The sequence below is a fragment of the Protopterus annectens genome, chromosome 2.part0, assembly GCF_019279795.1.
Source record: "Protopterus annectens isolate FY-2018-M chromosome 2.part0, PAN1.0, whole genome shotgun sequence".
NCBI lineage: Eukaryota > Metazoa > Chordata > Ceratodontiformes > Protopteridae > Protopterus > Protopterus annectens.
The window spans coordinates 1779005464-1779077552 of NC_056728.1; positions in this window are offsets into that span (position 1 = coordinate 1779005464).

Genomic DNA, 72089 nt, shown 5'->3' on the forward strand with positions numbered 1-72089 from the left:
AATCCCTCTACACCAAATTCTCCAGATACCTTGCCCTCATTACCACAATCAACAGAACATGCTGGAGGGACAGGTTCTTCGTCCATTCTCTGGAATAGACTTTCCATACATGTCAAGCAGAGCACCTCAATGACCCTCTTCAAGAGAAATCTTGATGAGTGGATGGATAATAGAAAGTTCACCCTGGGGATCACTCCAGTAGCACTACTTGATAGAGGCACTGGGAACTAACATTGGGTGGCACAACTCCAGGGCACTTCTATGGGCTTGGCTTGTAAAGGCTCCAGGGCCATTAGCCTCGTACACAGCTATGAACCTATGAACCAAGTTTTCAGATGACTGCAAACTGGATGCTGTCATCAGTTCCCCTAGTGATGTGGACATCCTCCAAGAGGGTCTCACCCAAACAAATGACTGGTGCCAGAAATGTGACCTCAAACTGAACGCCAAAAAATGCATCATCATCCCCTTTGGGTAGAGTGATGGCCCTACAAATTATCACATGAATTATTTTATTTGTTTTACCTTTGTAGACCGGGATAGTCCAACTGGATACCTGTCCATTTTCAGTGAAGGTCATAAACACACAATCAGTCATAAGGAACTTGGGCATCCAGGCTGATTGTAAACTGACTTTTGACCACCATCCGTATTGCCTCAGTGGTACAGAAAGCTTTTTACATGGCCCACCATTAGTAACTGTATCTCATTCAGGGACAAAGAGATCATAACATACCTGTATGCTTCCGTTACAAGACCCATTATTGACTACAGTGCCCCTTTCGGCATGTACCCCACAAAGGACATGCAGCAGCTGGAGAGACCACAGAGGTTCCTCACCAGGAGAATCCAGATCCTCAAACATCTACCCAACACAGATAGGCAAAAAGCCCTGTCCCTCTACTCAGTCTCATACAAACTCCTTAGGGGTCACCTCTGTCTCACATACAAAGCAATCTCAGACCCCGCCTTGATAGACTGCTGCATATCTGCAAGTCAAGCTCCACTTGAGTAATCCACAAGTGCGACTTCAGTCTGGTCTGCGACATCTGTAGGACTTATTGGTGGGACAGATTTGTGCCCCAGAGACTCCCCATTCTGTGAAATAGACTCCCTCTCCACATCACGCAGAGTACCTCATTAACCCTTTTTAAGCACAAACTGGATAACTGGATTGGGAACAGAAAATAAACCAATGGGATTCCGCTTGTGTCCCTGCTGTCCTGTGGCATAGGGTGCTGACTTGCCAGAGCACGGGCTAAATTCTCAGCTAGTCTTGTATGGGCCTCAGAGCCAATAACCTAGTAACATTCTATGATGCTATGATCCTATAATAAGCTCTGATCTCTGTAATATCACCCTCACATAATCTCACGTAACCTTAACTCAAATGTACTGTTTTAAATACCTTATCCCCCAAAAAAAAAAAATTGTTAATGTTTCCAAAAAGTGATGCAATTTGTAAAACACCATTTTAACTGAAACCAAATATTTTTCCATGCGGAGAAGTTGATGTATTCATTTTCTTGGTGTGGGGTGTATGATACAGTAAACATGGACTGATATCAGTATGAAGGCAAACAGAACTTCCTCAAAAATTACACTTTATTAAATCACCTCATACCTGCCATACACAATCCTTAAGGTAAGTAGCCTTTGTATGATCTGTATCTCTGTCAATATTTAAAGCAGATTACTTGAACACAATATAATTTCTTATATCTACCCAACCCACCAGCAAACCAGGGTCTTCTTATGCTTTGCAAATCATCTTTCTTAACAAAACTTCCTGTTTAGTTCCCCAAAGCATCTTCTTTGGCTACATTCAAGAACTCTGTTTCTTCCTGCAGTCTTTTTCACTTCACTATTAAAACAAGAGTCAAAGCCATAAAACAAGCAAAGTTCTGTTGGTTTCAGACTCTGGTTATTTAGTTTTGTCATACTTCAAAATAACAGAAGTCATAAAGGGGCAACTGAAGTAGCCATAGTCCAGTCTAATAACACCAGCTATGTGATGTTTCCTATATAACTACTTATACTCCTCAAAAAATAGGTTATTTTCACAATCAACACCTATATTTATAAATTATTTATATTTGAAGGTACCTATAACCCAGAGATCCTCTAAAGATTCATCAGAAGACATTCTGTCGTGTATCACCTCTAACATGACAAATGTTTACTACAAGATTTTAACATAGCATGATCTCTACAGATAAGATGACAAGGTCATCAGTCCATCAGTTTCTTCAGACTCACCAATGTGTACTTCTGGCAACTATAGTCAATAAAAAAAAAAACAGTAGTTTTCACTGCATTTGGTACCCTTGTCCAGGTAACTTGGAGATTATCTTGGATTGTACTAGAGATGTCTAATACCATAAGGAAAGCAAATGCCACTCTCCACTGGACAAGAAATGCAAAAAAAATGGAGAACCTGGACCTTCATTATACTACTTTTGCAAATCAGTGGACTGTCTTCAATCACCTGAATCTGGTAGGTATCATACAGTTCTTCGACAGAATATGCATTAATTAATATCCTGGTCCCTACATGATGACAAAGGATGAATTCTAAGACAGCATTATGACTCTCTGTAAAATAAAAATCCCTGGTTTGTTGCTTTTAAAAGTATCCTGATATTCAGACTCTGTAGGCCTTATTCAGATACTCCAGGGGGAAAAAAAAGAATGAATTCAGAAATAAAGAAATGACACCCTCCTTCCCAAGCATAAAAACAATAAAACAAGTCAGGAACATTCTGAACAAACATATTAGCCAATTCTTGTGACCTAGAGAGAAAACACAAGTATGTCCACTTTACATGACATATTCATCCATGAAATTACAAAGAAGTATTATCACAGAGGGTTATTGCTTGGCATAAAGTAGGTTTCATTCCACCTACACTATGGTTACAAAAAGGTCTATTTCTCTTGATATGGTCTACCCTTTCTCAATCACTTTGATGTATTATATATCATATCAAACAAAAAATGTCCTTCTATAGTGTCTAATAACCTTATATATATATATATATATATATATATATATATATATATATATATATATATCTATATATCTATATATATATATATATATATATATATATATATATATATATATATATATATATATATATATATATATATATATATATATATATATATATCTATATATATATATATATATATATATATATATATATATATAGATATATATATATATATATTTATTTATTTATTTTTTCTTGAGGAAGGTATTTCAAGTACTGAATATATTTTAAGCAATTGCATAGTGAAAGAACATTGTATCCCCAACAGCTGAAAGACTTCAGTTATTGTCCTCTTTTACAAATGGAGTTCTTCTACTGAAGTGTCTAATTACAGGTCCAGTCCGATCTTTTCAAATTAGTATCCATTTATCAAGGGAAGATCTTGCCAACTAAACCTGGTGGACTTTTTTGAGAAGGTCACCAAGGCAATGGATGAGAGGAAAATGGAACATACCACCTACCTGGACCTTGCTAAGGTGTTTGGTACAATACCCAACTCAGGTATAGTAGACAAACTCACTGAACTGAGCATAAACTCCTACATAACTAGCAGGATTATCAACTGGTTCACAGACAGGATCTAGGAAGTCTGGACTGGTGATACCACTTCCACTGAGACACTGGTCATCAGCAGGGTACCTCAGGGCTCTGTGCTATCACCGCTTCTATTTGCCATCTACTTCTTAGAAGTAAAGGATAATGTCATGGACCTTTGGCTGACCAAGTTCACTGATAACTACAAATTGGGCGATATCATAGATTTCCCCATGATATGAACATCTTACCTGAGAGTCTAACACAGTCAAATGACTGGTTCTGATATCACATACTAAAACTCAGAGCCAAGAAATGCATTATAGTGCTTTTTGGAAAAACTGCCATCCAGGCTAATTGCTCCTTCAGTAAGACACCCAATAACAGCTGACCCAGTAGTCAGTGATCTAGGAACATATGTAGGCAGTAAGCTGGCCTTTGACCAATATGTGGCCAAGTTAATAATAAAATCATTCTATGACATCCAGATTATAAGTAAGGGTGTAATATCCAGGTGCAGGAAAATTATAGTGTCACTTTTTTCAGCCCTTATCAGACCCATCATAGAGTGTAATGTCCCCCCCCCCTTCATCATGTACCTGACAAAACATATTCAACAGTTGGAATGTCCACAAAGTTTCTTTACCAGGGGAATCCAGGGTATATAGACATATTGTCCTATATGGATCACCTTAAGGCCCTTTCTCTATACTCTGTCCTCTACAGGTTACTGAGACATGAACTATACCTGGCATACAAGACATCATTGGATCCAGCTCTGATGGACTTTTTGAACATCAATAAAATGAACAGCATCAGAATAGATCAAAGGATTTAAGTCTTGCTTGTAACATAAATAAGACATGTTGGGGAGACAGATATGCGTCTCAGAGGATCCCATGCTCTGGAACAGGCTCCCTGTCCATGTGGAGCAGAGTCCATTCCTAACCCTATTTAAATGTAACCTTAACCAATGGATGAGAAATCGGAAATTCAGTCTTTGTCTGGCCCCCTTTACTTTGATAGACAAATGCAGACAGTAATGCGCAAACTATCATACCGTCACACACATAACCACTAGAAACTTCCTAACATACCCCCTGCTAATAAAATCCCATGATACATAGGGGCACAAGTGGGTTGGATTGCATGGCTAGACTTATAAAAGCCCAGGTGGTCATTAGCCTAGTATATGCCTATGAACCTATGAACCTAAACAAAATGTTGCTTATTTGGATACTTTTGATCTCCTCTTTAAAAGTTGGCATTTTTGTTAGCTCCATTCAGCGCTCTTAGGATTCACAGAGCACAGTACATCTATAACAAAATTAATCACAGGGAGTTCATAGGATCTTTTCTTTCCTTTTAATAAAATTGTTTATTATCATCATCCAACCAAGTCAACAGAATTAATCAGTTGTACCAAGGAAATAAAATCATTAACAAGGAAATGAAGCATAAAGAGAACAAAACTACAGACTACATGTGAGAGATAAACATCAGATTAAAAAAGGACATCGTTACCATTATCAATGACAAGAAGTTAGAAGAAAAGGAAATTAGATTCTAAAGTCATGTCTAGTAGCTGCAGTAGTACTGACCACCATTCATGCTAGTGTTTCCTGTCTGGGACTTTAGAATACCATGCCTTACCTTAAGTTTAAAAATAATAACTGGAATTTATGAATCCAACTCTCCAGCAGTGACTTCCAGTGCATAAATATCAGTGTTAGGTTCATGACTCCAATGCACCTCAGTCATGCTCTCACTGCAATAGCCAGCCATTCATAGCAGCCAAAATTCACTTCTTGCCTGTCAGGGACCCTAACTTTAAGTACCCACTGGACACCCTTCACTACCTTATCCCACACTTTCACTCATATGGGGCAGGAGTAAATTAGGTGAATATAATAATTCACTGTCCTTTCCTGGCAGTGTCAACAATGATATTGCTTCATCAGACCATAATGATGAAGCCAATCCAGAGTGCAATGCCAGAGATGCAGCATCTTAGCTACTGAAAAGTGTGCTAGCAGGGAGAAAGATTTGTATCTTACCCACTCTGTCACTAACCTTCACTCTTCCTCAGATAGGGACTATCCAGCATATTACTCCATTCTAAGTGCAACGGCCTGTAAACTACCTGTGGAATGTCTAGCACTAAGAGACATAAATCCACCAGTTTATGACTCCTCCTAAACTCTCTCAATGCTAGGTTTGAACTTATTCAAAATAGACAGGGCAGCTCTTGATCTTATGTATTCTAGATTCTCCCAGCAATGCACAAGTGAAGCTGCAGATATTGCCATAAGTTACCTGAAGTAAAGGTGTTACAAAGTTCTACTATACTTTTAAACCTCTTCTACTTAATATCCCAAACATCATGCATGTAATAGAATCCTGTAACTAGCCAGTCTTTGAACCAGATCTGCAGGACCGGGTTATGCCAAAAGAAAGCTATGGAGTTCAATCGGCTTTTTCTGGATGCAGAGGGAATCAGAAATTGTTCAGACCAAAATTCCTACCCTCCACAGTCCCACATCTTAAATGAGGTCATCACTCTCACAACCCAGTTAAAACTCCAGCCTATAACTGGTAAGCTGTACCCATGACATGAGAACAGGCCAAATCCAGTAGCAATAGTTGTAATAAACAGCTTCATCTAGCTTATTCTCATGGATCTACCCACCCATACAAAGTTGGAGATTTTTTTCTGTAACTTAGTAAGGAGAAGGCTGCATGAAGCAGATATCTCAGCATAAGCATAGCATAACAAGATCTTGAAGAGAACCATCATTTTCGTCATCTGTATCCCCAATAGAAATCCCAAATAAAGATATTTCCATTAGTCTAGATTTGAGCAGATCTCCAACACCAAAGGGTGTAGATTTTGTTCTACTCCATGCTTCTTCCCAGCCATCATCCATATCTCCATCTATTTCACTTCACAATGGATCTGGGTGGAATCATCAACTAGAAGACCCCAGTGTCTCATGCCATCTTCTGATAATGGGGACAGGGATCCTCTAGGTTAATTGTAAGCCCAGTGTATTTCTGTAGCTCTTCATTTCTCTGCAGGACTATCTGTGTCTGTGTGCAGGGGCCCTCCAGTCATACCACACAGTTATCAGCGAACCAGGTCTTAAAGAAAGTGTTGTCAACTCCCACAGTGTTCCCAAGCAGAGCACAGTGTTGGAATAAATACCTGTTGGTGACACTGCTAACATGAGCACCAATGACAAGAGAGAATATCCTTTCCTCATGTCACAGGCTAGCTTACTTACTTAGGGGTCCGAATGGAGATGATAAGTCAGCAATCAAACGAGAGAAGTATTGCTGAAATGTAATTCATCCTCAAGTCTTGGTGAGTACCTTCACAAGGTGAACCCTGTTTTTAACAAAATCTCACCAATATAACACTGTTATATAGACTGTATTTATATAGCATATATCGTAGACTGTAGTAGGTTAAAAATTAAAAAAGAAAGCTGGGTGCACAAGACCCAGGATAAAAAAAATGCCCAATCCTGGTAGGGGCACTGCTGCCAGGACTGGAAAAAATGACAATGTAGAATCCTCAAAACATGGAAACATACCTACAATGGGGCCATGCCAGGCCAGGGGGAGGATGGCCCCCTTGTTATAGAAGGAAGTAGCAGTCCACAAAAATCACAAAAACTGATAGGCTAAAGAAGAGCCATAAAGACAATAGAGTGGACTATTGAGGATAAGAAATAAATTATGTATTGTTACTATTATGCAAAAAGCCCAGAATTTCCAGACACAAGATATACAAAAAGATTAAGAGAGAAATTAGAGGAAAGAAAAATACTTCCACAAGAAAAGCTGTCAGAAGCCCCAAATAAAAATGTATGTTCATTAATACAACAGATTTGTGAAAAACAGTATATAGGCCAAGAAACTTTGATCTGTTTAGAAAAAGAAGAATCTGAGGAAGTGCAAAAATATAAACAACAAAACCTAGAGATTTTTGAAAGGTATAAAAAAGAAATATGGACATGGGAAAGAAAGAGAGATCTGATATGGTGCAATATTTATGCAAAGGTGAAAGCCAAATTAATCAATATAAACAAGGCAGCCCCAAAGATACTCAAAGAGAAATACAGGCAAAGGTATCTAGATATGGAAAATTTCACAATAAAAAAAATTAATATCACGAAGTGGGACTGTAGGAAAGAATATTAGTAAAGTAGAAGTTAGAAAAACAGAAGTTGAAGTTATGGAGTGCCTGCAAAGTGAAGAATTTGGTGTAGAAGGTCTAACACAGGTTACATCACAGCATGATGGAACGAGTTCCCAAAGTAATGAGAAACAGGAAGATCAGGAGACATCTGAAGAATAAATATGGACATGGGAAAGAAAAAGAGATTTAATATGGTATAATATCTATGCAAAGGAGAAAGCAAAACTAATCAATGCAAAAAGAGCAGAACCAGAGATATTTGAAGAGAAATACAGGCAAAGGAATCCGGATATGGAAAACCTTACAATACAAAAATAAGAAGACAAAGAGGAAAAGTAGAAAAGGAGATTTGTGATGGAAAAGTTAAAGACACAGAAACTGAGGTTATAGAATAGCTGCAAAGCGAAGGATTCGGTGTAAAAAATCTAATTCAGAAAGCACCACAACAGGCTAGGGAAGCAATTGGTCAGGTGCCATATGGAGATATTTTGGAACCTTCAACAAGAAACCAGTATAAACATTCACTTGAAGCTGGACAGCAAGGGAAGGAATAGGAAACTGTGGAAACCTTGACACAGTCAATGCTGAGGAATGATAGGCTAATGAATTCCCATATGACAGAGCAATGGATGGCACAGGATGAAATTGAAGAGAATGTGCCACAGGAAGACACTATAGAACTTTCTATAGAATGCCTGCAGGAAATGCAAAACAAAAAAACATGTTCTCAGTTTAGAAGAAAGTGAGCTAAGAGAAGAGTTGCTTGATTTAATAGAGATAGGTAGACATATTAAGATCAATGAAAGAAATAGACTACAGAAGGTCAATAAAACCCCAAAAGTCAGAAGTTTGATAAAGCAAATGAACACAGTAATTAGGACTGCCAATAGAGATCCATGCAATATAACATAAGTAAACAGGATATATTACTATGCAGCAAAATTAATAACTGATAAAATTCTACCACAAGAATACAGGGTAGTGAGGGAAAGGAAGGGGGAAAATCGAATGCCATCATGGAAGTATCAAATAGAGAAAACTATAAAGCAATTAAGACAAGAAGTGTCACTGTTAGAAGAGTACAGAAGAGGGAACAGATCAACAAAAATACTTCGAAAGATACATGTGATAAAGGCAATGTGCAGTATTAGAACAGATCAGGATCTATCATGTACTATTGCAAATAAAAAGCTAAAAATCTCGGCACAGGCAGAAAAACGTAGAACATATGCAGATAAATATAAAGGAAAAGTACAAAATAAGCAATTCTTTGGTGTCCCCCAAAAGTTTTATATAAAGATTGGGGAACAAGGTAAAAGGAATTGAAAGACCACCAAAAAAAGAAGAAATCGATATATTTTGGAGAAGTATGTATGCAGATGCTATGGAACATAGCAAAGATGCTAAATAGATAGAAATAAAAGAAAAAAATAAGTTTAAAGGTACAGGATATGAAAAGGAATGAAGTAACAGCCATACAGATTGAAACAAAGTTAAGAAAAGCCTCTAATTGGAAAACCCCATGCCCAGATGCAGTACCTAACTTTTAGTTAAAAGTATTAACATCTTTGCATGAAGATTTAGCCATAAGTAAGAACTATTTATGTGTGCACCCTAAACAGATACCAACCTGGCTAACAACAGGAAAAACAATGCTCCTACTTAAGAGTGAACCTGCAAGCTGCCCTAAAAATTATAGACCAATGTCTCGCCTTCTGACGATGTATAAACTATACACTGGAATTGATGCCAACAGAGTTTATAGGCATTTAGAAGAAAACTCAATTATGGCAATAGAATAAAAGGGCAATAAAAAAGTCATATGGAACAAAGGATGATTTGTTGTTAAATACAGTCATAGTGGAGAACTGTAAAAAGGGGAAACATCAAAGTATGGCATGGAATTATTACAAAAAAGCATTTGCTAGTATCCCACATTCATGGATAAAAGAGTACTTAAAAATGGGGATATTCCCAGGGTGACTCTTTGTCACCGCTGCTATTCTGCCTTGCCCTTAACCCATTAAGCTGTCTACAACAGCTTAGGCCATGACTATAATTTGCCTATTCAAAAACAATAATGTGTAAAGACTTCTCATCTTCTGTTATTCAATGATTTAAAACTGTATAGCTTATCAGATGAGGAACTAAAAGCACAACTGCAAGTTGTCAAAACTTTTTCAGATAATGTAAGAATGTCATTTGGCCTTGATAAATGTGTAAAAGCAATCTTTAAAGTAGGAAAACTGCAGCACCAAGAAAATATCAGTTTGGGAAAAGAATGTGATATAGATGAACTTGAGCAAGATGGAGTGTATAAATATTTGGAAACTGATAAAGGATCAACAATAAAACATGAACAAATGTGAATAAAACTTAGTAAGGAATACTTTAGAAGACCTTAAATTAATCCTGAAAACAGTGTTGACATCTAGGAACAAACTTCAAGCTATAAACCAATTTGTTCTTCCTGTACTAACTTACACTTTTTGAGTGATTGATTGGCCCCAAAACATGTTGGATAGATTAGACAGGAAAACAAGAAGGATGCCTCATGCTTACCAAATGATTTATAAAAATCAGTGCATACCAAGATTATATATTCGGAGTTCCAAAGGAGAGATGGGCCTCCTTGAAATTGATTACATGTATAGATCTGCAATTGTTGAACTGCACACATATATGTTAACCTCACAAGACCCAAATGCAGTGAAAGTTTTGAAACATGAGGAGAAGAAATCTAAGATGAATTCTCTGCTTAATCTAGCAAAACCATATCAGCGTGAAGCAGAAATGGAAATCAAACCAGAAGCAGATAAAAATCAGGCAGCAAGTGAATGTGTCAAAAAACAAAAGAAACACTATAAGGTGAAGGATCAGATGAGAAGGCAAGAAATGTGGAAAATGCATAAATATAGTGTCAAGTATAGAAATCTTCTGGAATAACTTCATGTTGGTTAGGATTGAACGCAGGAATGGTTAAGGAGAGGCAAATTCAAACCTAGAGATGAAAAGTGAATATTGGTGGACCAAGATAGTGGGCTACGTACACACTGGTTTACAAAGTCCATTGAACATGTGGGAAAAACAGACAAATGTAGGTTTTGTAAAATAGAACTGGAAACAGTTGCACACCTCATTGCTGGTTGCGACATACTAATGGCAGAAGGACTGTATATTGAAAGGAATAATAATGTGGCAAGAGTGGTGCACTGGGGATTGTGCAAACATTATGGTACTGAAGTGGCTGAAAAACACTGGAAACATAAGCCACAAAGCATCATAGAAAATGAAGTCTATATCACATGGGATCATCTATTACCAACAGTTCAAAAGATAGATGGTAGAAAACTGGATATGGTGGTCCATGAAAAGAAGACAAAAGTAGCATTTATCATTGAAATTGCCACACCCAGTGACTACAGTGTCTTGTGTACAGAGAGACAGAAAGTCATAAAATATCAGGATATGAATGCAGAAACAAGAGCAATGTGGAAGAAAGATACCCAGACAGTTCCAACAGTAATAGGAGCAATGAGTCTTATAAAATAATCTACAATCGTATTTAGATATGCTACCAATACATGTAATCCCATACAAACTGCAGAAGGAGTCATTATTGCGTACATTATTGGTGGTGTGAAGAACACTTCTGGCTGACATCAAAAATTGAAGCAATACTAATTTCATTAACTTTAATTGCACTTTAACTTAGGAATGCGGTCCATTCCCATCATGGTATTTGAAACTCAAAAGACTTGGAGAAATTAAAAAGGAAAAACCCCATTAGTATAAATTCTGGTGAACAAGTTAGAATGAAGTATACAGTATACAGCCAGTCAGTGAAATCCCCAGGAATCTCATAAAACTGAATCACCTTCCAGATGAATGGTTGATGCAGACTATCAAATGGCAGTTGATCAGCAAGATTTATGCCACCTTTCTTGTCAACTGCGTGTATTTCTGGAGCACCAGCCACACTCACAGGGCATCAGTGGCCCCATCCTACTTTTAATGAAACCCAAGCAATTGGAGGTTGCTGCCTTACGAAGCCCCTTTTCAGCCCGCTGGCCAGTAACTTGACAAAGATTTTGAAATCAGTCCTCAACAAGGAAATAGGCTGGTAACCAGATGTGCAAAGAGGTTTTTAATTTGCTTGATTAACTTACATAACCATTGTTCTATTTATTTTAGAGGAAAAAGACCCAGCTGATTTGACCTGATTAAACAAATCATATAATGTTGGGGCCAGTGTTTCCTTTAATGCCTTATAAAATTCTGCCAAGAAGCTGTTCAGGCTACACACATACCCATTAGGGAGTCCGTCAATAGTACTTTCAATTTTTTTTAATAGACTATGGTGTAATGAAGTTAGTAAGTTTCCCCTGGGTCAATTTTGGAGAATGTGATGTCCTTCCAACTTAAGTCATCCCTCCAAGCTTCCAAGTATGGGTTGTTCAACAAATATTTAACTGTTTTCCTAAGCTAAACATTGGTCAATACCCTGTGGGGCCATAATAACAGTGTCCCTCTCATCACTCAAAGCTGCTATAAACATACATCTATGAACTCATACTTTGCATGAGGTAATGCCTCTAGTCCAATTAAATATTTTATTCTGCCCTACCTGTCCTGTATGTATTGGGCTGTTTTTGTCTGTATTCTTCATTACAGGCCCAAATGTCTGCTAAACATACTCTGCATTGGAAACTGCTAGCCTTTCACAGATCTTATAATCTTTCCAGTATGTATTCTAAATCCTTACGTTTGCTATCCTTGATGGTGGCAACCGCCTTCATCCTTCTTCTGATAATACCTTTGCAGTTGACTAGAAAATTCTTCTAGCTCCCTGCTTCAGGGATATAACAAGTCTATCCCACTGACTTGACTTGGCCGCAAAGTAAAGGATCAAATCTCCACTGAAAAAACATAATTAGGTGTGCTTGCATCTGACAGCAAAGGTGGACTATATTGTGATCAGAGAGATATGCTCTGACTAAAGATACATCCACCACTTGTTACAAACAGGGAGCATTTACCAGCCAAGGATCTAATCTGTTGCCTACTAATAGAGCCAGAGAAGTGAACTCAGATTGAGTTGGATGAAAATCCATCCAGACATCAATCAGGACAAATTCACCTATCAACAGATGAAGCTACTTAACCCAGCCACTGGGGATGCACAAGTCAGTGCATTTCTTTGTGCCAGTCTGAAGCCCGGATAAATGGGGAGGGTTGCGTCAGGAAGGGCATCCAGTGTAAAACTTCACCAAATCTTTTCACGCAGTCACCAGTTAATATTTCCATACTGGATCAGTTGAGGCCCGGGTTAACAATGACCACCACCAGTACTGTTAGCCAACAGGGTGCTGGCGGAAATTGGCCTACTGTTGGCCGAAGGAGGAGAAGAGGCAGAAGGCATGGCCGAAGACAGGAAGAGAGGAGAAAGGCTAGGACTGTGGTAGTGAGGGTCGGAACTTTGAATGTTGGCAGTATGACTGGTATAGGGAGAGAGCTAGCTGATATGATGGACAGAAGGAAGGTTGGTATATTGTGTGTGCAAGAGACCAGATGGAAGGGGAGTAAGGCTAGGTGTATCGGAGGTGGGTTCAAATTGTTTTATCATGGTGTGGATGAGAGGAGAAATGGCGTAGGAGTTATTCTGAAGAAACAGTATGCGAAGAGTGTTTTGGAGGTGAAAAGGGTATTGGATAGAGGGATGTTTATGAAGCTGGAAATTGATGGTGTAATGATTAATGTTGTTAGTGCATATGCTCCACAAGTTGGGTGTGCAATAGATGAGAAAGAAAAATATTGGAGTGAATTGGATGAATTGGTGATGACTGTACCCAAGGGTGAGAGAGTGGTGATTGGAGCAGATTTAAATGGGCATGTTGGTGAAGGGAACAGTGGGGATGAGGAAGAGATGGGTAGGTATGGTGTTAAACAAAGGAATGCAGAAGGTCAGATGGTAGTGGATTTTGCGAAAAGGATGGATATGGCTGTGGAGAATACGTGTTTTAACAAGAGGGAGGAGCATAGAGTGACATACAAGAGTGGAGGAAGATGCACACAGGTGGATTATATCTTATGTAGGAGGGCCAGTTTGAAGGAGATTGGAGACTGTAAAGTGGTGGCCGGAGAAAGTGTAGTTAGGCAGCATAGGATGGTGGTTTGTAGGATGACGTTGGTGATCAAGAAGAGGAGGAGGAGTGTGAGGGCAGCACCAGGGATCAAATGGTGGAAATTGAAAAAAACGGTAATTGAGAGGTGGAGTTCAGGGATGAGTTAAGGCAGGCACTGGGTGGCAGTGAAGATTTAACAAATAGCTGGGTAACTACAGCAGAGCTAGTAAGGGAGATGGACAGAAAGGTGCTTGGTATCACATCGGGACAGAGGAAGGACGACAAGTAGACATGGTGGTGGAATGAGGAAGTACAGAAGAGTATACAGGCAAAGAGGTTGGCCAAGAAGAAGTGGGATTGTCAGAGAGATGAAGAAAGTAGACAGGAGTATAAGGAGATGAGGTGCATGGCAAAGAGAGAGGTGGCGAAGGCTAAGGATAAGGCATATGAAGAGTTGTATGAAAGGTTGGACACTAAGGAGGGAGAAAAGGACCTGTACTGATTAGCTAGACAGAGGGACCGAGCTAGGAAAGATGTGCAGCAGGTAAAGGTGATAAAGGATAATGAGGGAAACATACTCACAAGTGAGGAGAGTGTGTTGAGGAGATGGAAAGAGTACTTTGAGGGGTTGATGAATGAAGAGAATGAGAGGGAGAGAAGGTTGGATGATGTAGGGATAGTGAATCATGAAGTACAATGGATTAGCAAGGAGGAAGTAAAGATAGCTATGAAGAGAATGAAGAATGGAAAGGCTGTTGGCCCAGATGACATTCCTGTGGAAGCTTGGAGATGTTTAGGTGAAATGGCAATGGAGTTTTTAACCAGATTGTTTAATGAAATCTTTGAAAGTGAGAGGATGCCTGAGGAATGGAGAAAAAGTGTTTTGGTACCGATTTTAAGAATAAGGGTGATGTGCAGAGCTGTAGTAACTACAGAGGGATTAAACTGATCAGTCACAGCATGAAGTTATGGGAAAGAGTAGTGGAAGCTAGGTTAAGAAGGGATGTGATGATTAGTGAACAGCAGTATGGTTTCATGCCGGGAAAGAGCACTGCAGATGTGATGTTTGCTCTGAGAGTGTTGATGGAGAAGTACAGAAAATGTCAGAAGGAGTTGCATTGTGTTTTTGTAGACTTGGAGAAAGCATTAGACAGGGTGCCTAGAGAGGAGTTGTGGTATTGTATGAGGAAGTCAGAAGTGTCAGAGAAGTATGTAAGAGTGGTACAGGATACGTACAAGGGTAGTATGACAGCGGTGAGGTCTGCTGTAGGAGTGACGGATGCATTTAAGGTGGAGGTGGGGTTACATCAAGGATCATCTCTGAGCCCTTTCTTATTTGCAATGGTGACGGACAGGTTGACAGACGAGATCAGAGAGGAGTCCCCATGGAATATGATGTTTGCAGATGACATTGTGATCTGTAGTGAGAGTAGAGAACAGGTGGAGGAGACCCTGGAGAGATGGAGATATGCTCTAGATAGAAGAGGAATGAAGGTCACCAGGACTAAGACAGAATATATGTGTGTGAATGAGAGGGAGGATAGAGGAATGGTGGGGATGCAAGGAGTAGAGGTGGCGAAGGTGGATGAGTTTAAATACTTGGGGTCAATAGTTCAGAGTAACGGTGAGTGTGGAAGAGAGGGGAAGAAGAGAGTACAAGCTGGATGGAGTGGGTGGAGAAGAGTGTCAGGAGTGATTTGTGACAGACGAGTACCTGTAAGAGTGAAAGGGAAGGTCTACAAGAGGGTAGTGAGACCAGCTATGTTATATGAGTTGGAGACAGTGGCATTGAAAAAAGGCAGGAGTTTGAGCTGGATGTGGCAGAGTTAAAGATTTTAAGATTTGCACTGGGTGTGACGAGGGTGGACAGCATTAGGAATAAGAATATTAGAGGGTCAGCCCAGGTTGGAAGGTTTGGAGACAAAGCCAGAGAGGCAAGATTACGTTGGTTTGGATATGTGCTGAGAAGGGATGTGGAGTATATTGGGAAAAAGATGCTAAAGATGAAGCTACCAGGTAACAGGAAAAGAGGAAGGCCTAAGATAAGGTTTATGGATGTGGTGAGAGAGGACATGCAGGTGGTTGGTGTGACAGAGCAAGATGCAGAGGACAGGAAGAAATGGAAACAGGTGATCCGCTGTGGCGACCCCTAACAGGAACATCCGAAAGAAGATGATGAGCAGATGAAGCTATTTGAAGATTTTGGGAAGATGACTTTTACCGATGGGAACCCTATTCATCAGTTAATAACTATGACAATAAAACCACCACCAATCCACAGTAACTGGTCTGGGTGGTAAAACTTTCTAATAGCTGTTGTGAAACCCTAACAAGAGACAGGATTATCTTTAGTGAGGTTCTACCAATGACCATCCTTGCCAGTGAAGGAATGCGTAACTTCCCATCCCAGATTAAGGTCCAAGAGTATGCCCACTGTCTTAGAAGATATGGCACTCACAAAAATGTTAAACCCTTGCCATAATGACAACTCTTTGTCTTCCTGCTTCTTTTTAACCTTAGTTGCTTGGAAAAAGGCCTATACCTTGTAAGGACTTTGGTTGTACTTCCTTACAGCTACTTGAAAGCTTTGCTTATAAAGTACATGGGGATGATGGAAGGACAAAACAGTTGTTGAACTTTATTTCTTATGTTTTTGTATGAGTTCATATTTGAGTAGTTGACCTTGAAAACTTGTGATTTAATTAATATATATATATATATATATATATATATATATATATATATATATATATATATATACATGTGTGTGTGTGTGTCTGTATAGTTAATTTTAAGAGATACACAAATAGCTACATATCTATCTATCTATCTGTCTATCTATCTATCTATCTATCTATCTATCTATCTATCTATCTATCTATCTATCTGTCTGTCTGTCTATCTATCTATCTATCTATCTATCTATCTATCTATCTATCTATCTATCTATCTATCTATCTATCTATCTATCTATCTATCTATCTATCTATCTATTTATCTTTCTGTCTGTCTATTTGTGTGTGTGTGTGTGTGTGTGTGTGTGTGTGTGTGTGTGTGTGTGTGTGTGTGTCTGTGTGTCTGTGTGTGTGTGTGTGTGTATGTGTGTGTGTGTATTTATATATCTATCTCTCTCACCCCCCTCCTCTGTGTGTGTGTGTGTGTGTGTGTGTGTGTGTGTGTGTGTGTGTGTGTGTGTGTGTGTGTGTGTGTGTGTGTGTGTGTGTGTGTGTGTGTGTGTGTGTGTGTGTGCATGTGTGTATGTAAATATATATATATATATATATATATATATATATATATATATATATATATATATATATTTATACATATCTGTGTGTGTATTTATATATCAATATATCTATCTCTCCCCCTCATCTCTCTCTATATATCTCTATCTATCTAGCTATATATATCTATCTAATATATATATATATGATCCCCGAGGTGAATTTCCTATCTCCCATCTAATCATCAAGGTTCCTTTTGAAGAGGGCCAAGGAGGCACTCTGCTTGACATGTATGGGCAGTCTATTCCAGAATATGGGGAGTCTCTGGGTCAGGAACCTATCCCTCTAGCATATTTTGTTCATTGTGATGACAAGGTTTAGATCCCTGGAGCATGTGGCTCTGAGGTATTGGGATTTCTTTAAGTGGGGCATGTCCAGCAGCTCAGGGTTTGACATGGCCTTGTATGTTAAGCAGAGATCGCCTCTGAGTAGACGATATGCCACAGAGTATAGCTGGAGTTGGAGTTTTTTTAGACAGTCAGCATAGGGCATCTGCTTTAGGCCTGTAATTTTTTTGGTGAGGTATTTCTCAGGCCTTTCCAGCTGTTGCAGATGTCTTGTGAGGTACATACCAAACAAGGCATTGTACTCTATAATGGATCTAATGAGGGATGGATACAGTGGGACAATGACCTCCTTTTTTCTGGATGAAATGCCCTTAGTGATGAGGTGTGCCACATAGAAGGATTTCCTGACTGTTTTGATGATGTGGTTACCGAAGGTGAGACCACTGTCCACCTGTGTCCCTAAGTCTCTCATCACACTTTTGGTGTTTAGTGTACTGCCACCTATGTGGTAATTCATGGGTACATGTTTTTTCCCAAAGAGGATAACAATACATTTCTTGGCATTAAGCCTGAGCCCATGACTCTGGCACCAAACATTTGTTTCTGTAAGACCCTTTTGTAGAATATCCACATCATTTGGGGCTTCAATAATGGCTCACAGTTTGCAGTCATCTGCAGACTTTGTTAGCCAGAGACCCTTAGCATTGGCCTGTATTTCAGAGAAGTAGATGTCAAACAAGAGCGGTCCCAGGACTGAACCCTGAGGTACTCCACTTGTCACTTGTCTGGAGATGGATTTGGAGTCGGCTACTTTTACAGTCTGGGTTCTGTCAGTAAGTCAGCTGGCAACCCATTGAGTGACATAGGGATTTATGCTCAGCTTAGTAAGTTTATCTTTGATTCCAGAGTGGGGGATGGTGTTGAAGGCCTTGGCGAGGTCCAGGTAGGCTGTGAGGACCGCCTTACCCTCATCCACAGCTCTGGAGACTGATTCAAAGAAGTTAATCAGGTTCAGAAGACAAGATCGGCCCTTCATGAACCTCAACTGGGTGGGTTCCAGTATTTGAAGTTTGCCAGTGTCTTTGTTTATAAGTTCCATGATAATGTGTTCCATGCCCTTGCAGATCAGGCTCTGCATTATGAATATTTGAATGCTGAAAGGATCAATAATAAATAGTTGAAGAAAAAATACTGATTGCAGAAAAGATCAAAACCATTTAGTGCATGATCTTTCATAAAAGAAAAAGACAAAGCAGGTTCCATGAACAAACACAAAGTTCTCCCTAAAAGACTACAGAAAAAAATCAGTAAACCCAACCAAAATCAAGCTAATCTCTACTTAAGAGTTAAAACAAAATGATTCTAAATGGTGAGCTTCACCCACACACCTCTTTACTTAAATATAAGAACTCTGTAATAACACAACCTCCACAAAAGTTAATAATTTCCCCAAAACAGTATAACCCTTTCAAAATGGAATCTGAAAATTCAAGTATTCACCCAAATGTGTACCATCACTTAATAGTCAATCATTTAAACATTTGACCAAAAAAACTGTGTGTGTGTGTGTGTGTGTGTGTGTGTGTGTGTGTGTGTGTGTGTGTGTGTGTGTGTGTGTGTGTGTGTGTGTGTGTGTGTGTGTGCGTGCGTGTGTGTGTGTGTGTGTGTGTGTGTGTGTGTGTGTGTGTGTGTGTGTGTGTGTGTGTGTGTGTAGAAACTTTGTGTGTACGTGTGTGTGTGTGTGTGTGTGTGTGTGTGTGTGTGTGTGTGTGCACATTATTAGAGATTGATTCCATTATGAATTTCAGCCCACATGCATTGCTGAAAAGGAGAATAAAAACTTTTGTTTTACAGATTTGCTTATTCCATTGGGTGGATTTTTATTGTAGGTTTGTAGGATCATAGGAATTACAGGACAAGAAAGTCACGGGAACACATTTGCCTTGATAAAACCCAACCTCATACCCCCTGTCTGACATTCCTCTCAAATATACACTTAAATACCTCGGAATAAATTTCACACACCCTCACCAAGAACTAATAAAAGCAAACCTATATAGAGTCTGGGATCAGATAAATAATGATCTAACTAGATGGAAAAACATCAATCTTTCTTTGCTATCAAAATCTGCTATCATTAAAATTAATATTTTGCCTAGAATCCTTTTTTATCTTAACTCCATCTTCTGAAACGTTCCAAACATTTTTTTCAGAAAAATTGAAACCACAATCTCAAAGTTTTTATGGTTCCCTAAATCAACCAGAATATCATACAGGAATCTAATTACCCCACAGAACAAAGGTGGTTCAAGTCTCCCGGACTTTAATTTATATTACCACATAATTAATGCTAGCCATCTAATTCAAATAGCCTATTATGATCCCTCTGCTGAATCTTGGTACCCAACCTGGATCAAAATCTGGTGCAACTATATATATTCGTTAAAACTCAATCCATATGCTGTCCCTTTTTTAGCACCTGATGGTGACTACAAGTTCAAGATCTTGCCTATACTAAAGAACATAATTCGCATCTTTCAAACTCTGATGACCTCCTTAAATTTACACATTACTATTCCCTTTCTCCAACCTATTCACGTAAACCCTAACTTAAAAATCAATAATAAAATGATCGATCTAACAAACTTCCCTATTGTTAAGAAAGCCATAGTTTGGCACTTTTATAACTCTAAAAATGTTGCTGAGGTCAAAGCTTTATTTGGCGCTCCTAACAAATATGATCCTATCTTAAGACAAATTAGCTCACTTATAAAACAAAAACTCTAACTATAGAGTGAAAGTGCAAGACATTACAGTATCACAATCTATCATTAAATCACTCTCCCTATGGAACAAAATGATTTTGAATACCTATAAAATTGTGTCAAGCATTAAGTATGATCATTCACTACTATTTTCCAAATATTGGGATGGTATACAAGGAGAAATTTCTACGTAGTCTAAGTGTGAAGCAATCAATAATACCCTGAATCTGACCCCCTTTAAAAATGTAATTTACACCCAGCTTATGATAAACAACAATTCCTACTATACCCCAGCAGTCTTACTGAAATTCGGATACAATAAAAACCTAACCTGTCCACTCTGTTCCCTCCCACACATAGATATACTTCACATCTTTTGGAGCTGTAAGAATATTTACAAACTTTGGTGTTCTCTCAGAACTCAGTTGGAAAAAATGGGATATGAAAAAAAACACATTCTCTTGGCAAACCATGATTTTAAATATAATTCCTAAATCTCTTAAGGTTATCCATTGCCACATCTGTGTTACAGCCTGCGCCCTTCTCAAATATTTTATAGCCAAGAATTGGGTCAATCCCTCAACAATAGCTTGGGAAAACTTGGCAATCAAATATATATCTGCACATAAGTTATGCAATAATAACAAAAAGAAAAAAGAATATTTTCAGAATTACTGGTGTAGACTTTTTGACCTAATCCAAACTAAATAATCTTCCAAACTGTGGGTCTCTAACACTACATTCCAGGAAAACCTCCATCAGTATCATTTCTGGCCCTATAACCATTAGACATTGTTACCATCACACGGTAACTTTTGATTTTACAAAATATTACGTTATATTATTTTGGTATCCTCTGGCATCCATGGTGTAAATATGTTGTAAATATGGTATCAATAGAAGTGCATGATGTAAATAGTTGTTTTTTATGGTTATACTCTCCTTACCGCTTTTCATTCTTCTTAAGACAGTCATATATTCTTCCTTCCAAGCCACTTTCCATTTGTATCTCTAGACTTTGACTGTAATAGGTTATTGGGGGTCTTTACTGCTTATATTGGTCTCTAAGATGTAAGTTTCCCTGTAAGATAACTGCTGCTTTATAAATGCATAGTTTTTGTACTGTTACATATATACCTATACTTTACTGCTTCCTGTAATGACTTACAGTTTTTCCTTTGCATGTTTGAAAAGCTTGAAAAATTCAATAAAAATATATTTGAAAAAAAAAAAAACACCCAACCTCATAATGTACTTCCCATTTCTTGGATAGTGACGTGGGTGTGGGCTGTTCCAAATTTGCAAATGCCCTTGCAATCATCAAGAAAGTCTTGAAATGTCCAGTAGTATTTATGAAGGTGAAGTTTGTGTCTCATACATACTGGAGAATTTAGCAAAAAAGGATACACGTTTAAATTCAGAATCGTGTTAGAGAAGGGAACCTTGTAATATTTCAAAGTAGGCCATGGTTCTTGAAGGGAGAGTCAGATAAGTTTGTGATCTAGTTAGGATATTCCTACTCTAGGTAGGAGTTTTATTAATGTGTTTACCATAATTAACTATTATTTCAGCAGAGCTCATAAAGATATTTTTTCTGTCTTTTCTGCTAAAGATGCAATACGGTATAAAGTTAATAAACTTTCATTTGAATAATGGCAGACACTAAATAGATACTGGCAACGTTTAAAATAGATGTTTGTTGTCTAGCTGCAGTGTCTCTGTTGAGTTAAGAAATGCTGGTAGAATTCCACATTACTAAATCTATTTCAATCGGATATGACAATCTCAGAGTTAATTATATTAAAGTGTAAATGGGCTCTCACTCTGCACATGTTTGATGTAGATATTTTCAATCTGCCATGTAGTAATAGATGAAATATTAAATAATCCACCACAACACCCAGAATACTAAAGTTCTGCAACATTGTTATAAAGTGAATGCCTAAAGTAGTTGCAGTTGCATTCCATTAATAAAAATAGCCACTTTTATAAGTAGTTGATGTTTTATTGTGAGGAAAATGAAACAAATGATGATTTGTTATGTTTTTAATGTTTTACTCATAGATAGTACACTGCTTCTGTGTAAGCTATATTAACCCCTTGTGAATGCCTCTGAAGTTTGTGAGGAAAGTTATAAAATATTAATTGCCACTGTCCCCAACTCAAGCAAAGTTGTGCACACTTGTGAGGACTGTGAGGAAAATTAAAGAAATATCAACATTTTCCCCAGCCCTAATTCAAGCTAAAGTGACCTACTATTCAAATTTCTAAATATTTTAGACTAGGCTGAGTTCTCTTTAAGGTTCACTACTATGTCAGTGTTAAAATCCACTTCTATAGTCTTGAGTATTCAGTCCCCCAGGGCCCCAGAAGCTCTGAAAGTCTGGATGTTTTAGATGTTCTGTGATGTATTTTATGTCTTACTATTTTGAAATACAACCATTTAAACTAAGCAGGGCAGCCATGGTGGTGCATCCTCACAACAAGAGGTTCTCCATTTCAATTCTTGGCTGGGGTGCCTTCTGTGCGGACTCTGCATGTCCTCTCTCCGGTCGCGTGGGTTTCCTTCGGGTGATCTGGCTTTCTCCCACCTTCCAAATCCATGCAGTAGGTGGATTGGACACTCTAAATTGGCCATGTGTGTGAGTGTTTGCTACGGATGAACTACCATGGCATGGCTAGCCACCCGGCGGTGTAAACCTTGGCTCGAGATGATTGTCACTGTTGAAGTGACACCTCAACCCCATGTGTAAAATGGGAAAAAAGGTGTTGAGGATGGATGGCTAGACCATTTAAACTAAGCAAATACGAGGATCAGTTACTTTTATCCAGTTTACCTCCACCCCTTCTTATCAGTTATAGCCACTTCTGTGTACATTTCAGACATCTGAGTTTACAAAAGAGGATGACCATGTATTATATTTCACCTTTGCTCCTCAGTAGTTACTAAACAATGAAGCATTTCAGCATGCTTCACACAAATCACATTAGTTCTACAAAGCCAGAATAATGAGCAAGAGACAGCAGTCATCTAGTTATCTCCTCCACAGTCTCAGCAACGTTAGCTATTTTTGTCTATGCATATTTCAAATGTCCAATTAAGTATTCATCACAGTGGTATAGCGGTTCATGCTGTCACCTCAGCAAAAAGGTTCTCCTGTTCGATTCTTGTCTAGGGTGCCTTCTGTGCAGAGTCTGCATGCCCTCCCTGCATTCATGTAGATTTCCTCATATGACATCCAGTTTTCCCCCACATTCCAAACACATGCATCTGGAGCATTTCTCCCCAGTTGTTTAAATGAAAATATGTTTTGCCTAGTCAGACTTTCCCAGTCAACAAATGTTAAATAAAAATAAATAAATAAAGTGCGCACTTGTCTTGTAGAGACAAATAGTGCCTGATTGAGATGAGCAAACAGCAGGATAGTCATTTGCTTTCATCCGACAAATCTCACCCCCATCCTATAGTTACAGCTTCTTTATGTGTGCACCTCAGATGATTGTGATAAAAATGATGGACATGTATTGCATTTCAGCTCTACCATGCATTCAAAATATACATATTAAAGTATTCTAAGTTGTTACACACAAATCATATTAAGCCTGCAAATACACACTTGTTCTGCAAAGCCAGACATCTGATTCTAATAAAATGATGACCGTGTATTGCACTGCATTTCAGCTTTATTCTATGGGAAAACTAGTCATACGTTAAAGTATTCCAAGTTGCTTAAATGTAGTCCACGCAAATCAAAGTAATTCTGTAATGTCAAACTAATGAGCGAAGAGCAGCCATTACAGACAGGTCAACATTTTGTCTGTGTTCTTCTAATTCACTTAGTTAATACAACAGATTTCACAATGATAACAATTTTCTGAGGAATAAGAAGCATGGAAATCCAAGATCAAAACTCAGTCATGCCACTTCAAGTAAATAATTACTCATTCAAATAAAATCCAACACACACAAATATACCCGTTCAAGCAAAGCAGCCTACAGTTATTTTCCATACTATTCTAATTCACTTCAGAATCCTCATGCTTGGTGCCAGATTTTTAGTCCAAAAACATTTTCATGTGCGACTGAATAGGTACACTCTACACCAAACAGTATTCCTTTTGTCTGAGTTTCCTTACAGTTAGTAGAGTTTTGTATGAGTCTCTTGGATGTGATGTACAGGTCATCATAATTATAAAGTTCTGTGCAAAATATAACTGCTTTTCATTCTGCCAGCATGGAAGGCCCGTTTAGAAATAAACTCTACTTTTTATAAAATCTTAATGACAGTTCCTAAGACCATTTGTTGATCTCATTGTCCTTAGCTCATCCAGTCCTAAGTCTGTCCCGAGCTCATTAATCTGTACACCACCACTGATGTACCAACAACCTGCCTAGAGAAATAATGCTATCAAAACACAATCAGTCCACCTATCCTGTTTTGCTATATCTCAAACAGCTGTTAATGTTAAGGTGGGGAATTTTTTAAAGGGAACTTGATTACTCACTTGCCACTCTGCTGGTAGAATGATAAGCCAGACTATGATCCAGGCAACTCAGGTTTGATTAGCAGCTCAGGCAATTGATGTAGTGGAAGGGAGGGATAAGAGTGCCCATCCCAGTTGAAATGTGGTACATGGGCAACTCTTGGCAATCATCCCCGGTAAAGATCAGGAACATTTCTAAAGGAGATGTGGTCAGCTGGAGGGGAAGTGTGTCTGGCTGAGATGCCATGGAGGCAGGGTGATACCCACTAGCTCACAGTGCATGCCCATCCAGGACAAAACCCTTGTGCTACAAAGGAGAGGGGGAAATGGATGGGTCATAGGAGAATCTGCCATGGATGGATGCTCAGAAGTGCCAAGCCCAGTTGCCTTGGTTCTGTGGTTGCCCACAGTAACACTGGAATAAGTCTGGGGGGCATGGAGTTAACTGGAAGACCTGATATGGATGAGGCACGAGGTCCATGATGGAAACAATGACAGAAAGGTGGGAGAAAAAGAAAAAAAAAAAACATAATTGCTACCTTACTTGATGAGGTTGTTTGCAACCTGTTGTTCCTTTTAAGCAAAACTAAAATCTTAGCTCAGGTTCTTAAAAATCAAGTTATTTAAGGATGGCCTTATTTTTCCTTTGCTGCAAAGCTACACAAATGCAGAGCATGGGATCCACAATTAAAACATAAATACAGGCAAAACTGGGCACTGGTGATTTTCTCTCTCTCTCTTTCTGTCTATTTTATATATAAATATAAATTGCAACTATAAACATGTAATCATATTAAAAAAAGAAAAAGAACGAAGAACGAAGAAACTCCCCTGCCGCTCTCGCTGATAGCAGAGCTTTCTCTTTCCACCATGGCCACTTTCAAATCTGCTGACTTCTTGCTTTGTCCTGCCTTCAGTCTATCTGATTCATTGTCTAGGTAGATCATGAGCAAAACAGAGCAGGAAGCCAATAATTTGAATGGCATTGACCCCGGGACACTGCATTCCTGCCTAGGGCACTACAGCTGCCTTATTTTACAATAGGAGTACTGTGTGCTGTCAGTGTCTTTATTAATTTATGTAGGTATTTATTTTCTTAAAGTGATTCCTTGCCTTAATAAATAAATACCAGAGTAGCTTGTCTGCCACAGCAAAAACAGCAGCATCCTAGGCAGCCGCCTACTTTGCCTGTATAGAAGTTCAGTCATGTAACTGTGAGAAAAATGGTATGTAGAAGTAGATATACATGGCGTGACCAATAATAAATAAATTGATTGGGTATCAGAAGGCAATGGAGGCCAGTATGCAAATTTTCAACCTTCTACAATTGTGACGCTGAATCATGCATACGCTGAGAGCAGAAACTACTTGGAAAGCCTTTTGTACCTGCCATATTTTTCTATTTTTATTACAGAATTTATTTATTGTGTAAATCTCTCTTGTTTATCAACATTTTAAATGAATTAACTTCTAATGTTATTTGGCAAGTTATTATATGCATGAAAATTTACTTTTTGTTCAACATATAGTTTTACTCCCTGAAGGAAAATATGGGATCCTGATGATTTATCTTCAGAACTACTATTAATCCCATAATGCCTTTTAGACCATTATATTTCCTTCATGCTGTCTCCAATACATGAGACAAATTTTTAAGGTAATAAGTCATTCCATGAGTGATAGATGGAACACTTTTTTCATTATCTTCTTTGGAACATTTTTCTCAGCCTCGTACATTTGTTTTTATAAAGGAGCACATAGTAATTACGTATTTCAACATGGATTGAAATAGGGGATACAATAATACTGGCACAAGTACCACTTTATCCCTGCAGGCAACACTACACAGTGTATATACTTATACTTAGCTTTCAGACCTCCTTTCAAAATGTCAGTATGTCAAAAGAAAATAAAGTTATTTTTGAAAGGTATATGAGAATATACTGCTTCATTTATTTTTTTGTGTGTTTTTTAATTTCTTGTAAAAGTAGTCACATTTTATATCCATCAAAAGGTATTAACCTCTGTGTTTCCTTATTGATAAACTGGTCATTCTGGTACCCGTTGCTTAATTTATTCAGACATTTCACCATGTCAAGGGGTTACTATGTGATGTCCTAGGATATGGTACGCTTAGTCACTCACTTGGCCAGGTTTCAAAAGTCTTGGTGTCAGTGCAAATGACTTTCTCTATAGCTAGCCTGCCCCAGTTCGGTGGGTTTTTCTCAGTGTAAGTGACTTACTTTGATGTAGGACCTATCTATAAACATGCTTAAACTTGAGGCCAGATTCTAAAAGAGTAGCTGTCAGAGTAAGTGACATACTCTGATCTATACATTGGAGTAAGTCACTTACTCCAAATGTACGTCTTTTGGAATCTTCCACCTGGTGTAAACCTATATATAAAAGGGCTTTACCATACCTCTCAAATTCTTAGCAAAAGAAATTTGGACAAAGCCTTTAAAAAGTGGGAGGGACACCACAAAATAGGGACCTGTTTTAATTATTGTTCTTATAAACTTAAAATATCGCTAGAGTAACAGATTTTGTGTTAGTCTGCATTTCCTGAAAGATATGAAGTCTGAAGCACAAATGTATAGCATTAATTAATGACTTCAATCATCAGTTCTTTGAAGAAAAAAACACAACATTTATGAGGAACAGACCAAAAATATAAGGCAGAAATCAGGACATTCTGCAAAAACCTGGAGAGCTGAGAGGTATGGGTTTTATGGGCAAGTCACTTATATCAAGAACAAGTCATTCAGAATTAGGAGAGGATTATGCCGAAGTCAGTCATTTACACTGAAGCTAAGTCATTTGAAATCGGTCATACTGTACTTTGATTCCACAGACTTTTCCAAAGGAGACTTCTGTTACAGAAATACACAAACAGTTATACTAACACAGATCATCATCACCCTCCTTCTCCCCATTTTTCTACATGGGGCATGATGTCATGTCACAGTCACCCTTATTCTCAATTACGTGCCACTGACATTTTTGAAAGTAACACCTCACTGTCATGAGTTTTCTTTCTCACAATCCACACATCGCTTTGCTGGACACCCTCCTTTCCTCTTACTGCCTGTTTGCCCCAAACCTTCTTCACCAGAATATCTTCTGCTTTTCTACACATGTGACCAAATTATTTTAATATGTTCTTTTTGACTTTCACTGCAATTGGAGCTGTTTGGGTTTCTGCTCTGTTTTCTCTTATTTCAATTCTCATCTTCTTCTGATTTCCCCTATTTGCTACCATTACAACTGTTTTACTATACTCAGTTTCATCCCATGTGCCTTCAGTTTTACATTCCACTCCCCTAGCCTATGCTGACGTTCTTGCTCAGAGGCTGCCTCTAATGCTGCATTGCCTGCATTCAGCAACTGTGTAGATCTTTCTCTACCAGCCTGTTTGCTAATGTAGTCCATTACCAGTATGAACAGCAGTGGGGTCAGAGTTGAATCCTAATGCACACCTATTCTCAATTGAAACCCCTGTATGAGGCCAAGCACTGTTTGTACTTGTGTCATCTGGTCCTTCTTCACAGCCTGCACTAATTCTACCAATGTTTCTGTGATTTTGAACCTTCACAGGACTTCCAAAGTCAGCTTCATTGGGACTTTCTCATAGATTTTCTCCAAGTCTAGGAATGCCCATTTGGAATCTTTCCTCATCATTAAACTTCTTCTCAACTATCGGTCTCACTGCAAACATTGGGATGGTTGTGCTGCATCTTGATTTGAATCCAAACTGTTCATCTCCCATCTTATTTTCCAATAATTTGTGCATTAATTTACCAATCAGCCTCCCCAGAACAATCATGCAGTTGTAATAGGAGTTTGATACCTCTATGCTGCCGCAGCTGTGAATGTCCCCTTTGTTCTTGTACACTGTATGCTTATTCTTCAGTTGTCTGAGTTACTCCTTTCTCTCCATATTGTTATGGGTACACTATATAGTCATTTCTCCCCTAATTACCCCAACATCTTGCTCATATCTGCTGTGACATCATCGGTGCCTGCTGCTTTCCCTGACTTAATTTTCATTAGTGTTGTTTTTACTTTTTTTAAGGTGGGATACTCTTCTTTCATTGTAGGCTGTGTGTGTGTGTGTGTGTGTGTGTGTGTGTGTGTGTGTGTGTGTGTGTGTGTGTGTGTGTGTGTGTGTGTGTGTTTTTGGGGGGGGATTGCAGTACAACTTCTGTGAGGTTTTCTTCATCAGAAGCTTCCAGGTCTACAGCTTAATCTCTGTTTGACTTACAGCCTTCAATGACCACTGCTTACTGTTGATTGTGTTAACCTGTGTTTTAAGCTGCGGGCTGTCAGTTTCACTGGGGATGACTCTGCTATTACTGATTCTACCCTAATGCCCTTTTCTTACTATGAGGAACTCTATCAGAGTTGCATGCCAGTCACTCTTGTACATGATCTTGGGATTGTCTCTCTCATTCTGAGCCATGTGTTGGAAACCATCAAACCATTTGCCAGGCAGGCATCTAGAATGACTTCTCCTTTATTGTTCCTTATGCCCCACATATATGGACCAAGACAGCCCTCATATCCTGATTTGTTTGTCCAGTATATGCATTTAGGTCCTCCATTATCAACATCAACTCATGGTTTTCTGCTTTACCAGCAGGTCTTACAAATGCTGCCTGCATACAGTGTTTGCCCCAGTATCACAACCCTGCTGTGGGTAATAGGCTGAGATTATAAAACATGCCTGATTGCTACAAATCTGTCATTAATTCTGACGACTTCCCTCACTGTCTTCTGAAGCCTTTCCCTCACCAGAATTCATACACCATTTCTAGTCTATCCACCTCCTGAGTAGTAGACTCTGGATCCCTAGCCAAAAACCTTTGCTGTACTATCTTTCCATCCTGTCTCCTGGATATAGAGGATGTCCAGCCTTCTGACCATCATGTCATCCACTTCCATCTATATCCTGTCTGAGAACCTATATTGTGTGTAGTTATCCTTAATCCATGTCTCTCAGGTTGATTAGTTGTATGCTCATCTTTTGCTCAACAGAGCTATGCCAGGTAACCCAAGCTGGGAAATGGACACCACTTGACCAATAAATTATTGAACTAGGTCTGCTTGGTTCTATGGTGGGTACATTCTGGACAATATGGTTACATAGACCCACATATTTTCTGGGAGTGTAATGAGTTGCAGACTTAAATATTCCATACAGACTACTCAGTCAGGAATACTGGGTGAGCAAATTGGTGTAACTAAGGAAATTATTTTTTGAGCTATGATACAGAATCAGAATTGCCTAGACATAATAAGACCTTGCTGAGTCTAATTATGCTGACTGACAGAAAAGCAGGTACTAGAAAATCTAAATCACAGTCTAAACCAACTGTACTAGAAGTAGTAAATATAGTAATAGAGATACAATAACTGGAATTGGAATCTTTAGGAAAAGGATAGGAGCAAATTACACAGAGAAAAATGGGAAATGTGGAAACAATACATGCAGAGGAGGAACACGGTTTAAAAGAAGGCAGGATTTGAATGAGCTATGTAATGTTTGACTCACAATGACCGGATAGATTATAAGTGATGTATAATGTTTGTAACTAAAATTATGACAATATGGTTTGTGATGTATAATGTTTACAACTAAAATGATGTCAATAGGGTTTGTTTTCGTTTACATAAATGTATGAGTGTCTATGTCATAAGTAAGTTAATAAAGATGCTTCTTCTTTAAACAAAAACAAAAAATAGGGTTACATAAGCCCTTCCCACATTAGCATGGGCTCCTGGTGTAGGTCGGAGCAGTCTGGGCCTTCAACCTATTTTTTACCTCAATACCCATGCCCATTTTTGGTGACATTAGTCATTGTGACCAAATCACCTAAAGCTAATTTTTTTAAACTCAAGTGACTAAGCCTGTTATGGCAAGCAGCCTGTGTTCCATGGTCTCCTATCTTGAAGATAATGTACACCACTGTATATATAGATATAAATATGGGTTACTGACACTAAATCTAACCCTCATTTAAACGACAGTCAAAATACTTACTGCATACTACTGACACTGCAAAATCTCGATACAGTAAAAATATCTAGACACAAACTATAGGCAAAATGGAAGTTATACAAAGGAAGGTTTATGCCCTTTTCCGACTGCTGTTTGTCCTCGCAGTTGGTATATATAATTAGCTGGGGCATGCACAGGGGAGTTTGCCCTTCTACAAAACCATTGACAAAATGCGGGTCAATTTTTTAGATTTTTCAATGGTTTTTTATGAGGTTAAATTTTGCCACATTTTTCAATGTTTTTGTGTGGGGCAAGCACCCTGCAGCCCCCACACCACCTACAAATTATATATAATAACTCTGAATTCTCACAACATGGGGGAAAGAGCATTACACCTTCCCTGTTATAACTCCCATCTTGTCAGTAATTAGAGTTTTGATATTTTGCAGTTTTGTTATAGTTTAGATATTTTGCAGTCAGTCTTTTGACTGTTGATTAAATGAGGGTTATATAAGTCTAGGTAACCCATATAGATGTATGTGTATTTATCTATTTCTCTCTCTCTCTCTCTCTCTCTCTCATGCAAAGCTGTCTCATACAGTGAAAACTGGTATTCTAAATCAATGGGCAGGATTCACGAAGCCTCCGTGTAAGAGTTACAAGGCTTACACGGAGGCTGCAGTTAAACGGTGTGACGTCAGCATGTCATGCATATGCATGAGGGCATGCTGAATCACACCTAAGGCTAACACGGTCCATGAAAGACAGTAGGGGGCGTGTCCGTAGGGCGAGCCCTGCAAACAGACACGCCCCCAGAAGAGTAAATGTCCCGAAAGTAAACCCACACGACAGAGTCCGTGTAAATGTGAATAAACACAATGCAACACATGCCCCCACAGACTATGAACATAAAATGTATAAATGAACATCTTATAATTTTTTTTTAAGTTGTAAAGATGTTTGCCCGTGAGTGCGCTCGTTTGCGCGGGCGTGCCCGTGGCTTAGCCACAGTTAGCAGTCAGTGGAAAAGAATATAAGAACTAAATATGCAAAGTAAGGCAAGAAGCAATAGCGTAGCGGTAGAGATGTCGGCTGAAGAGGAGGCAGTCATGGTTCAAGCCCCCACAACATCAATTTTTATTTGTAGTGAAATAAGCACGAAACAAGTCCCTGACACATATGTACACATATAAAATTATATTTTATGTAAAATGTAATGAAATGGGCCATGTATTTTGAAGAAATGTGAGATAATAAAAAAAAAAAAAAAAAATGTCAGATGTGCCTATAGCTGAGCTACAGTCTAACAAGTTGAGTACATCAGCCTGTAGGTGAGCAGTGTTTTAACAGGTTTAAAATGAGTGCCTGTAGGTGAGCAGTGGTTTAACAGGTGTAAAATGAGTGCCCAGGGTTGAGCAGCATTTTAACACGCTAAAACTGTGTGCCTGTAGCTGAGCTGAGCGTAATATGCGAGCTGACAGCCAAACCATGCGCAAACCAGCGTGATCCATTTGCACGGAGCTGCGCACCACGCCAACAAGCTAACCGACGGGCAACGTTGAGCAAGCTGTATCAAAACTGCCTTTACACAGACACACCTCCTAGCCTGTGTAGACACTCATAAAATGCAATGGCCAGGTTCGACCCCAGGATACCATGCACCATAGTCAAAGTACTGAACCACTAAGCCATGACAGTTGCACTTAGAAAGGCAGTAATAGCATATATATAGGAATGAATAGAAAGAGGAGCATGACAAAGCAGGTTTTGTGAAGCTGATACTATTCCAAAATGGCCAATCACAGATAAGTGCGGGAAAAACGGCATATATAAGCCCCATAGGTGGGAATACACAGCATAACCGATTGTAGAACCGACTTGCAGCCAGGATGTCAGGTGTAGGTGAGGGTAGTTGCTTCCGAGCACAGAGGTGGGGCATTGAGGAGTCCAAATGTATGGTTTGGCTCCTCGTCCATAATCATGAGGCCCAACTCATGCAGGGCCAGGTCCTGTGGGGAGCATATAGGGCTGAGGCGTGGGACCAGTTGGCTCATGATCTCATCTGTGCCACAGGAATACCAAGGACTGGTGAGCAGGTCCGTCACCACCATGCGGACCTGAAGAGGCGGAAGCAGGACCAACTGAACCGTTGGATCCAGGAGGCCTGGCAAATGCCCAACGCCCCACTACTCAGTAAGTTACATGTAATTATTTATGTAAGAAATTAACCTAGCTGATATTATGGAGATGTGTATTCCAATATTACTTTATTTATATTTCAGCTGCAGGTGTCCGTTCTGCGAATCGTCGAGCCTATGGTGATAGACTGGCACGGTTGCGCCACCAGGCAGGTCAGTAATACTCTCCCTGTAACTGTAAATAAATATATAAGTATGACAGTTAGCAAAAGAGTGCAGTGTAGTCACTAATTAATAAAATGTGCAAGTAACAGTGTAAGAGGGTTTGCAAGTATTGCTTGGTTACAAAAGTGTGATGCAGCCTGTAATCCAAACATAAAAATGAAACAAGTCTGAAATAAAGATGTCCCACCTGTAATATAATAGTACATAACCTGCAGCAGGCTGAAAAGTACAGCTGCAGAAGCTGAGTAAAACACATGTGTGAAATATCTCCCTGTTGAAATACAGAAACATGACAGAAGTGAGACTGTTGGAAAGGATTGTTATAACTACAGGTAAAACATGTCAATAAAGCCTAGAATTAAGTACCATCCTGAATTGTAAAAATAAAACAAGTGAGAGAGTGTGAGAAAGAGGTATGAATCCACCAATAAAGTAGTAATAACTCCTGAATAAAGTATACTGCAGTCAATACAGAATGAAATTAATGTGACAGGCAGAACCAAACAGTAACATGTGTGGAAAACGATACCGCAGCTGGAATGTGTGTCCCAAAATCTGGATATGTTGCTCTCAGTCTGCAATATGCAGATAGTATGGTTGTCTGAAATACCAAACATCCACAGTTGTCTATAGCTATATAAAGCAAATGTAGCAGGATGATGTAGCTGAACAGAGCCAGATATGAATGTGAATGAATAAAAATGAAAATGTATATTGATGTAGCAGTAACATTCCTATCACCAACCTGAAGTAGTTATCACATAGGAAACTGTAGGCATAACTGTAGTGTGTATATATCTGCAGCTATTAGAAATGTACAGCATATGTATTGGTATTTGAAGTTGTTAATTAAATTTTCTTCACCCTACCCTATAACCACATATAATCCATTCCATGTGAAATTGGTATGTGCAATCACAATTAACACCCCTGGACATTTGTCCTGTTGGTTCATACATATGTGCATGTATGTTGATGCATCTGCCCTGTTCATACATCCAAACCTGATGGCCTGTTGCCATCAATCAACCCTGCATGTTGTTGGATTGTGTATTGCTGTTCAAATTATGCATGTGTTATGCTTGCTGTTCAATGGCTTGAATTTATGGGTGTTTGGTTAATGGAAATAATAATGCATGCTGTTACAACTAATTGTGAATGGTATTGTACATTACTAACCCAAACTTTCATAACATAATGCAAAACATAGGACGACAGGAAAGGTGGGTTCCAGCGGACCCACCTCTCCCTCCTCAGCTGGTGAGTGCACCTGGCATTAGTGCCCAGGCCGGACCCTCCTCTGGTGGCCCTGTGCCACCTGCAGTTGGAAGCACTGCAGGGGATGGGGCTCGCCCCCCCTCTGCAAGCGTGGACAGAGGAGAACATCCACTCACCCTCCATAGTGTCCGGACTGTGGTGCGTAGGGAGATCCAGCACACTGAGCTTGGGCCCCTACGCCAGCTTGAGGAGGGGTGGCACAACTCATGGCCATGCCTGCTGTCCGGCCCCATCCTGGGCAGTGAAGGCACAGTGGCAACTGCCCATGGGTGGGGATCTCAGTTCCACTGTTGCCATCTGTGGGCTCATGGGCTCGAGATATCCAAACATCCATCCCCGTCAATTGTGTAACCCCCACATGTGTCATACACTGCCCCTGTATGCATCTTATTTGTCTTGTCTGTTAACCTACCCAACCTACCTCCCCAGCTATACCGACTTCCTGTACCTGACATACCACTCTCACCTGAAAAAAAAAAGGGCACTCTGTACCCACAAAAATTACGCCCATATATAGCTGCCCATTTTGCACACATGTCTACTGGACATGTAAACTGTCAATTACAATTGGCTGTACAACAAGTATTATTGTTGTCCTTACACCTCTCTCAGGGGTGGAAGGTTTCAAATGTCACACCAAATTACAAACATATGCACAGCTGTTGCTGATGAAGAAATGGGCAGCTATGGGCCTTACCTACATCCCTCCTGCAAAACCCGAGCTTGTTTCCCTACTGTCCTACCCTCTTTGTGACCCCTTTTTCACCACTTTCCTGTCTCCCCATTTTCATTTCTTTCAAAGAAATTAGGGCGGGTGTGCGCAAGAGTAAGCACTTTTAAGTGGTTGTAAGCGGGTATGTGCAGAGCTGAACGCCAGTGTGCATGCGTGAGCTCTGCGCAAACCAGCGCTAACCCGCTTACAACTGCTTAAAAGTGCCTTAGTCACTCTGAATGACAAGGCCTGTAGTCTGCTCAAAAGCAAAATAAAATCCCACTGTCACTCCCAAACCCAGGACCTTGGAAACAGTAGTCTGCATGACTTACCACTAAGCCATGACTGCTATATAAGAACGTTGTGCTACAATAAATATATCATGCAATAGTAGGAATGAATGTAAAGGGAATATAGGATGTGTAGCACACAAAGCATGTCATGTATATTTACTGTCAAATGTAGTGGATTTCTATAATAGTAGTGTGTGAACAGAAACAGCCATGCTAGTTGGTAGCTAGTAGGTAATAATATCACTGTAGCACCTTGCAAGCCACACACATACTCATAGCAGGATAATCACTGCCCACACCCCACAACCTCTTACAGCAACACATCCAGACTAAGTAATAAAAAATGTGGAGCAAAGGCCCAAAAACAGGGACACATTTCAAATATTGCTCCGACAAACTTAGACAGTTGAGAGAGTAACAGGTTTTGCATTATGTTGGATGTTTGGAAGGGTACGAAGTCTGAAACTTACATGTTTGTCACTATAGTCTGACTTGAGCCCTGAGTGATTTGCCAGAAAAAGCTGTTTATGAGGTATGGACCAAAATATGAGGCAAAAATGTGGACATCCTGCAAATATCTGTACACCTGAGAGGTCTGACACTGTCATATTTGAATAGTTAAGAGCCTAGACATAGCAACAGTGACTGAATTACAGGGATACCCCACAGACTCCCTGTGAAATGTACAAACAGTAGGCAGAAAGGTGTTACAACACATGCAATGGTAACTATGAAGTACTGAAAGTATGCACCACTTGCACGGCAGAAATAGTGTAGTAATACATATGCTCATGCTAACCCACAGTCACAACTGCAGAATACCAGACAATTTAATGGGTGTACCCCACTGATATGCACCATTCCATGAGGCAGATAAAAGATACACCTGAGAGTCTCTGGGGCCTGCTCAGCAGCATAGTCAAATACCCTAATAGATGTCAAGGCCCACACCATGGCCAGACCACACTGCATGCAGTAACACCCTAGTAGATATAGCAAGCATTCCAAGGTGTGAATGTACATGAAAAATAGGAAAGCCACAGCAACACACTACAGTCAAGACACCTAGCAGGCATACAAGTAGTGAATGTAAAGGGCAAAGTGCAAGAGCCACTGCTATATACCAGTTACACCACATGTCCCACAGGAAAGCACACACACCCACATTAACAGTAGTAGTAGTCTTAGGTGTCAGTGTACATACACACTTAGTACAGGAAACTGGAGAAATTAATGGAGAAATCTACAACACAGCCAGAAATATGAGAGAGATACTAACCTTTACACTCACAGAACAGTGTCCACAGCATACCAGCATGGTCCTTGCCCTTAAACTCTGAAAGGGCTATGAACCAAATGGGGAGGGGCAGTGGCTCTGATTTAGGTATCACATGTTTCTTAAGAAATGTTTTATTGGCTGCATTTGAATCTGCTATGCTATATAAATTGTTTTGATTTTACTATTTTTTATATCTGAAGAAGCGGTGTGGTTCACCGCGAAAGCGCTCATAATAAACTTGTTCTTGACGCAAGAGTCCTTTTGATATATCATCTGATACGGACCTACCATAGGATTAATTTCATTTTATATTTGTTCTTCAACGGAATATTTTCTCATATATTCCAGCATCAGCGGTTGGGACATTTGTGGTTATTTTCTATCTCCACGATTGAGTGGTAACAGCTCCTTCCATATTTGGTTTTTTGATATATATATATATATATATATATATATATATATATATATATATATATATATATAATATGCATATATGCATACATAGATAGAGAGGGATGTAGGAATACATAGACAGATGTAGATAGAATATGTACAAACATATATATGTAATACACACATACAGATATAGATATATGTAGATGCATATACATAGACAGACAGATCTGACTATCTATAGATATGACTGTATATGACTATCTCACACTCCCCCTGTCCCACCCCCTCTGTCGCTCTCACCCCCTCTCTGTCACACTCCCCCCTCTCTCCATATCTATAGCAATATATGTACATATATATATGTGCATCCATACACACATGCGAATTGGCAACACCTAGGGCTACCACATACACGCACACACTGCATCAACATTGCCCCACCTTGTACTGCTGTCCCTCACCAACACACATACACATACATGTCAATTGGTGGTATCAGTGGCAGACTCAGGCATACCAAGTTCACACCCTGTGCATATGATGAAACTGTGCCACCTCCTGCAATCTGTAACATCAGTGCAGGTACAGGTTAACATGTTGCTGATTCACAGGGTGACTACATAGACGTGTAGTAATAGTATCATGTTGTTAACAGTACAGTGTGCTTATATAATTGTGGGTATATCCTAGCATGCCTGATGCAGTAAGGGTATGATTGTCTTGTACTGTTTTCTACACGCATGGTAAGTACCATAGTGTATCATCTGCACATGTTTGCATACTGGTGGTAAGGATGTCAACAGAAGGCCACATACATAGGTAGCACAGGGGATAAGGTAATGAAAGTATTGATACGCAATGATGGACATGTAAACTGAAAGTGGCATGTTGCCCACACTGGACTCTGCAATGCAGATGTTTGAGGATGTTGATATGTGTGCAGTACTACACGACTGGTACAGGACACACAGGAGCACCCTAGCACTGCAAGCTCACATCTCATACCATGCTAGACAGCCCCAACACACAAAACTAACTTTCACAGGAGGGAGAGTCCCCATAAATGTCAGGGATACTGTGGTGGCAAGACAGGTAGCATACATCCTACTAAGTATGGAACCACTGAGTGAAGGCTCAGTGTCTGTTATTTGACATGTATATTACTGCAGGTATGAGCACCTGGGTTTCCATCCGGTTATTGTACATCCTGACGGTACATGGTCTGTACACTTGTGTGCGCTGAGACTGGACCCTGGCCATCTGACTTGTGTATTTCCATGTACATGTGTATAGTGCCTACGTATTTGCACTGTTACCTACTGGAAGTGGTACAGCTTGTTTGTTGTACAATGGACTACATGCAGCCCTGCTTACTGTAGCTTTGTTTGCATGCATGTTTGCTTGCAGTTACCCTGGAACACTGATTCCACCTGCAATGCAGATTTACAGAGCTTCTGTGGATTCCTAGTGACATCTGCGTAGCTTACTATATGTATGTCCATGTCTCACTTGACAGAACGTCACTGTTTGTCCTGTTCGCATGTACGTTGCCTGTGACACATTGCATATGACTTACCTGGCATTTGACCACGTGAGCAGTCATATATGCCAGTGCTAACTAATCACAGGCACTACACCCTCACATACTCACCTTCTGTACCTTGTTCCCCATTGACCCTATGTGCTGATAATCACCATGGCAATCACAATACTATGGTAGCATGTGCAAAGGTCACTTGTCAGTCACCTCTATAATACAGTTGTGGAATATGTGAGTCATGTGGCAATGTCACAGCTGCCACATGTGCACAGTCAACCCTCTCCCCTACACATGGACGTACAACACATGTGTGAGATGCAACCACATAGCCAAACTGGGGACTAAGCACTCTGAACCCAGTACTGGCATAACCTGTCAGGTGGCATGAAATACTACAGTGACTACAATACCAGTCTGATGTAGACCTACACTAACAGCAATCCAAACACATAAACACACTGGGGCATTCATGGAGCCTAAGAATAGCATCCTGCCTGAGCAGCAGACACCTCTGCAGCTGGCACACAGGCATACGTTAAGCCGGAACACAGCACGTGCAACAGATAGCACACAAATCCTGTGTGCCAAACAGTCACAGCCTGTACGGCTAGACAACACACCTGCTACAGTTGTGCTAGGTACCTTTATTGTCTGGTACAGTGAGGTCCCGCTCACCAGGCTGGACAAGGTGAATGTCACAGTGATATGCCCGTGGGGCACTATGGTCCACCACATAACACAAACATACAGGTCAGTCAGAGGCATGGACACATATGACTCATTCATTGTCCATGCCTCTATGGCTGACCTGTGATGTACCTCCCTGGACTACATGATAGGGAACATAGAAGGGCTCTCTGAGCATGTGGCACAGGCTGGTATGACCCTTTACCTTGGTTGGCATCATACCCTCACCAAGAATGCTGAAGTATTACGGAATGCTGATGAATTACTGTAGCTACAACACCCTAGCTGAAAGGTTCCTAGCATATAGTCACTGCATTGCTATGGAACAACGTGTTACCACTCCCACAACAGGTGAAAACATGTAGCACCTGTTCATCAACAACATGTAGACTATATGCCCCAGACCAGATGTGTATCCCTCACTGCTAGGATGATACCATATACAACTCACACTGTATATACACATACCACATGCAGCACCCGCACAGAAAACCACAGTCATAATGTTATCCAGTGCAAATACCATGTATTCACATGTGGCAGGCGTCAGACATGGGAACTATTGAAGGTCACAGGTATATATGTGTATTTGGTTTAATCGATGTCATGCATTATTGTGAACAACAACCCACACACATGGGCATTCTGTGTGACAAAAACACACGTGGCATTTGTGGAATTCAAAGCCATAACTAACTGTGCTATGACAGTAGTGAGAGACGCAGTAGCAGAGTGTGCTATTTGCATTACTGGGAGAATTGCCCTATTCTGCTGTACTTGTAGGGTGCTGACATCATCTCTGTGTAGAGATTGGAATATGCAGCAGCTGGTGTGTTGTACTGGTTGCCAAAAGGGTCAGTTTTCTCACACATGCAATTGTACACACCCTACTTCCACCCCCCCCACACAAACACATTTGCAGGATTCAAACCCCTACCTAATTATGTTATGACACTAGTACGAGACGCCGTAGTCAAGCACGCTATTTGCATTACTGGGAGGTTTCTCTTCTCCGGCTGTACTTATAGGGTGCTGACATCATCAGTGTTTAGAAAGGGGCATGTGCATCCTGTAGTGTGTTCTCCTAGTTGCCAAAAGGGACATTTTTGTCACACAGAATTGCACACACACTAACCCCCCTCACCCAAACACACACACTGAGCATTTGTAGGATTCAATCCCCTACCTAACTAAGTTATGACACTCAAGACAGATGCATTAGCAGAGCACGCTATTTGCATTACGGGGAGGTTTCCCTTCTACTGCTGTACTTATAGGGTGCTGACATCATCAGTGTTTAGAAAGGGGAATGTCCATCCTGTAGTGTGTTCTCCTAGTTGCCAAAAGGGACATTTCTCTCACACAGAATTGCACACACCCTAACCCCCTCACTCAAACACAAACACTGAGTATTTGCAGGATTCAAACCCCTACCTAACTATGTTATGACACTTGAGATGGACGCATTAGCAGAGTGCGCTATTCGCATTACTGGGAGGTTTCACTTCTCCTGCTGTACTTATAGGGTGCTGAGTGTTTAGAAAGGGGAATGTGCATCCTGTAGTGTGTTCTCCTAGTTGCCCAAAGGGACATTTCTCACACAGAATTGCACACACACTAATTCCTCTCACCAAAACGCACACATTGAGCATTTGCAGGATTCAAACCCCTACCTAACTATGTTATGACACTCGAGATGGATGCATTAGCAGAGTGCACTATTCGCATTACTGGGAGGTTTACCTTCTCCTGCTTTACTTATAGGGTGCTGACATCATCAGTGTTCAGAAAGGGGAATGTACATCCTGTAGTGTGTTTTCCTAGTTGCCAAAAGGGACATTTCTCTCACACAGAATTGCACACACACCAACCATGCACACACACTGAGCATTTGCAGGATTAAAACCCCTACCTAACTATATTATGACACTTCAGGGAGACACATTAGCGGAGCACACTATCCGAATTACTGGGCATCTGTTTTGCACCTGCAGTATTTATAGGGTGCTGACATCATTATTTATACAGAGGTATGCACATCTATTATTACCTGTCAGGTGGGGGATAGCATATATATGCATTTTCAGCCACCTACTTCAGGGTCAGATATGCATATCAGCACTGGCAGGTTATGTTTTATACCATGCTTCATGACCACAGGACCTGTAACAAACAACACAACTAGTTCAGACCACCCCTCCCACATCCAGGACACACACTTTGCTTCCCTGGGAACAGTGCCAAGATATGAAGGTGTTCACATACACCATTCCAGTTGTTAACGTCAGGTACAGGTATATTGTGTGTGGGAACTACTCAGGCCTCTACAACATTACCCTACAGCCACTACAATTTGTGAGTCCATGTGCTATGGCAGGACCACTCACCACAGCCACAAGGGGGAATACATATTGCACCTGACCATTTGCAACATGGGTACTCACTGTTCCACTCTAGAGGTAGACCACCATTGTTGATATCTGACCGTACCCACCTTTCCCTGGACATCCATATCCCATCCCCACCCCCAGGCAAGGTTGTCACTGCAAACAAAGTGTATTTATCAAAAGCAAACTTTGCACTTGTGAAGACTGGGGTGGAAGACTTCAAAGGACCCATGCTGGGGAATTATACAGGCCACTCTGCATAATCCTTGACAATTGCATTCTATGAGCATGTGGAAGGTTTGCATTGATCATGTTGTCCCAAATATACCCATGACTCCTCCACAACAGGACACCTGTCAGGTGTACACCAGCCATATATGAGCTGTCCAACAGATGGAGTGAGCTAATACATTGCAGAGCAGTTGCCCACAGAGGGAGGACATCACTGAACAGTACTGGCACGACACTTCAATCCCTCATAATCATCACGACAAAGTGTTAACAGTGAAATTGTCCAGACACTGCAGATAAGGCTCCCCTCAGTCTGTTATTGACGGCCACTTACTGTTAGAGGTCCTCACCAACCCTCTTCCAGCACACACCAACAACATGGATGTGGCATAGCAAATTCAACCCCTGGGATCTCCACTGTGTCCCTGCTTGACAGAGGCACAGTACACTAGCCTCAAACGGTGCCTTATGTGACCTACTTTACAGTGGCACAGTAGCCTACTGTACTGGGGAGGCAGACACCAAGCACACTCTGGCTAAGCTTTCATTCCCTAGGGCAAACAGCCTAGTATTGACCTCTACACCCATATGTTTAATTGTCAGATGCACAATATTTGTTGCTGATAGACTGTTTGCAGGTCTTTATTGCCATAGCATTCCCTGTTTCTATGAACAACTTGTGTATCTGTGGAAGATGTTTGAATATGAGAGGGATCCACTATATCACTTATGTCTCTGTAGTCATTTAACTGTGTGCATTGGGCAGATTGCTGTAATGTGGTTGGTTCCTGGAATAACACGTACAAATACCAGATATGTGTGGCCAACTGCTAAACTGAGATATGGCCTAAGTGTGTGAGCATGCCCAGCTCAGGCTTTCCATGGCATGTTGTCTGACATATGTCTCATTTATCAAAGTGTGCAAGCATGCCCAGTGTGAGCTTTCCATATGTTGAATTCTGCAGTCCGCCACATTTGTGGATGAGTGTGAACTTCAACAATATCTCACGTTTATGGTTGTGTGTTGGGTGGCATGTTGTGTACTTACTGGCCAACTGCTTTGTGTCTGAACACAACAGGGATTATACTGTGCCTGCAGGGTTTGCATGGGATACTTTGCATACAGTTGTCAACATCCTTTCATACTGACCTAACACTGTAGTACTATATAGTGTACTGGTTCAGTACTTTCACTGTGGTGGACAGTATCCTGGGCTTTAGTCCTATCACTGCTTTAAATTTTCATAGTGAGCACAACAGACTGGTTAGGGGCCAGTTGTGCACATATGACCATGTTGCATTATGTTCAGATATGGACTACTTAAACCAGGCTTGTCCAACATTGGTAGTGCATTCCACAACATAGGTGGACATTGGCAAACACTAGCGATTTTCCCTAGGCCATTTCTAATGTTAGTCAGAGAGTGTGTTTGTCCTTCGACACACATTGTAACTGGAGTTTGCCATAACATAAGTCATGGTTAGTATACTGTGCCTCCGTCTACCCGTGACATAACAGTGATACCCAAGGTAAACCTACCATCTCCCATCCACTCATCAAGATTCCTCTTGAGGAGAGTCGATGAGTGACTCTCTGGCTAACCTGTACTGGGAGTTTAGTCAAGAGTGGAGGGAGCTTCTGGGTTATGGATCAATCACTACAGCATGTCCTATATATGTCAGTGCTGGGGTTCAGGTCCCTCATGTGCATAGCTCACTGCCATTCAGATTGTACAAGGTGCAGCATGTTCATTGATTCCAGCTTGGGCATGGCTTTATACATCAGGCACAGCTTGCCTCTGGGCAGGCAGTATGGCAGTGTGTGGAGCTGCAGTTTGTTTAATCAGGCAACACATGGCATCTGGAGCATTTCTCCCCAGGCCTCCACTGAAAACAGGCTCTGTGGAGCCTAGTCGGACTTTCCCGGTCAACAAATGATAAATAAATAAATAAATAAAATAAATAAAAAAAATAAAAATCTGTTCAAGCTCTTTGATACTCCTGGTGAGGTACTTTTGGGGTCTTTCCAGTTGATGAAGGTGTCTGCTGAGGTACATCCCACAGGGGCCATTGTAGTCAATTGTGACGCTGATGAAGGATGACTGCAGAGCCACAATGACCTCCCCTGATCTAGATCTGACTACCTTCATGATTAGGTGGGTATATGGTATGTTTATGTAACCACTACAGCCACATGCTTGTCCAATGCAAGATATCTATCAACTTGTGTCCCCAGGTCTCTTATTACATCTTAAGTACTTAATGGGTTAACACCTATGTGGTAATTGGTGGGCACTTACTGTATATCCACAGGGGTTGACTATACACTTTTCTGCAATTAGCTTGCTGACATGGCTATGGCACCAGTTGTCTGTTTCTATGTGGCCCTTTTGTGGGATGCTTGTGTCAGCTGGAGGGTCAGATATGGTGGCCAGTGTGTAGTCCTCTGCAAACTTGTTCAGACACAGTCCTTCCATGTTGGCCTATACCTATGGGACATATATACCAAACAAGGGAGGTCCCAGGACCGAGCCTTGTAGGATGCCAGTTGTATCTGGTTTGTAGTCTGACATGGCTGCAGCATTTCTGACCATGTCAGTTCTGTCCTTGCTCTGGTTTGCAACCCCTCTACTGACATAGGGGTTTATATTTAAGCTGGTGAGCTTATCTATAATGAATACGTGGGGTATTGTATGGAAACCTTTTGCAAGGTCCAGCTAGGCTGTGTGGACCACATTCCCCTCATCAATGACCTTAATGACTGTTTCAAATGAGTCAAACATGTTTAAGGGGCAGGATCTGCACTTAAGAAAGCCACACTGGGTAGGTTCCAGTGTCAGTAGGTCCCCAATATCTTTATGTCTGAGGTACATGCTGATCCTTTCCATAGCTTTGCAGATTAAGCTTGTCAGGATTCTGGGGTGGTAGTTTGCAGTATCCATTCAGGCAACACCTTTGTGGAGAAGGGCCACTGTTGTTGTACACTGCTCTTTGGGTACATATCCTATGGTAAGGCTGACATTGAGCAGTAGTGTTATTTGGCGTTCCATTCTTCATGGAGTCCATGTTGGACTCAGCCCAGGACACCATCTCGTACCATAGATGCTGTGTGTTTTGCTTTGTAGATACTGGCTGTTACCTCAGCATCTGCAATGTCAGGGGGCCAGCACTCTGCTGGGATAGATATTTGGCATTTTGTTTTGGGGGGGGGGGGGGTTCACTGCACCTGTCAGGTTGGATGTTGGCAATATGTATGTGTGTTTGGTATGTTGTTTGTAATATTTGAGTGATTCAGAGCATATCTGTGAATTCCCAACAAGGTTTCTACCATCAGTTAAGAAAGCTTTGTGATTATCCTTAGTGTCCTGTACAATTTGTATCTTCATAGGTTCATAGGTTCATACTAGGGTATCCACCCTAGGGCATTTATAAGCCTAGCCAGAGTGTGTGTGGCTTTCGCCACCCCTTGCTATGTGAATATTATGGCCATTTAGGATTTACTTTACTGTGCCTCTGTCTGGACGTGACACAGTGAAGACCCCCAGTGTACATCTACGATCACCCATCCACTTGGCAAGATTCCTGTTGAAGAGAGTCAGTGAGGGGCTCTTTCTAACATGGAGTGGGATTCCGTTCCAGGGTGTAGGGAGCCTCTGGGTTATGTATCTGTCCCTTCAGCACATCCTATTTCATTATGTGTTGAGGTTGACATCTCTCACTCTCACAGCTCCGATGGATATGGGTTTTCTGGGGTGGAGCATGTCCATTAATCCTGTGTTGGACATGGCCTTGTACAACAGGCATACAACGCCTCTGTGTAGGCAGTATGTGACTGCATACAGCTGGGGTGTCTACAGCCAGGCAGCATATGACATATATTTGAGACCCTTTATCCTCTTGGTGAGGTACCTTTGAGGTCTTTCTAACTGCTGCAGGTGTCGGGTAAGGTACATCCCAAATGAGGCATTGTACTAAATTATGGGCCTGATAAGAGAGCAGTATAGGGGCACAAGGACCTCTGTTGACGTAGATGTGAATCCTTTCATGATAAGGTGGCCAATATTGATGGTGTTCCTAGCCATGTTGGCAATGTGAGTGTCACATGACAGGTTACTGTCCACTTGTGTCCCTAGGTCCCTGATTACTCCTTCCATACATAATGGATTACCACCTATTTGGTAATTTGTGAGTACCTTGTTTGGTATTTGGTGAGACATTCATACTGTCCAGTGTCTTCAGGATGGCTGAGTGGGGTTCCTGTGTGTGAGAGTGTGGTCTGTGGCATGCTACAGACTGTACAGCAGTTTTGCCTATGGTTAGTTGCACATGGGTGGTCTTCGATGCTTCGTGCATTGTCAGTTATCTGGACGTGTGGGTATCTGTGCTGAATATGGATACTCCCCCTCCTTTTATGTTTTGGTCCAGGTTTTGGGGCCATAACGCATGATATGAGGTATAACCTGGTAGTGCTAGTGTGCTGTCAGGAGCCTTGCTGCAGGTTTCTGTCACTGCATGGACATCGATGTTCTCCATACTGGGGAGGGCCTCGGGAGCATGCATGTTGTGGTTTACATGTCTGGCATTGGGCAGCATTACCCTTATGTTTCTTTCCACTCATGTTTTGTAGGGAGGTGGGTTAGTCTTTTCAGCCTTGCCTACAAAAGGCTCTATGGAGGTGGCAATAGCCTTATCCAATATCCAGACGCCCAGGGGTAACAGGTGCAAGCCATCCCTGGCACAGCAGCGTGGCTTGTCAAGCATGACATCCCAAGCAGACAGACATTGGATCCCCTTGGAATGACACCAGTAATTGTGCCACTTGTTAAAGCTGATCATTCTGTGTTTGTACTGTGGCATCATTCTTGTTGAGGGTAGGATGCTGCACAAGGTCAGTGTCATACCACCCTGGACTACATAATCAGAGAGCTCATCTATGTCTCTTTTCATGTAGTCTGGGGGGTACATCTCAGGTCATTCACGCCAGCATGGACAGTGACTGCATTATATTTCTACTTGCTTTGGGGTGACCTGCATACTTGTGTTATGTGGTGTTATGTAGCAGCCTACAGGCAGCTTACTGTACTCTTTCCCTTGTTCAGTCTGGTGAACGGGACAGAAGTGTGTCTGACTATGGAGTCACCTATTATAACTGTATCAGGCATGTTGTTTCTCCTTCTGGTCTGTGACTGTTTGGCACACCAGCTTTGTGTACTATGTGTTGCATGTGCTATGTTTGGAGGTAGTGGTTGCTTGGGTGTCTGCTTTGGAGGCCTCTGTTGATGTGGTGTATTTGTAATTAGGGCCTCCGGGAATGTTTTTCTGTGTTTATGCCTTTGGTTTGCAGTTGTGATAGGTCTATGTGAGACTGGGTTTGTGGTGTGTGTGGTTACCTTCTCCTCCTGACTAGTTTTGACAGTACTGAATTGAGAGAGCTCAGCCTCCGGTTTGGATAAATGGTTGCATCTCTCACATATATTTGTATTTCTTGGGGGGAGGTGAGGGTTGTCTGTGTACATGGGACAGGTGTAACATTGCCTCACGATTCACAGATTCAACTTGTTGTAGCTGGCCTTAGTGGAGTGTATGAGTGGACATATTTTATTGCCATACTACTGATCAGAGATTACTTCCCTTTTTAGGTTTGCTCTATCATGTAGTAGCTTCCTCATTCTCTTGCATGGTTTGGTAATGGCTGGGGTCCACCATGCCAGATGCCTGCATGTATGGCATTGTGTCTTGGTTTTATTTGGGATTACATAATCCATGCATTCCTGGCAGTGTTCATGGAATGCCTGTATAACAGGCTCTGAGGTGTGGCCCATATTTCGCACCTGCACAGGGCCTTTAATGGATTCCACATCAGTTTGGAGGAGTGCAACATTTGCTTTACCCATGTTTTTCACTGTGGTTTTCTGGCCAGGGACTGTGGTCAGGATGTGTATATCCGGTGTGATTACTCTATGGTCTGATCTTACCAGTGAGGGATACACTTCTCATCTTGCCATCCAGTACCCATGTTGCTGATTATCACATCCAGTATGCTTACCCCTCTTGTGGGAGTGGTACGTTGTTCCTGGGTATTTTGGTTCATGGATTCTAAGAACCTTTGTCCTAGGGTGTTGGAGATAGAGTAATGCTCCCAGTTTATGTTTGGGTATTTTCAGTCACCCAATATAATGTGGTTTGGAGGGCTTGATATATTCATGTATTCCAACATAGGCCAAGTGCAGTTCCTGGTGTTAGGACGGTAGTCTGTAGCAGGCTATAAACTGGGAGGCAGTTTTAGCCACTGTTACTTGACCATGGCTAGTCCATGCTGCTTCTTGTTGTGGTACCAACATGGGGGTGTGGTTATCCTTGACAATTATTGCTAGTCACCCTCCTTTTGTAGCTTGTTCCATGTTTTGAGGCTGTACAGCACAGCATGAGGTGTAACCTGGTAGTGTTAGGGTGCTGTTGTGAGCCTTGACCCAGTTTTCTGTTACAGGACAGATATCAACATTCTCCATACTGGGGGAGGTTAGACTGCATGCATCTTGCTGTTTAGACTTATGGCATTGGGTAGCATTACATCTAGGTTCTTATCCCTTGTGATACCTTTGGAGGTGGGTTTGTGTTTTGAGCCTTACCTATTCAAGGCACGCTGTGGGTAACAACAGCCTTTGCCAAAATCCATAAGGCCAGGACTGATAGGTGCATGCCACCCCTAGCAGGTGGAGCATCATGTCATGCTCAGCATGTCATCCCAGGCTGGCACACATTGGATCCCCTTTGACTAACAGCAATACTTCAGCCAATTATTGCAATTGATCACCTCATCTTCATATTGTGGCATCATGCTTGGTGAGGGTAGGATGTTAGTCAGGGTCATCAAGTTTGCATATACTAGATGGTGTTACATTGCTTAACACATGGAAATCATGCCTCAGGTGGTGCTGCAGGGCTGCCTCTGTCGGATGCACATACTACACTCCCTGTACATGTTTGAGAGCAGGTTATGTCATTTTAGGCATCCCTGTTATTATATGAGTGAGTCAGAGAGGGGTATCATTCCTATGGTTCCTACTGAGCCAGTGTATGTGCTATGCATTGCCTCTTTGCCAAGGCCAGGGCATACTGGGCATGCCTCCTTCTGCCTACTGGGGCAGGCTCAGGTTGTTCCTCCTCCGAGTCATGCTCTGCCTGTGATGGCCTTGGCAATGGTGGGGGGCTGTTTGGCCTGGCCCTATGCTGGTCCTGCTGCAGCTGTTTTCACAAGATCATATTATGTAGCATAGCACATACCATGACAATTTGGGTACATGTAGTTGGTGAGTACTGCAAGGCTCCACCAGATGTGTCCAGACACCGGAACTGTGACTTGAGCAGCCCAAGCACACGCTCTATTACATTACGTGTTTGTGCGTGTGCCTCATTATGGCTTTCCTGTTCAGGTGTGTGTGCATTTCTGATGGGTGTCATCAGCCACGGCTCCAGTGCATAACCTGCATCCCCCACTAGGTGTCCATGTGGGATGTCCCCATTGGCAAATGTCTGGTACAGCTGCGTCAAATGCCAGATATGGGAATCATGGTAGCTCCCAGGGCAGCCAGCACACACATTCATTATTATGCCCTGGGCATCACATATGACCTGGCAGTTGATGGAGGGGAAGCCCCTGTGGTTTATGTAGGCCCTACCCCGTTCACCGGCTGGTGCTTTGATGCGTATGTGCATGCAGTCTATTGCACCCACTACCTCAGGGTATTCCGCTATTTGCTGGAAGAGGCATATTGCTGGCCAATACCTCACGGGCATTGGGGAAATATACATGATCACCGACATGTGCTGACATGGCATCCAGGAACTGGTGCAGTACCCTGGAGGCTGATGCCTGTGATATCCCCATCATTTCACCAGTTGGTCTCTGGAAGGTACCTGTTGCTAGTATTCTTAGGCCAACACATACCTTGGTTTCCACTGGGATGGGTTCCTCTCTGTTGGACATTTATTATATGAGATGGAAAATGTTCTTGAATTTCTGTCCAGAATTAAGAGGTATGTGTTGTTCTGTGGTGCAACACTTATACAGTAAGGAGTCAGATCCAAACTGAAGAGTTCCTTTAAGGTACTCTGTGGAAGGAGACAGAAAAGTACCACTACAAGTGATATGATATGACACAGGGCTTGCACATGTACATCAATCAATGCTCTGAACAAGTTGCACTGGAATGCCAGGTGATATGTGTGTGTGTGTGTGTGTGTGTGTGTGTGTGTGTGTGTGTGTGTGTGTGTGTGTGTGTGTGTGTGTGTGTGTGTGTGTGTGTGTGTGTGCACTACCTGCATGTGATTTCTGCACATAATACATGGTGTGAGACCTGCTGCACTTACATATTTATATGAGTGAGTATATATGTGTACGTATATATATATATATATATATATATATATATATATATATATATATATATATATATATATATATATATATATATATATACACATATATATGGATTCACTTTAGAAGTTCGAAATACTGAAATATCGAAATTCAGTATTTCAAGTCCATAAACTATATTCCTGAGAACAGGGAAAGCTCAGAAGTGCAAAATTCAAAACCTCGAATACCGGAGGTTTTGAATTAGCGCTTCTGGTGTTTCACTGTGGTTATGGACTCAGGTAAGTGTGTATGTGTTAAGGGTTTTGGGTAGGGGCTGTGGTGTGTGTCAGTGTGTTTTGTTGCTGTGATGTGTGCGTGTGAGGAGAATGTAGCTTGTGTGCTGGTGCTTTGTTTGTGTTGGTGTGTAGTGTGACCTCGGAGTGAAAATATTTAAGTAGGGGGTGTGGGGGCGCAGCCCCCCACATGGGGGGGGTGCAGGGAGGCATGCCGCTCTGCTTTTATGTAGTAGAGAGCTTGTGTTTTTGTGTGGGGAGGATGGTATGTGTGTGTGCGTGTGTGCGTGTGTGCGTGTGTGTGTGTGTGTGTGTGTGTGTGTGTGTGTGTGTGTGTGTGTGTGTGTGTGTGTGTGTGTGTGTGCATTAAAAGCATGAAATTCAAAATCTCTGGTGTGCAAGATTTTGAATTTTGCGGTTCTGAGTTTTTGTGGTTTTAAAAATTCTAATTTATAGCTTCGAAATACTGATATTTCAGTATTTTGAGGATATAAAGTGAATCCGTATATATATATATATATATGTATATATATATATATATATATATATATATATATATATATATATATATATATATATATATATATATATATATATACAACAAAGGAAAATCATTTACTAGGAACATGAGACACTATTCAAAAGAGCTCACAGGTATACATTAGCTGAGTCACTAAGAACATAAACTTGTATGGTGGTGTATTGCAAGTTGCACAAGTAACCCAGCCATGGAGGAATTAGTAGTAAATTGTACAACTGCCTTGTATCACATCTTCTGAAGGATGTACTATGTTACATGAATAGACTGATAACACAAACTGGGAGATTTCAGTCTACACTTAAGGGCACATTCATATAATGGCTGATTTCAGTCTATATTTAAGGGCACATTCATATAATGATCGAGAGTACAGACATATGCAGCTGTCTAAAGGACATTGCAGGCCAAACATTGTAACCTAATAGGCTTTGTAAAGTAAACTTAATTTAACAAGCAGGTGAAATATATCACTGCACTTATGCAACTGAATTTATTAGTGAAGAAAACAAAATATAATATAAAAACGTAAAACACAATACCATTTTCATAAAATAAGCTCTGCTGTTTATTTGGCTAATACAGCTGCATTCAGTCTACATGCTAACTGGTCACTAAACTTTTTAATCTCCAGAATCATTTATTGCATGAAGTCCAGGTGGGGTATCATCCTCTGTAGTTATACCAGGCATCTCTTCTTCCAATTACAGCAATGAAGGGTCTACTGTTTTATGTTCAGTTGCTGCCTAAGATATATGTCTGATTTTCAGTCCTATCAAGTCTAGACTTGGTTGGCTTCCCTGAAACATAACATTTCTTTCATAATGTAATATCAACCTTACATTCTTTATGCAGTCTTTGTGCATGGTGCACTGTAATTCTCTGATGACTGGTCACTTTTCTAGTAAAGATTTTTAAACTCAATACTAATGCTCCATTCTATTAAATTGAACAACAGATTCTGTTATCTTCTATAATTAATTTAATTGATTCTTGCTTTTCTTCTTAATTCACACAGCATACATTTACAGAATTTTATGGAGTCTATTATATTTCATTATCTCTATCCTATCTGTCTTAAAGTTTTCCTCCACTTTTCCCTAAGCCATTCTCCTTCCTCAACTTTTAACAGCTCACACTAGTAGATATTTCTTTCTGCTTCGCACCATCCTTTTATTAATGTAGTATCTGTAGTAAATTTCTGTTTATCCAACAATGTAGGCCACAGTTTCAATTCCCAACCTCTCAATTCCTAACCTTTCATGTGTTTAATATTATATATTAACTCTAAATACATTTTATTACACTTGTTATTTAATGCCTAGGACCATATGTTCATCCTCTCTATATTTGGTATATATATATTCCTGTTGACTATGCACCATCCACTTCTATTTTGAGCTGTTTGTATTGTTTTAAGTATAATATGCCAGTCTTTGCTGAACAGCTTTGTAATATGCTTGCATATGTAGTACAGCTAATCCTTCATCTTCATCTATCAATATCATTTTCTGCCATTCCACTCCCAGACCCTTCTACTCTCAAATATATCACATTACCTCCTTTCTCATTTGCTCCCAAAAACTCTTCCCTAGGTCTAGATCCACTTTCCTAACCTTTCATCTCTTTATCATCTCTTTATCAGCATAAAAATCTTCTCCGTCAAATCTCCTCATTTATTTAATCTTTTACTATGTATCTCTTGGAGATTTCTTAAGAATTCTCATTAATCCAAAATCCTGTATACTAAAATCTGTAATGCCTCAAAACATGTAAACAGTGCTGTACCAACCATCGTGAAGTTGCATAATTTATACTGATTGCTTTTATTTTGTCTTCATGTATCTTGCAACCTGATAGTTATGTAAATTTTCTTAATACCCTAAATAATTTTGGAACATCCATATCTGGGTTAATAATGCATAAAATTAGATTGTCATCAAATATCATTAATTTTCCCCCCATACCATTTCCACCCCTTAAATTAGCTTGTCTAATTTTTGTGCCAAGTGCACCAGATATGTACAAAACAAGAGTGGAGTTAGTAAGTATACCTGCCTTGCCTATCTTCCTGTCTTAAATGCAGGTGTAAGCTTTCCATTAATTTTTAATACTGTTTCAGAGTCCTTATATAGTTCTTTTATACTTATAATAAACTCCTGGAGGAGCCCCATTTTATATATTATTTCCCACATATATATCTTACGTATTTTGACAAACGCCTTCTATGCATCTAACTTTAACTTCTTGTTATCTCCTTCCTCTGATGAATATATCATATGCATTTCCAATACATTGTCAAATATTTTCTTACCCTTTGCAAAGCCACGTTGATACATATTTATCATCTCAGGGAAAAGCTGAGCAGATCTGCTTGCTAATATGGCTACATAAACTTTATAATCATGATTCAATGCTGAATTTGGGCAATATTAATTCAGATTTACTGGGTCTCTCCCCTCTTTCAAAATCATCGATATTACCACCCTCATCCATGACTCTGTAACTCTTTTCTTTTCTTTAAGTTATATTAAACATTTTATACCACAAAGGATATATCAGAAGATTACACTCCTTCCAGACATCTGTTGGAAACCTCTCCCAACCTGGCTACTGCCCTTGACCTGTGCAGCAATCTGGACTTCTATTTATTGATGTCTTATGGACCTCACTTACCTCACCTAATCTTTAAAACATTAATTGCACTTTAGCACTTTAAAAGTTGTAATTGTTTTTAGTAATTAAGTAGCTTTTTTCATTGGTTAATAGAACTTTTTAAACACTACTGCGGCATTATGGTGTTGTCTGATGAAGTGGTTATCAGCTGTGAAAGTGCTTACTTTTTGTCATTACATTTTTTATTTTATTGCATTTGTTGACTGAGATTTGTGTTGCGACTGAATTTATGTTCTATTTTATTGTTTTGTTTTCTTACTAGTCCCTTTTCTTGGTTGTTGTTTTTTTATTTGCATTGACTTAAAATGCTGATCTCCCATTTTTTTCTCCTTACTCTTGTGGGCAGTATGATACTCTGTTAACTCTATGTGAACTGCAAATGAAGGTGAATCATAGTTATCTAAGCATAAGATGTATATATCCCATACATAAATAATAAAGTGTAATGATAAAGATATAACTGCAACGATTATAAAATGTGCAGCTTTCAAATGTATCATAAAGATAGTTCCTAGGATGCAACTATACATTCTTACAGCATAATCAACAGTGAAACCAGTGGCCATAAGCAGTGGAGAAAATGCAATGCAGTTTAATTAACAGTTGTGCCACTAGTACTGTCAAATTCATGCACACAATGCCATTGCATATTGTGAAAACATCAGTTCTGCTGGCTAAGGCTGCATTCATAGGACTCATAGAGTTACTCAAGCAGGCCACATCAATACTCATACACTTGTATTGGTTCCCTATCCCCTGAGCAAAATCACTCCTACTGGCTACAGGTTATTGCATGCATCCAACAACAGTTCATAGTGCAGAGCATGACACTTACTATACATGCATAACAAATCTGTTGAGAGTCTGCAACACATTTCAAAGCTGTAGGTTATCATACTGTGACAAAAGGAGGTACTGCCAGCACAGCTAGCTGGAATTTTGTAAATAAATATGTCATTTGTGAATATCAAACCGATCCATACAAGATGCTGGTGTTACAAATGTATTAGAACTGCATGCCATGCATATATCAAACTCATTTATACAGACCTTTGTGTTGAAAAGGTATTTGTAAAATGCTTGCATTTGAAATGTATGCACAGTGTGGCTTACTGAAGAGAACAGAAATGTACATGCAATATTGTAACTGTTTAAATGTATATGTTTTAACAGATGAAATTGGAGAGTTAACCTCAGCCCAGCAAACTTTAGAAAATTATCTGAAATTAAATCACTTTATAGGCTAGGCCATAAATATGCTATCTCACTGCTTTCAATGCATCCAGAGACACAATGTCTGTACTAGGAAGCTTTTTGTATTGTCTTTGGAGTGAACTAATCACTACTCTGGAAGCATAGAGGTATGCAATTGTTTTGTGACTTCCAGCACCTGCCAAAGATCTGAGCAGAATCTCTTGCGTGTGTATTTTTATGGGTTGGTGCTAAATACTGCCAGCTGCCAGCAATGGGGGGGTTGCATGAGAAGTAGAAGTCAGATGACCAGAAATGATGTCATTCTGCAAGTTATCCCAGAAGTAATATTTTACACATTATTTTGAGAAGTCTCTTAATGAGAGACTGAGCATTCTATATTCTGTCTTGGGCCTGGCAACAACAAGAAGGACCATTCACCACATCAACTGCCTTGCTCTATGACATACATTGTTAGATTATAGTAACTGTCTTAGATACAGTCAGGAATATAGTGAAGCTTAGTTTCAATATTATTTTTCTTTATTTGGCTGAGCCTGTCCTGCAATGTTATTTTAAATATTTCCTGTGGTTTAGAATGCTGATGTCACTCTTTGCATACATAGTTAAGCTCTGAGAGTACTTACATATTTATTTGGTGACACTGGGTGGATGACTCCTAATAGTCTTGCTCTTGGTCAAACTACCATTTGCATTTGTATTAATATTAATTTCACTTAGTATATTGGGTACATTTGGAAGATCCTTAAAGTAGCTTGTGAGGGTTTCTGGCAGCAGTGGTAACTACTTTATAGTTTGGGCAGAAGGGGGCATAGGTAGTAAACTTTTTCCAGACTTTCCCAGGTGTGTGTGTTTGTGTAAACAAATCTCCAAGAGTGTGTGTATCAGCTACATGGGCAGGAAGTAGAAAGAGAAGAACTAGAGGAAAACCCTATTTTTCATCCAGAAAGAAAGAAATTGGGATGGAAATGGCTATACACCATAAAGATTCTAGTGGTCTGAGATGCCTACTAACATACAGTAGTGATTATTTAGCTGTTTGCAAGATCATTAAGAAGAACTGGACGATAATTGGTAAAACTCCAAGATTCTCCTTTAAGAACAAACTGAATTTGAAATGGCTTCTATGCCATTAAGAAGGGTTTAATTCTGTGAATCCTATCTCTAGAATGGGCACATTTTCCCTTTAAAAAGTGTAAGGCATGCCCCCATATTGATACTAGCAATTGTTTCAAACACCCTCTTACTGGTCGTATGTGGATTGTAGAATGAGGAATATTATATATATATATATATATATATATATATATATATATATATGTGTGTGTGTGTGTGTGTGTGTGTGTGTGTGTGTGTGTGTGTGTGTGTGTGTGTGTGTGTGTGTGTGTGTGTGTGTGTGTGTGTATATATATATATATATATATATATATATATATATATATATATATATATATATATATATACATATATATAGCCATTTGTGATAGCTGACAAGGGTTTTTTGTTGGAAAAACAAACAGACCCTTCAATTAAAGGATATTGCATCATCTCAGTGATATTAGACTAGCCACTCAGACAATGCCCAATCACAGCACATACAAGAAATCCAGGACATAGGTTCTTTTTTGTAGCCCTGGAAAATATTCAGGATAGTATGATAGGAGGGGATTTATTCAATAAAACTAAAATCAATGAAACACTCTGGATAGCTGACTTACAAGCAGACTGGAACGCTGGACATAATTGCATGATTCCTCTGAAACCAATATTAAAAGGCAAGAATCTCAGAAGATAATTTGATTGGCTGAATTATACTATAAAAAGAGGAAGTGTTTTTAACTGAGCAGGATCTGATGAAGGCATACCCGAAAGTGCTCAGCGTTGCTTATCTGGTTGATTTTATTCTTACTAATCTGATTGATTTTATTTTCATTTCTGCATAGATTAACTGTATGTTTGAATATAGAATTTATTTGTGGAGCTACATTCAAGCAGGTCAGAATCTCTCTTCTTGGTGACACTGCAGCTTGTTTCACTTAATTTGGCTTTTAAAAGCCAGTAGGTACTAAAGAGTAATCAGGATGATGGATGGCTTGGACAGCCCATCATGCCACCTAACACTTTGTACCTGGAGTACTTGCCCCCATCATCCTTTTCTAAACTATGTTTCTGAAAGCAGTCCATCAGCTAAAGCTATGTAGTAGAACCTCTCACCTCCTCATCCCTGTAGCTTGTAATGCCTTAGTTAAAAATGTACTCATTCCTTAAATTATATATGGATTCCTTTTTATAACCTTACATTCCAGCTCAAACACATAAAATACAAACTACTACAAATAAAATATGCAACTTTGTTCTTTTTGCAGAACCCAAAAGTCATCATTGCCAACTTCTACAGTTGTGTAAATGGACACTTGCAAATGACAGTGATACATTCTTACTTAGCTATCAAATGTACCAGCTGTTAAAAATGAAACACGGCCCCCCAAAATCAAAATTACAAATCAAGCAGCTTAAAAACACATTTATAGAAATTCAAGAAGATAGAATTATCCTGATTAGACCTCATTTTAAAACATCCACAGGAGAAAGAGCTATCTTATAGGCTTGGCCCGTCTGTTTAGAATTTGCTACCTTCAGGAGTGAGGCAGCAAGAGACACTTCAATTATTTAGGAACAAACTAAAAAAATGTTTAAAGTACTGCTTTTGCTTCCATCACAAAGGCCAGTCTTTGCAGCTTACACTGTAGTTGCATACTTATTGTAAAGATAGCCACTAGATGACTGCCTACCTTAATTCAACATACTGAATATTACAACATCACTTGCATTTATAATTGTAAATAACATGCAAATGTATTATCTCTACTTTGCTACTATACTATGACATGCAAATTTGTGTATTCTGTTTTCTTTGTATAATTTTCTGTCTATGTCTGTGTCTTGCACCATGGCATACACGTCATGCTGAAAAGAGTTTATCAACCAGTCCATTTACCCTGTTATCAAAATAGGATACATAAATAAATAAATAAATATACATTTATTAGAACTGTTCATAGCTATATACTACTAAACTTTCTATTGCTAACATTTTCATCCCTTTCTTCTTGTCATAAGTCTCTTTATATTTCCTTACATATACATATCTAATTATATATCTAATTAAAGTTTCCTCCTTTCTGTCTATAGGTATATGTTATTAATACTTATATTCTATAGTTAAATTTACAATTCAGTATTTCTTCAATTACAGAGTATTATTTCATAGCTCTGTAATATTTAATGTGCTGATTTCATGCTTTTATGTATATATAGTCGTTTGTTTTATTAGTATTGGAACACTAATAGTTGTTTCCTTGACTGCGTTGTGGCCTAATCACTAAATGAAATTTCTTGGTAGTGCTGAAATGGTGCACTGATGTTGCAATGTCCTTGAACGTTATTACAGTTAAATATCCAGTTATATTGTAAGCTTTCCACTCCAAAGTAAGAGCGAACTGCAATATAAATGCTATTATCCCACTAACGCACAGTAGATTGGTCTTTACCTGTCTTGGAAAAAAAAAAGTTCTGAATGTTTATATTGTTCTTGGCCCTACCCACATTAAGGTGAAGCAGCGATTGAAATGAAGCTCGGCTATTTATTTTTTGTCCCCTGATGAGAGATTTCCATTATGCTCGATTAAATGGGGTTACCGTGGTCTGTTGCAGGCTCTAAGTAAAGGTCACTAGATGTATTGATAGATGGGTAAGTCTAATACACAACAGAATATAATATGCTAGGTTTTGCTGATGTGTAATATGCTGAGCACTTCTATGGGAGAGTTACATAGATGAGGAATTACTGCCGTTCATCTAGGAAGCTGTGTATGTTGGCAGGGTGAAAGAGAGGAGATTAGTGGCTTATTATTAAGTTTCATTGTTGACTGAATGCTGGAATATGGGGTTACTGGTTCTTAATTTTTGAAGGGAACATTGTTTGGTTGAGTGGTGTGTACAGAGCCTGATGTGGAGACTCTCGGATGGTGCTTTTCATGGCATACTTTGAACGATAAGTTGGCAGAAAGTGAATTGTTAGTGAAAAATGAGCTTCTAACAGTAAACTATTTGAGTGGGGAAACAGTCCTCGAGAATGCAATAAGAAGCATTTAAGTCTGTAGCTCTCATGAGCTATGTATTTAGTTATTTGTATACTTTAGTCACTGGATGTTTATTGTAGTCATAGCAACATGAGAGAGTTGCTCTGATTGGCTAGCAGCATGGGCATTCTTTAAAGAAGCAGGAACATATGTATTAATAGAAACAGACCGAGTAACTTTTTCTGTTATTACCTATCATTTGAGAACATGATCCCAACACAGTTTGTCTGAAGTGTTTTAACAGAGTAAAATAATAAAACAATCTAACTATCCAGTATTTCAGAAACACGTAATTTTATTATATACAAAATGTTATGTTCTACTGCTATGAGAGTAAATCTGCAAATACATCCTCAGGAAATCATTACTTACATAACTTTAATAACTGTTATAATAAGAACAAGGTTACACATATGATATGGATTATTTAGTCACTTTAATATGATGAAGAATAAATATCAATGTTTGTCTGTTTGACTAAGATATGATAATCATCTCAAATAGATATTATTTGCTGCAAGCTTTCTGACAAAGGTTTTAAATAATGTGTGTGCTTTTTTGAAATACTTTACTATATATATATTTGAATAACTGTTGTTTTAAACAATTTCAGGAAATTTAATATTCATTAGTATAGGTATTTATGTTTATATGCTTAGTTAGTAATAATATATATTTGAATGTATATAAACAGATTCTTCTGTTGCTGAATATGAAAACACATAATAGTAAATTATTTGACTCCTTTACTATTTAAGAATGTATATATAGAGCTCCAGTGAATGGAAAAAGGAAGTTAAAGGGATAGTCCACCACTAGGATCTGATGGACTAGGAATGTATTTCATTCCATGGTGGGCAAGTTTTAATACACAAACTAGTTTAATGTTAATTTTTTATTTAGACTTTAAGACATTAATTAGTTTCACCAAGCCTGACTTATTTCTATTGATTAGGTTAGAATTAACAACTTACACTGAGAAAGATGGATCTCTACAAATTAATATATTTTTTACTTTATGTAGAGGAGATGTTTTCAGAAAAATATAATGACACCTCAAATACTTCTTTAAAATATCTCGGAATGGATATCTCTTTACTATCTTTAAATATAAATGGTTTAAATAGTCCAAATAAACAATCTAACTTATTAAGATATCTAAAGGTAAATAGTCCCCAATTAATTTTTTTACAGGAACCTCATTTTAAAATCAATGATAATTTTAGTTGGAATCCAAGTGATTATAAGACCCTAGCATGCTCTAATGGGGAGTAATGATATTATGGAGATACAATTCACTAAACCCTGAAATAATACATAAACATGTTGATAATGATGGGCTTATAGCGATAGTCATAGTGAAGTTTAATAATAGGTTGTGGACATTAGTTAACTAATACTGATTTCCTGGTATTGGGATAGGAACAGTTAAAAAACATTTAGATCAAATCATAAACACTTCTAAAGGGAATCTAATAATATGAGGGGATTTTAATTGTATAACTGACACTTTTAATACTACTAATACAAAATCTCCACATTTTTCAGCTATTGCAAAACTACTAAAAAGATGGACTGAGTCATTAAAATTGATAGATACCTTTAATGCTATTGTTAATAACGCCCTGTTATTCTCTCATCAAGACTATAGGTTTGGCACTCAAACCAGAATAGATAAACTATTTATATCACAAGACCTTCAAACCAAAATGACTTCTTTCTCAATAATTCCATGTCCTCTATCAGATCACAAGATATTAGTTCTAAAATTACAAGTAGATTTTAAACCACTAACATTCCTTTCAAGAATTCCTTCGTACATTACAAAAATTAAAGAATTTAAACAATGGTTAGTGAATGAACTTAATTTCTTTTTAGATATAAACTATAATTCAGAAGTAAATATAGTAATGGTCTGGGATTCACTAAAAGCTTATATTTATGGAAAGCGATTGGTTGGTATAAAAATAAACTCAAAGAATGGGAATGTGAACTGCAAGAATTACAAAGGAAACTCACATTATATAAATCCAAAAAAGCACTTTAATTTAATTGAGAATAAGAAGACAATAGAAGAATTAAACAAAATATATAATGCTATATTAAATCATAAAACCAATTTAGCCATAGAAAGGTTAAAAACAAATTCTTATGCTACTTCTCCAAAACACCCACATAACTTGTCTATTAGAGTTAAAATGCAATCTAAAGCTAATTCTATTGTTAATATATTACATGAAGAAAAGCACAAGAAAGTCTTAGAAATAGGAGATATTTTTGACACTTTCAAATGGCATTACAGTAACCATTATAAAGATAAATATAATACAATAGACCATTCCATTTTAGGAAATATGATCTCTAATATTAAATCTATCCCTGATAGCTTACAAAGGAACTTACAAAAACCCATAACACTCAAAGAAATCATGGATAAAATCAAAGCTAGTAAACCTGGTAAATACCCTGGAATGGATGGATTAATTTCAGAAATGTACAAGTTATTTCCCAAAAATATAATCACCTTGCTGCATAAAACATGAATTGAAATCCAAGCCCATGCAATTATTCCCCCTTCATGGAAATACTCTTTAATTATACCCATTCTAAAAGAAAACAAGGATGCTAGTCTTTGCAGTTCATATAGGCCAATATCACTACTAAATAATGATTATAAAATATTTATTTCCATCCTAGTAAATAGAATAAAAAATCAATTAAATGAAATCATCAATAATGATCAAACTGGAATTATTCAGAATAGGCATGTGCATGACAACGTTAAAAGAATATTGACTTTAATAGATTATCTAAATAAAGAAAATATAGAAGCCTTGATAATAGGACTTGATATTGAAAAAGCATTTGATTCCTTAAATTGGGACTATCTAATTAAAATTCTAGAAGCATATGCATTCCCTCTTCCCTTTATTACATTTATTAAAAAAGTCTATGAAAATAACTTGGCATATGTTAAAATAGGACCCTTTACTTCAGAACCTATAAAAGTTTCCAGAGGAACTAAACAAGAATGCCCAATGTCACCCATTTTATTTGCATTGGCTATTGAACTATCGGCTATATTAATATGAAATAACCCAACGATAAAATTAATAAATATATTTGATCAATATAACTCTAAGATCATGCCTTTTGCTGATGATGATCTTCTTACTCTATTGAACTCAAAAGAGGTCTTAGATGAACTAGATATTGTATTAGAGAAATTGTATAAGATTTCAGGTTTTTGCTGCAATAACCAAAAATCTAAATTTTTATTATTAAATAAAAAAGAGGACATACAAGTAGTTAAGAACAGTAACATAGGAACACAAGTTACAACAATAAAATACTTAGGGATAGATTTGTCTGACAATATACAAGATATAATGAAAATTGATTATAAAAGGATTATTGACATAATAGATTCTCTAGTGAATAAATATAGTAACTTATTCTTAGTGTTTGAAGACAGACTTCAACTGATTAAAATGTATCTTCTCCCTAAAATCTTGTATATAGTACAAGCTACTTTGTTAATTCCTGAGAGATCCTATCTTAAGAAAATAACATCAATACTGCTACGGTTCTTATGGTATCCTAAAAGAAACAGAATTGCTTATGCGCATCATATAAGACAATGGGATCAGGGAGGAATACGTTTCCCAGACATTGACTCACATATAAGAGCTACATTACTCAAAACTGTGATTGAATGGATTAACCCTAGTTATACATCCAATTGGAAATTATTACATACAACTATTGTATTAAATGAAAACAAACTTGCTAAAACTACTAATATTATAGATAAGAATAACATACTATGGTATTCATTGTGTTTAAATATACAATAGAATTTATCTAAACTAACAAAGTCATATTTAATAAATCAATTATTTGATCATATTAGAAAGTTTATAAATATGAACATGGAATTAAAGACTTGGTTCTTAACATTAATTCCCTTCAGCATTACTAAAAGTTTTCCAGGCAGAATTCCTAGTGATATATTCATCCATGTGGAACACGAAAAACTAATTTGTTGGCTCCACTGCATTAAAAATCAAAAAGTCTTGGATATACAATATATGATGTCAGCTTATAATTTAAATTCTCATGAATGGCTAATGCTTCAGAATATGCTGAATTTCTCCAAGGATCTATGTAGGATAATAAATAATTTATCATTTTCTACTACACCTAAATTTATAAGTAGACTGTTTGAAATTATATATAATGAAATTATGAAGACTGGAACTTCTTACTTATATAATTTAATAACAAACTACAAAACATTACCCAAAACAACATATTGGCAATTTATTACTAGAGGATATCCAATTCAATTAACCACAGAAAATAAATCAAATATACTACTCTCAGTAAAATTAACTTCTAGTTCTCAGTATTGGAGAATATTTACCTGGAAATTCCTACATAGATCCTTCTTAACTCCTGATAAAATTTTAAAAATCAATCCTAATTACAATGGAGTATGCTGGAGATTTCAACAGTTTGATAAAGCTGATTGGTCTCATATTTTTATGAATGTATAAAAATTAAACCCTTTTGGGAAAATATTAATAATTTTTTGCAGGTGATCTATACAGATACATTTGTCTTGACCAAAGCTTTGATTTTACTGAATATGTATGAAGATATCTTTCAAAATAAATCTAATTTTTATGTTATATGGACAATTTTAGCTATAGCTAGAAATTATTAACAAAGAGATGGAAGTCTACCACAGTACCAGGAAGAGAAGAATTTTTATGCTTATTGAAGAAGATGGCTTTAATGGAAGTGAAAACCAAAGAATTAAGATTGTTTCCAATGCCATTAACTAATAATCCTTGCAGAAAAGTATCCTCATTGATTCTTTACAAATGGACCTAACCTCCTCTTAAAAAAAAATCAGTTCTTAAGTTAAATTTAATTATTTTGTTTAACTTATTATCTTTCATTTACATAAGTCAGGCTGTATGTAAATATGTATATAGTTAATTCAATAGTTATTATGATTCTACATTGTAAACATATTTATTATTGTTGGTTGCTAATCAAAATAAAAATTATTTGAGTAAAAAAAGGCAAAGTTTTCTAAAGACATTATCTGGTATACTATTGACATCAAAAAACTCCTTTCTGTGATCCTGTATGATCAGGGGCTATTGTGTTTGGTCTCTCAACGGAAGGTATATACATTTCTTAGAAGAAGACATCTAGGATTCTACTTGTATATAATTGGAAGACCCCCACCGTATCTGCTGCTGGATGCTGGAATATTTTTGTAACCAGAGACCATAAAGGAAAGCATATTTTAATGTTTTGTAGAAGAAGGGAGCCACACATTCCTTCAAGTGCCATACGAGTTTGACACATCTTGCATAACCAGCTAGGTATGTCAGCTAGGTATGTATGCATGATTTATTCCATTAATAGTAGTCCATCAGTCAGTGAACTCATGGCAAGTAAGATGCTGTCAGTGTTGTGGACCTTGTTGTAGAGATTGGCTATGTGGCATAGGTCCCCGGCATGGTTTTACATTACATGAAGCTGTTTCAGCATTGCCACTGAGGAGGCTGATACATATATTGTCTCATTTCATCACGGATTCTAAATCATCACAACCTAGTCTAAGCAATCGTTTGCATATATTATTTTCCCCTTAAATTGAATTGTACACTACGCAAATCCCCCTTATAATTTTTTTATCTTTCTATCACCACCTTCCTGAAAGTATCTTTGAACTGTGCAAATATGCCTTGTATACAGTGCAGATTGTTTCTATGCCTACACCCTTGGCCATTCTGTTGTTGATGTTTTTAACCATTTTTATAATTCTGTACCCAGACCAAAACTAACTTCCTGGTTTGTCTTAAAACTTTCAAGCATTTTATGATCAAAATGTTTCAAGTTAAAGCAACTGATTATTAAACTTCTTAGTATAATGCCATTTTTGTGTTAAAAATGGTGCAGAGTCTAAAAGTGTTTCCTTATGAACTATGTAATTATTTCATACTTTTACATTAAAGCGGCAGTTCACAAAAAAGAAATAAAGAAATGATAATTGTGACAATTGCATAGTTCCATGATTTGTAACATGGAGTTTTATAGACAGCATTCCGAAGATCTGAAATAAAAATATTTCAAAGTCTTTAGATATGGGGAATTTCTTACATTTACATATTGTCTTTAGTGTAAATGCTGTTTTATATGAATCTGCATTGCACAGCAATAGGAAATTAATAACTGTAAGGGAATTAAATTTACCAATAATGCTATAATTTCATGAAATGTGAAGCTCATATCTCCAATAGTTTGCTTAAGACACGCACATTCATGAAGCCTGCAACTGGTATTTTAAACTCTTTTAATCTTTCTTGTTTTGAAGCACCCTGAATAATGGTTTTACTACCTGTTCTCAATTAAACCAACTATACTGATGCAGTGGGTTCCAAAAATCTATGAGATAGGTGAGAGCCCTACAGCTCATTCATTCTTGACCAGAAAACACCACCGATATAATCATAGAGTAGCGAGAGTCACATAGTAGGGAACAGGTCTGCTAGCTGGTCCCCCAGAGTGGCCTACCCCCTTGGCTGCCTGCAAACTCACAATTACTGCTTGGTCAGAGGAAGAGGTTTTTTTGTGCTCCTATCCACATCTTTTATTGCATGACTCAGCAGGAAAGTTCACGAATGATATAGTGTGAACTAACATGGCCACTACCAGTGGACAGTATACCCAATCCCAATTTAGTTTACCTTTTCTGTGGATCTAGCTGCTGCTAACATCACATGAGGATGAGCAAGCTGGCATTAGATACAAAATGCACACATACACATATTCATAAACACAGACACATGGACAGACAGACACACATGCACACACACACACACACACACACACACACACACACACACACACACACACACACACACACACACACACACACACACACACACATATGCTCACTCTCACACTGTTTGTTTATCTACAGGAAAATTGGACGAATGGCAGTTTACCTACAGCATAACTTTGCAATGAAGGAGGAATCTAGGCACCTGGGCACCCAGAAAAATCCCAAACATAAACAGAGGGTTCATGTAAAATTCACACTTGAACTACTCTCAAGACCTCAGTCAAGGCAACAAGTACTATGGGATGGAAATGCCATTCTTGTACCACTGTCTTAACGATGATGATTTGCTTTCATGCAAATTCTACCCTCTCTGCCAATGATACCCACTTACTGAATGTGATGAAACAAAGGAAACGTGAAACAAGTTATGACCATTTTGTTGCTCTTAGATACACCACAGCACCACCAAATACACATGCATACACACATGCATACTCACACACATGCACACACACACACACACACACACACACACACACACACACACACACACACACACACACACACACACACACACGTGAATAAGCCATTGTAATAATCACTAAACATTGATTATAGTAAATACAATACATTATATGACAGTACACCTGCCAAAACAAATCAAAGGCTGTCTAATGAGATCTCATAAGAGAAAGATAGTTAATATCATGCAGAGATAGCTACCCACCAGCAATTGTAGCCAATGTATTTGCTTTGCATGTTACAGATGTCTGGCTGTGGTCAAATAAAGAAACAGCCCCAAAAGTGTATTTCAACTTATTTTCACAATGTCACCACTGTTTTGCCAACTAGTGGTAAATATAAATATGTAAATTGTATTTGATATTGATAACTTAAACAGTTTAGTTACCTTCTGCTCAATAAAATAAAATTCAATAGAATAAAATATTTTACAGTTTGATAACAGCCAAACAAATTTAATTTATTTATTTTATGTATTTATTTATCCTTTGTTGATTAGGTTAGTCTCACTAGGCTAGAAGCCTCTTTTCATGTGAGACCCGAAGTGGTATTTGTTCTACTAGGAGAAATTTGGCTAGAGTATCTTTGAACTTACCCTACTTTTTTTTGAAATGTGCAGTGAGATTTTTTACATCAGAGTTACCACCAACTCATGCAAATGAAGCCTCATTTAAACATCTCTCACTAGTCAGAATATACTGAGGCATACAGAAAAAAACGTTGACATAAAATCTCATATACTTGATGAACTTCTTCTTCTTCTTTCCGCTTTTCCCGGTTAGGGGTCGCCACAGCAGATCATCTGTCCGCTCATGATTGACAGTGGAGTTTTTCCAGTGTCGAGTTGCCAGCCCGGCACCCAACCTTCCACAGAAGGTACACACACACACACACACACACACACACACACACACACACACACACACACACACACACACACCTAGGGCCAATTTAGAGTGTCCAATCCTCCTGCAGCATGTCTTTGGGATGTGGGAGGAAACCGGAGCACGCGGAGGAAACCCACGTAACCACAGGGAGGACATGCAGACTCCGCACAGAAGGCACCCCAGCTGAGAATCAAACCAGAGAACCTCTTGCTGTGAGGTGACAATGCTAACCACTGCACCACCGTGGCCGCGTATACTTGATGAACAATACTCTTAAAGCAAACCAGTTGCTACTGAAAATAATATCCACACCCTACTGTTGCATTTACTAAAAACACTGAAATCTGTGCTGTGATGGAACTAAGTAAAAGCTCCTTTATCAGTGGTAATGATTGAATGTTGCCTCTTGTTCACAGAAAAGATGAGACATATTCAAAATCTAGCAAAATTATTACACACTAAAATTGCTCATAACCACACTATATTTAATTGTATTCAAACCATAACAGTAGATGCTAAGGATTGAAGTCTGTCTGTTTATAAGAAATCAAAAACTGATGCTCTAATTAAGGATAATTTGTAATGGTTTCTATTTAAACGTTTTTTAAAGGGGGGATCACGTTCATCTTCATGCATTTGAATTTTCCCTTATTAAAAGGAAGCTGTCTTTTTACTGATACTGTTAAAATGTAGTTTTAGACTCCTGACAAACTCTCAAGTCTTTTCAACTTGCCTCCCAATGCCCTGCATTAATTACAAATGTACAGGGGAAACATAATTACATCACTATGAGGCAAACGCTAATTAGTATTAATTGTATCCTGTAAAGAATTGTAAAGTAATTTGAAATCGACAATGACCTAATTTCTTTTCGGCTCTTTACAGATTACAATTAAGTAATTAGTGCATATCCCTGTAAAGATGTATCTACATCTTGACTGAACATAATAATTAATGCAGGACACTGGGAGCCAATTGAAAGGATACCCATATTCAGAAGGACTTTGAAAAATGTTTTAACACTATATATAAAAATAATAACAAAGAAGTATTCACATCCATGCAGTAAATATGGAAACTCTTGTTAAATTTTAAAGACAAGCCTTTGCACTTAATCTTTAATATTATAACAAATATTGTCCCAAGAATACTTATCGTTCTCATTTATCTATTGAATACATTTGTCCGCACATGACCTTAACTGAAATGTTTGTTTGGAGTTTCAAAAAAAATGCGCATATGTCTTATCTATTGATTTTTTTAACTGGGAGGGAGGGCTAATTGCTCTGGAATTTTCTGAGGCATGACCATAACATAATGTCAAACAGTTCTACATAGACAAACTATTATGTGGTTATCAAACAGATAGCCATGATTTAAATACTGATTGATTACATTTTATATAATTCTGACCTAAACAAATTACTATTGAATAATTAAGTAGTAAGCAGCCCCAGCATATAATAAAGCTTATCGTAGGTCATTTGCACAAAACACATTGTACATATAAGGACGTAGGTAAAAAGGTACTTAGTCTCCGACACTCTGTTAATAAGAAGACACAGCTAATGCTAAACATACATAAAGTGTGACATAAAACTTTCAAATGAAAACAAGCCTATGCCATCTGTTAGTAGTGAAAGAAAAATTATACCTTTTTACGTATTTGATCATCATGTAAGTCCAGTGTACAGATTGTTCCTTTTAAGGGGAAACCTGGCAGCACAGTCTAGCTACATTATCTGCTTAGACTGACACAGTAAAGAAGTGAAGGTGAAAATAATTCAACCTTATACCATTGATACAGGTAGCAGCTGATTAAGAGCTCTGGGCATACCAAGTACCAAACAAAAGAAAAGACAAATTAAGGTACAGTTAGTAATGTAGAGATCTGTCTTGGACACACCCCATATTAAGACTATCCTGAAGAAAATGTGTTATACTCTGTTAATTGTTAGCCTATGTTCTAAGTTCAATGTGTATATATTTATCAATTTCATATCTTACTTAAAAGCCTTCAAGAAGCTTGGAACCAACTAATATAGGTTCATATGGCCCTACCCAAAAACTCTTATCCATTCCTTTTTCAAAAGTAAATAGTCTGATGGCAATCTTGTTATTTTGTGGTAGAGAATTTCACATCCTTCCAGCCCTGTAGAGAAATAAGTTGCTCCTCAGTTCACTCCTTCCAAGGGGTAAAAAATTACAAACACGTTATTGTTACTGGCCTCACAGTGATGTTGCTTAAATCCCTTCCTTTGCAATACACCTCTAAAGTAGTATGCATCAATGATGCAACCATGCATACTCTTTAAACTCTACTGAGCATATTTTTCTGTCCAACACACAGAAACATTGTTGCTTTTTCAAGAAATATAATGTCTGTCACTTTCTCTCTCACTCTGTTATGAGTTGAAATCTGACTCTTAGAGTGACCCAGTAGACAGCCTCTGCTTTTTTCCCATCAACCCTCTTTTCCCATATTTTTTATACATTATCAGGTTGTTGCATAAAATGTCATCACCTCTCTCAATTCATTTCCACTGTCCTGACTTCTTTCTCAGTCATGCCTGACAGTTGCAGTACTTCTCTCACATAATCCAGCCATATCTTTACTGGATCCCCTAATTTACTCTTACTTTCTGTCTGTCCTAAATCATCTTCGTCAGATGATTTCCTGCTTTCCTGCACAGCTGAATGACCAACTGCAATCTGCTCTCCTTGATCTTCTCTGCAATTGGTGCTACTTGGACTACTGCCCAGATGTCCTCATTTAATTCTAACCCACAGTGTGCATCCTATCACCTGTCTCAGGCACTTCATTTCCATCCGTTCAGTTTCCTCAGCTGATCTGCCTTCACTAACTAAGTTTCTGTACCATACAGCAATACTGATTGTGCCACTGCTTTGTATACCTCACTTGTCAGTTTCTTTGTCATTCTTCTGTTACACTCTACCACTGTCATTTTGTGCCAGTTGGCTGTAGCACCTCTGATTTTATCTCTGACCTCCTTATTTACTGCTAGCAAATGAATTTATAAGGCAAAGGGGGAAAGAGATGAAGGTTCCTAGATCTTTCTTCCATATCATAGAAACACACACACACACACACACACACACACACACACACACACACACACACACACACACACACACACACACACACACACGCACAAACACTGGGAATTTAAAGTCCCTAAGCCACTTTACTTCATGCCTTTGAAATGTAGGAGAAAAATGGAGAACCCATATTAAACCCACATGAGCACAGGAAGGACATGGAGAGTCTGCACAGATGCCATTTCAGCCAAGAATTGAACCAGAAAGCCTCTTACTGTGAGGTTGCTTCACCATGTTTACAGCTGTCTCAATTAGTGCTTTAGACAACAGGTACATAGCTTGCTTCAACAGAGGATTGCTATCTAAGACAGTACAATAGTTTTAGAGGGAACAGCTGAAAATGAAGCATACATTTTTAAGAGCTCGGAGAGAAACATTTTCAGAGATGCAGCCACTTTTTAACTACTGATTTATATGTACAAAATGGGATTCTCTGGCCATATCCCTGGTATACATACAAAAATAATCCAAGCTAAATGCACTGCTGTTGACCTCAAAGCACTAGCAGCCATCAATCATTTTGAAAAAAAAAAGACCATCAGCAACACTCAAATGCAAAGCAAGCTTTACTTTTGCCTCTAGCATAAATTACTGCCTGACAGCAGTGTTATGCATACTAAATCAGCCAGCCAAACAACAAAGACAAATATACATGACAGTCATTACAACCAACACAGTGGTTAATTAACATGATTGACTCTCGCTATGCCATTTACGCCTTTATCTGAATTTTGCCCCATTGGAAGAATAGGGCATGTGCCACATCTTACAGTGGACAGGAGCAGGGAAGGGATATATGTGCACTCTTTGTGATATGACCTTGGTTGTTTTATGTTAGATAGTAGAATAAGAAGATGGTGGATGGAATATTATTACTTTGTGGAGCAACTTCTACATTGTATAAAACCTGATGTCAGGTCAGCAAGGAAGATTATATATTTAAAAATAAGAATAGTTAAACCTTTAAAATACTCTCCCAGGAAGAGTGGCAATCCTCTGCCTCTTTCTGGGTCATAATTCCTTAAGTTAGGACCTATGAACAATTTTCTAGTGCTAGATAATGAATGAGAAATAAAAGCAGGATTAAATGGTAGTACAGATTGGGGTAGATTACCTTTCTCTGTCTAAAGCAGAGTCTGTACAAAGTCCTTCATAAATATCAGCTGATACAAATGACAGTTTCAGCTTTCTTGCAAAATATTTTTTACTACATTAACTCTAAAGTCAAGAAAATTAAGGACTTGACAATTTCTCCTTAACAAGCTTAAGAATATAATAGCTGTGAATAAGAATACTGTGTGTGCTTTTTTGAACTTTAATAAAATATATCCTTTATGTTATTCTGAACTGACAGTTTAGTATCTTGAAAAAGAACTATTGATAGAGACAATATGACAGGATATTGTATGTTGGGGTCAGATGAACCTTGATAAGCATAACCGAAAAATAAAGGTAGCATCAGCCATGTGACATTTGCTCTGTGTATGCATCGCTGACATTGTTCATGTAAGTGGAAATATAAACATTTTAATGATCCGTAACTAGCAGATACTGTTCTTCTG